Source organism: Arvicanthis niloticus, chromosome 29 (assembly GCF_011762505.2).
Source record: "Arvicanthis niloticus isolate mArvNil1 chromosome 29, mArvNil1.pat.X, whole genome shotgun sequence".
Classification (NCBI taxonomy): Eukaryota; Metazoa; Chordata; class Mammalia; order Rodentia; family Muridae; genus Arvicanthis; species Arvicanthis niloticus.
This window is the reverse complement of record NC_133437.1, coordinates 4,526,625-4,598,713: the sequence shown is the minus strand read 5'-3', so window position 1 is coordinate 4,598,713 and position 72,089 is coordinate 4,526,625. Positions and strand designations below refer to the sequence as shown.

Sequence of the window (72,089 nt, the reverse complement as noted above, 5' to 3'; positions counted from 1 at the left end):
CCTCGTGGTACCTACTCCAAAACTGACCATATAATAGGTCACAAAACAGGCCTCAACAGATACAAGAAGATTGAAATAATCTAATGAATCCTATCAGATCACCAGAGACTAAGGAAAAACAGAAATCCCACATACACATGGAAGCTGAACAATTCCCTACTCAAAGATAACTTGATCAAGGAAGAAATAAAGAAAGAAATTGAAGACTTTTTTAGAATTCAATGGAAATAAAGGCACAACATAATCATACTTATCGGGCACAATGAAAGCAATCCTAAGCGGAAAACTCATAGCTCTGAGTGGCTCCAAAAAGAAACTGGAGAAAGCATACACTAGCAGCTTGATTGCACATTTGAAAGCTCTAGAACAAAAAGAAGCAAATACATCCAAAAGGAGTAGACAGCAGAAAATAATCAAACTCAGGACTGAAATCAACCAAGTAGAAACAAAAAGAACTATACAAAGAACCAAAAAGACCAGGAGCTAGTTCTTTCAGAAAATCAACAAGACAGATAAATCCTTAGCCAGAATAACCAAAGGGCACAGAGACAGTATCCAAATTAACAAAATCAGAAATAAAAATAGAGACATAGCAATAGAAACTGAGGAATTTAAAAAAAATCATCAGATCCTACTACAAAACTCAACAAAACTGAAAAATCTGGATGAAATTAACAATTTTCTAGACAATGCCAGATAACAAAATTAAATCAGGATCAGATAGACCATCTAAACAGTCCCATAACCCACAGAGAAATAGAAGCAATCACTAAAAGTCTCCCAACCAAAAAAAAACCCAGGACCAAATGGTTTTAGTGCAGAATTCTATCAGACCTTCAAAGAAGACCTAATACCAATACTCTTCAAATTATTCCATAGTAGAAACAGAAGGAACACCATCCAATTCATTATATGAAACCACAATTGTGCTTATACCTAAACAACACAAAGACCAAGAAAGAGAAATTCAGACCAATTTAACTTATGAATATTGATATAAAAATACTCAATAAAATTCTCACAAGCTGAATCCAAGAACACATCAAAACAATCATCCATTATGATCCAGTAGGCTTCATCCCTGGGATGCAGGGATGGTTCAATATACTCAAATCCATCAACGTATCCACTACATAAACAAACCCAAAAGGGAAAAAAACAACATTTCATTGGATGTTGAGAAGGCATTTGACAAAATTCAACACCTTTTCATGGTAAAAGTCTTGGAAAGATCAGGAATTCAAGGCCCATACTTAAACATATTAAAATCAATATACAGCAAACCAGTAGCCAAACATCAAACTAAATAAAGAGAAACTTGAAGCAATCCCACTAAAGTCAGGGACTAGACAAGGCTGCCCACTCTCTCCCTACGTATTCAATATAGTACTGGAAGTCCTAGCCAGAGCAATTAGACAACAAAAGGAGGTAAAAAAAAAATACAAATTAAAAAGGAAGAAGTCAAAATATCACTATTCACTATGATATGATTATACTATAATATAATAGTATACTTAAGTGGCCTGAAATATTCCACCAGAGAAATCCTAAAGCTGATAAACAACTTCAGCAAAGTGGCTGGATATAAAATTAACTCAAACAAATTACCCTCAAAAAGAATAAACAGACTGAGAAAGAAATTAGGAAATGACACCCTTCACAATAGTCACAAATAATATTAAATACCTTGGTGTGACTCTACCCAAACAAGTGAAAGATCTGTATGACAAGAACTTCAAGTCTCTGAAGAAAGAAATCGAAGAAGATCTCAGAAGATGGAAAGCTCTCCCATGCTCCTGGATTGGCAGGATTAATAGAGTAAAAATGGCCATCTTGCCAAAAGCAATCTATAGATTCAATGCAATCCCCATCAAAATTCCAACTGAATTCTTCATAGATATAGAAAGAGCAATTTGCAAATTCATTTGAAATAATAATAAAAACAGGATAGCAAAAACTATGCTCAATAATTTAAAAAAAAAAAAAAAAAAAAAAAAAAAAAAAAAAAAAAAAAAAAAAAAACACTTCTGGGGGAATCACCATCCCTGATCAAGCTGTATTAAAGAGCAATTGTGATTAAAAAAAAAAAAAAAAAAAAAAAAAACTGCATGGTACTGGCACAGTGACAGGCAGGAAGATCAATGGAATAGAATTGAAGACCCAGAAATGAACCCACACACCTTTAGTCACTTGATCTTTGACAAAGGAGCTAAAACTGTCCAGTGGAAAAAGGACAGCATTTACAACAAACAGTGCTAGTTTAACTGGAGGTCAGCATGTGGGAGAATACAAATTGATCCATTCTTTTTGTTTTTTTTTAAGATTTTTTTATTTTTATTTGTACACATACACTGTAGCTGTCTTCAGAAACACACCAGAAGAGTGCATTGGACCCTATTACAGATGGTTGTGAGCCACCATATGGTTGGTTGACTCATGATTTCAGAGAGGTCAACCTAGGGTCACTTGGTCCCAGGCATTTGAGTTGTGGGAATGGATGGTGAAGGATAGTTGTTCACGTCATGGACAACAAGAAATCGGAAAACAAGACAGGAAGTGCCAAAGGATAATATGGGCCTAGGATCCTGCCTGCAGTGACCTACTTCCTAAAGTGGGTACCCAACCTCCTAAAGGCTCCAGAGCCTTGAAAACAAGTCCCACCAACTGGATTCAATCATTTAAAACATAAACCTGTAAGAATATTTCTTATTCAATCCACATTAGGATTTAAAGAATTTTTTCAAAACTTTCCCAAACTATTTATAATAGAGTTTGCTGTAACTTGGACAACGTCGGGGTTGATGTGGCTAGGGCAGTGCTGAGCGAAGCAAGAGCAGACACAGACGGGACAGCTGGGAGAGTGGGTGAGCCGTGTACTGCCGAAGACATACCAGGAGCCTGGAAACTCAGGGTGTTTATTAATACAGCTGAATGAGAGGTGGGTTTAATATATATAATTAAATATATATATAATTAAACTATATATATATATATATTCATATATATATGTTGTTCATATATATATATGAACAACAAGATAGTTTAGTTAATCTCATTAAGAGGTCTCTGAAGGAGATCAGGGTCAGGCTTCAGTTTTCTGAGAAAAAGACAAAGATGTGGTTAATGTTTTAACTTTGTCAACATCAGTACTCCAACTAAACAAAGGCTTTTGCCATTGCCTGAGTCTGATCCAGGAGAGGTCTTCCATTCCAGTGAATCTGAGGCATTGGTGTCATGGTTACGCTATGATACTCATTCATACAAGGGTATACTTGATCCCCACGGGTGATCCCCTTAAAAGTATCAGATTCTGTACCTCTCCCCTATTATAAAAGTAACTCATTGACTTGGAATGAGATAATAATCAAGCATTTTAAACTGTCTCTAACAACCTCATAATAAGTGTTATTGGGCAAGCTACAATGCTTGGTTCAAATTAAGTAATTAATTTTAAATTATGGATTAGACTAGAATTTGTTAGAAAAATCATGTATGACTTAAATATCTGCAAGTTTTCTAGAAAGGTTGAAAAGCCATTCCCTAAACCCTCACCATTCTGTGGTCCATGTCATGGCTATGACAATGAAATGTTCTGCTGGGCATTGCCCGTTAGAAGCACACAGAAGCCAATTCATATAAACTTTTCTCCCCTTCCACAGACATGTCTCCACCCTGATGACATGGTGGTTGAGCCTTGAGATCTGAATTCAAGTAGAGGAAAATGGTGAGTCTTGAATCCCTCAGTTTCCAGTTATTCAGATTCGGAAGATTTTGGAGCATGCTCCAAAAAATCAGAAAGGTTTAAGTGAGAGCATCAAGCCATAGAGCTGGAAAGAGACCTCCACCCTGAGACTTGAGCTCAATTCACATATCACAAGCACATGTGTGTACAGCACTCTGTCTTAGGAAGGGTATCTATTGCTGCAAAGAAGCACTATGACCAAAAAGCAAATTGGAGAGGAAAGGCTTTATTTAGCCTACACTTCTACATTAAAGTTCATCACTGAAGAAAGTCAGAGCAGGAACTCAAGCAGGGCAGGAACTTGGAGGCAGGAGCTGCTGCAGAGGCCATGGAGGATTGTTGCTTACTGACTTGCTCTCCAATACTTGATCAGCCTGCTTTCTTATAGAATTGAGAACCACCAGCCCAGGGATGGCACCACCCAAGATGGGATGGACACTCCCCCATCAATCATTAATTAAGAAGACACTGCCTTACAGCTGGATGTTATGGAAGCGTTTTTTCAGTTGAGGCTTCTTCCACTTTGATGGCTTGTAGCTTCTGTCAAATTGACATAAAACCATCAGCACATACATATGCACAATACATGTAATTCAAACTAAAAGCACTTTTTAAATTAAAAAATCACCAAAATACTGGCAGAAACTCTATTTTCCAGTTTGACATCACTGCTCAGAACAGAATTAACCTGAAGTCTTTTCAAACCTATTGTGCATGCATGAACATAATTAGGTAAGTATTGCTTTTATTGTTACAACAGCAAGGAAGCTGAGAAGCAAATAAACCTGTTTAATTTTTTGGTTAGTACATAACTTATATCTTATATCTAAATCTTCATAGGTAATGCCACTACCTTCAGAGTCTGGTATTATCAAGGAGCTGAAAATACAAGTTTCTGGAACTGGAAAAAGTCAAAGCTTTGAAAACCAGTAAGGAGTTAATTTTCCCCCCAGGACAATATTGAACCCATCTGAAAAAAGACCCCAACATATGGGTTTACCAACACTTCAGTGTTCTTTTAACTCAGTGCTTTTAGCCCCCTGTCTTAAAGAACAGCAGAATGAAGCTCTAGAAAATCATATGGTCTTCCTAGCTGGAAAGGGGCCCTTGTTCCTCTGTCTAATACAAGCAGCACCACATTCATGGTCATAGTAATGACCGACAGACAAGAAGCTTTTCACTATGGCATGAAAAAAATCCACTTTACTGTTCCCTGTTCAAATGCTAGACCAGCTGAAGACTTGATGAAACAACCCAAGAGGAGGCTACACAATGAAGGCTGAATGCAGAATGCTCTGGAAAGTACATCTGCTTTACAGGAGATGTGCAATCTGTCTCATTCCAACCTGCATTTCTGGGTCACTTGAGACATTTAAACTGCACTTATAATTAACAGCTATTTTTAAACAGTGAAAAAAAATAGAGCACTGGTAAGGTACAAAAGCATTAAAATTGCCCCAGTTTCGCTTTTCAATAGGACACACCACTGCAATATGCTTCAAGATCAAAGAGAGCTCAGAAAAGGCGAGAGAGAGTGAGAGAGAGAGAGAGACAGGCTGATCAGTGGGGATAAATTGTTCCCATTATGATGCTGTAAGAATAGGGTTCTTTCAATTGAAACAATTTAATAACCACATTCATTACATTGGTGTCCACTTGGTTTTATCTGAGCAGTTTTTGCATAACTGGGGAACAAGTTCAATTGAGCTTATTCTCTAGAAATTAAGATGTGCAGGGTTTGACATTCAGAAATTAGGCACTAATAGTCGACAAAGCAGTTGTCTGGAGATTCCCCCTGGATGTAGTGAGATCTGCCTACCACTAATTATGTCACATGCAAATAGCCTGCCCAAAAGTTTCATTAGCTCATTTCAAGGCAGTTAAGGTTGCATTAGGGTGACGACTGGATCAGAGACTCTTCTTTGGAATATGTTTGTCGAATCCCCTCGGAAAGCATCCACTGTATAGTGTAAGTATAACAAAGTTGTCTGTAAATGTATTTTTCTCTCAGCTATCAACAAAGGAAATATTGCAGAGCAGTCATCTAATATCCTGTTAGATCAAGACAACTAGAGAGAATCGCAGCAAATGCAGGCTGATTTGACACAGTACAGAAGGATCATTGAGTCAGCAGTTAAAACAAAATCGCTAATTTTCCAGGGTTGACTTCAGCTGTGGAGATCTACATGCTAGGAAAAGTGTGGGTGTTTATTTCTTCCAGGCAGCTTCCCTGAGAATGGTTACATTTGCCGGTTCTCAACTGCACTATGGAGCATAATGTGTCATTTGAAGTGTAGTTTATCCTAAAGTGTTGCTTTAAAAAGATATTAGGAGTGGAGCTGTAGAAATGCATACAAAAGAGGAAAACTCAAGGCTTATATATGATGTGTTAGATACACACAATCCATTCCCGTCTTTTTCTCTCACCAGAAGGTAAATCATTTACAAAAACATTTAAAAGTCATCTCCCTGTGTACACTAAATCCTTCCTTGTTTTTCATTGCTGCCAAGCAGAGGAGAGTAAGAATTGCTGGAGCACACATTGGTGGCACCTTCATAATAGCTGCACTTCTTCTTCGCTCCTTTTTTTTTTTTTTTTTCAGAAGACAAAGTATAAAAACTGAGAAGTTTCCTTCACCTCAACAAAAGCTTTTAAATGATGGTTTTCTCCAGGAGCCACTACACTTCCCTCAGCAGACCATTTCCCCAGATGGGATTTGCAGTATAAAACCACCGCAGATTGGCTTACTGAGGAAAGAAGATGGACGCATACAAGTCACTGGAAGGATAAATAAGCTACAGAGATCAATAAATAAAAGACAAGAAAAGAAAAATCAAACTCCAGCATTCCAGACCAATTAAGATGTTATTTACTGCCTGTCTGATTGTAACTTCCATGCTCTCTTTCCTCACGTTCACACCGTAGGCATTTGTTTTGCCCAGAGAAAGATATACAACTGATGTGTAATAGAAAATGATATAGATAGATTTTTATGTCCCATAAAACTGTTAATCTGTGCTCCACATTAAATATAAAGTACATCTTTTTTATTTAGACACTGGACTGGTATAATTAAAATAAAGTGTGCTGGCTCTATTTTTTTTTTCAGGAAGTCATTTCCAACCATAGAGATCAAATAACAGTACAGCAGCAGCATGAAATGTGCTTCTGATAGCCTGAGACCACATTTCCTGAAACTACAACATGGGAGATAATCGTGTGAAGGTATAAATTAAATGCAAATAAAACACATGCCCTATTGTTGCTGAACCCTGCATCAGAGTTTAGTAAGAAAATTTAGTTGTTATATTTAACTTCCTTGGAAAGTAACCATTGACATGTTATCAGTTCTATTTTGAGATCATTGATGGAAACTATCAGGAAGGATTTAAGAAAACCATCTATTCACCTTTCAGGAAGGATATGGAAGTGGCCTGGGGCAAACTCGATAAAAATGCACTGCCCAGACTGCCTCTAGGACACTCGTGGCAGGTGACAAACACTCACTGGCTTGTCTTATAATTGATATACATTATTGTGGCAACCTACTTTTGTTCAGCAAGTAGAAGCCGTTTTTTTATTTTGGAGGTGTGTCAGCATGTCCTAGCCAAAAAAAAAAAAAAAATCATTTTTGAGAGCAACTGCTCTGAGAACATCTCGGGTTTTAACACAAGGCGACTTTGGAGTCAGCTTGTGTCACAACTTCTGAATGTCCTATGCTGTTGCAAACCTAAGTGCCAAGGAGATGAAAATTGTGACTGAAGGTGTATTTAGCAGAATCACCCTCTCTCAGCTTTGCTCCACATGGATCCTGTTGCTATTGTTTAAAATGGAGTGTTTGTTTCTCAGGATTTCAAGTGCACTGACATGAAGTCATTTTGACATGATATGGTCATATTCCATACATGTACCCCACTCAAGTTTATGAGTTTTCTGATAGACAGTCTCATTCCGGCTTGTTATTAAATGGCATATGTCATCCAATGCTATACTTTAAAGCTCTCAACTTTCAGGAAGTTTTGGGTATGTTACATTCTACAACTATAAATGGAGGTGAGAGTGTATACAAAAGCAATAAATAATCTCTTACTTTTTTTTCCAAACTATCTAAGCTTCCCAGGAAGTTTCTGCAATCTGTTGAAAGCTACATTTAACAAAGTTTAACCCTGTAACCCCACCTCTCATTCTTTACTCTTCCACTCTGTAAGAAACTGCATGTATCTTACAGGACAGACAAGGCTGTGTAGCAGAATTTAAAAAAAAAAAAAAAAAAAACCAGAAAATTGCACATACACACACACACACACACACACACAAGATAAATGAGTCTTTGATACAGAGATTAATATTACTGCAATTTAGATATAAATACATACATTGGGGTCTAAGTCCCCAAACTATTGTGTGCATGGTTTTTCAAACTATGGAGATCACTGGCAACAAAAGTGCTGATAACCTTCCAAATCCTGGCTTGGAAAATAAGTCTCAGAATCCCTCTGTGGTAAGCTCACCAATGACCCTCCAAAGATTTCCGGGTCCAAATGTCCTATGACCATATCTTACAAGAGAGCATGGACTTTTGCCCGAGTGATTCAAGGGGTGGACCTTAAGCTGGGGAGAGTAATGTGGATTTTCCTTATTGTCTCAGCTTCATCACCTCAGTTCTTAAAGTCAAGACTATTTTCCAGCTGGACTAGCACATGGTAACAAGAAAGGCTAAAGTAGGTGCTGCCTGAGAACAATCTACCCTGCTGCTAATTTTGAGTGTGTAGGTAATTACCACATGCCAGAGAAGACAGGTGGTTTCTAAAAGATTAAGAAAGCCTAAAGAGACAAGTCTTCTCTAGAACATCCAGGAGGAATAACACTGGGTCCACAAGTGTTATTTACCCCACAGAGACTTCTGAACTGTAAACTATAAGATAGAAATATGTTGGTTTAAGCCACTAAGTCGAGGTGATTTGCTGTGGCAGGAATAGGACTAATGCATTCTGTCTGCCGAAGTAAGTTTTGAGTATTGGAGAATGAAGAATAGCTAAGTACCAACAGACTCAAGTTCAAATTATTAAAACATGCTTTTTTAAAAAATTATTTCCCTGATTTTTATCAGTAGAGGACAAATTGGCTGCAAAGTCACTAAATTTTATGTAAAACAGGAAACAGAAAAAGAATAAGCCCTCAGGTCAAGAAGTGCTTAAAATCTTCAGATATGATCATAGCATAATGTCTGAACATTGTCTGAGGTGCCACTAAATATTAAAAATAAAAGGTAAAAGAGTTTACATTGAAGTAAGTTACATTTGCCTCAAATTGAAGGCACTTGGGGAATTTTAAAAATTCATTCCTCCACATTTGAACTTCAGAAAGTAAAGTTTTTCAGAATGACAGTATCATGCTGGAAATTTTAATGTGCCAGCATGAAACAATGTCTGTAGGAGGTGATAAAAGCATGAGTTAGAGCAAATTGTATTTCTTTATGGAGGTTACTGTACTTCTCATGGGTAGATACAGCTAATGGGCACCAGAATACCTGCCCAAGCCTTTTAGCAAATTAAACTGTGCACAAACATTACTCTAAGAAAATTAAAAGACTATTTGTAGCCAAATGTAAATGTGCAGTGTTCTAGATACAGCTCCTAAAGATATGAAATATCTCTCCTTAGTACAGAATATTTTTTTCTTCTTGTATTCATCATAGAATCATTAAGCTATTTGCATTACAGGTAGCAGTTTCTGCCCGGTTAGGTAATAGAAGGTACCAAATAAACTTGATGCTGTGCTATCATGGCCGCCAAGTGTAGGCTCTACTCACTGATTGGTTGGTGGTAGAATCTATTCTTCATGGAATAAAATGTTCATATTTTATATGAGTCCGTGTCAATAGACCAGATTTTAAAGGCTCTTCATTATTATCTGTTCATGCACACATGTGTGAGTTTTCCTGAATTTAATTATTTGGGGGGGAAGAAAGGAGTTCATTTTACAAGTTTAAAGAAAATACTCATAGCTGTCATTGGCGACAAAATTATTCAAATGTATGACACTATAGCATAAGGAAAATGTAAACGTTTATGTACATCATTGTGCTTTAACCCTTTGCAGTCACAGCGCTAGGGAAAGAGGCTGCCTTTCCCATTGCTCCCCTCTACCTGCTGATGGCAGCGCAATGGCGCCGCAAACACAACCGTCTCTTCTGCTAGCACCTGGGTAGCAATGTGCTCAGTTAATCTACACAGCATAGAGTCATCCTCTCCAAAAGTAATTCACTTCTTTAAAAACTAGATAGAAAATAAATATGGTGCAGTAAAATTGTTGAGGAGAAGAATGTATCTGGACATTTCACAAAGCATTTCATTATGCTGACAATTCCCAGAAGTGCTCTCGAGAGCGCTTTAAGCTGAGGATTACTGCGCCAGAGCTGATGGACTTTTTTTTGTAGCCCCTTTAAAAGGCAGTGAACCGTTTTTCTATTTTATTTAAATAATGCCCCTTAAAATGGATTTTTAGAGGTATAATAACTCCTTAAGAGTCAGTTATGCTAAACAGTTTCTCTTGATAGAAATGTTGTAAAACTCGTTAACTGCACAGTCTCAGATGCCGCTCCGTGAACACTAACTGACATGTGAATGACCAGAGTTTGTAAAATAAATTGCAATAGTTGTTGTATCACACAGCTAGCATTGCACAAGCTGGAGGCCACAGGGGACTCCGACCTGACAGAAAATTACTTCAAGATGAATGAAAAGTGCTTGTTTCTCTTTATTAGTTTTTAGAGAACAATGAAAATGTTGAATTGTTTACAGAAGGCTGATTAAATGTGGTCAGCAGGGCCATGTTCCTGCTGCTAAGTGTTGGCCTCCCCCCCCCAGCCAGGCCCTAGCCTACATGCTCATGCACCGTGCTCTGCCCAGCCCTGGCCCTAGCCCCCACCATTCTCTCCCTGCCACATGCATCTTCTTATAGGCTATTATGGCTGCACATCTGTGTGTGAAATGTGCTCATTCTGACATTCCAATGCTGCTCAGCACTGCAGAGGCCTTTGTTGGGTAAAACACTGTTGTCAAGCCTAACAAGCAGGTCGTGCAATTTGCAGGACGCTGTGGCAAAGAATAGCCCAGGATGAATTACTTCAGCTCAAACAATACTCATTCCCATATTGGAATACCTGTGTCTTTTTGTTGGATGACACTACAGAAATTCATGAGATTTTTGCTTTTTCGGGATTTAATTTTTTTAAAGAACAAGATTGCAACCGGGTAGGGCCAGACTACCACATTTTAGCTTGTTGTATTTACTTAAGATGACGACTGTTGTATGGCTAATGGAAAAATGCATGAAGTGCTCTAATTGGTCATTTGGGGCTTATATTCCATTTGTATTTACCAAAAAGAACAGTGAGGAAAAGGCATTAGTCACTGTCATAGCCGTCTCTTTGGCGTACCAAAAGAGGTCGTCAGGCCAGGGCACTGAGCAGGTATCTTGGAGAAGGATTCTCACTGTGAACTTCCACAAAGTGAACAACCTTGGTCGGAGAAAATATGAGAATTCACTAACAAGTGTAAGCCACATTCAGAAAATGTCTGTCTACCAGACTAGCTGAATAAGTCAGATTCAGAGATGTTTTGGTAAATGAAAAAAGGAAGGCAAAGAATTAGTTGGGCTCCATAGTCTTCAGTGGCTTATCACCTTCTTCCTTCTTACCACCTAATGCCTCCCTTCTCTCTCATACATTTGCCCAGAAATCAGCAACAATGGTCAGTTCAAATGCTGTTTGGGACATTCTGACACAATCTGGGGTGCACACTCTTGATGTGCAAGCAGAATTCTCTCCCCTTCTGTGCAGAACATGTATCCTGAGCCTATTATGTGTATAAACAATGGCATGTGTAATTACCTTTCTAGGGTGGCAATTATTCCTCAGAATCAACAACCAGAGTTAAAGCATGTTCCCCCAAAAGACATTGGGGATCAATTCTGGGTCAATTGCATCAGGCTTTGATTTATCGCATGGTGTCAGACTGTGTTTAAAAAAAGAAAGTTTTTTTTTTAAAAAAATACATTATGAGGTACAGGCTAAAGGTTTGACTCAAATTGGCTTGTTTCCAGATTTGCTTTCTCCCAATTGCTCTACACTTCCCCTATTCTCAAAACAACAGTGATTTCCTGGGTTTTTTTATCTGCTAGAGAGTGTGTTATTCAGGAATATTAAATACAATGAGTCTGGACTTCATCCAGATTTGATATGACTCTCTTACACATAGTCCATGGGCACATACATACGATATTAGCAATTTTTCTGAAATGTAGCTGAAGAATAGAGGGTGGAGGGATAGTAGATCAGGCTCCAGAGTACAGCTCTGGATGTGGATCCGTACGACTTGAGCTAGACACATGCCTCTGCAGTTGATGATGTCCGCTGACCAGGGATAGTGCAGTTTTTTTTAAATGAAAGTTGAGAGGATTCACATAAAGTACTTGTTCCCCACAAGTTCCTGATAAACAATGTGATTATTGTTCTACTAATAGGCCAATCACAGGAAGAAGAGTGCTGAGGGCCAGGGCAGAGGAAAATAGACATTAGCATAAATAACAAGGCTGAACCGTGACTCTAAAACACTCCTGATGAGGTCCAGGTGACTAGACTGTATAAAAAAAAATTCTCTTTATTTAGTCATTTTCTCAGTATATTGACCATAAAGTACAAACCAATAAAGGTGCGATTCTACTAGACTCCTCTCTCTCTCTCTCTTTAATACATTCTTAAAAGAGCCATAGTGTGAAAGGCTACTTTACATTCCATAATCATACATGTGTGCTAAATAAAGACCTAGTTTTCACTAAGTTCTGTGCTAAGTAGAAATTTGTAATGTAGAGATGAACTCTCTAAAGGTGTCTCTCGCAGCAGGTAATAATCATGCAGTTTGGTATAACGCAAATAGATAACTAAGAATTCCTCATGACCAGGAGCTTGGCGGTAGGACAATCCATCCTATGCCTGAAGTTACTAGCTAAATTAGAGCTCTTCCTTACCAAGAATAAACTAATAATGCCTTAAAATTAAAAGAAAGGAAATAGTATAATTTTCACCAGTCAGCAATGAAGTGGTACATCCAAAGAACACGTGAGACTCGTCATACAGGGGCAACATTGTTTATTTAACAAGGTTCAAGCAACAGTACTCACTTCTCAAGCAGCACACAGTGTTATTGACAGTTGGTATTGGCAGATTAATTAAGAAGTCGGTTGATGATGTTGTAAAAAGTGTAGGCATGTTTTCAATTATATGGACACTGTTCAAAACAACATTGGCTGCTGCTAGCTCATCCTTATGAAAATAGGTCACAAACACTATAGGATGCCCAATGTCTCTGCTCATATCAGTATCTTAACATTGAAAAAGTAATGACTTGTTCTCATGTCAGATATAGCTTTTTAGTAAACTGTACCGTTATTCTAGCTATGGGAGACAACAGACGAATACTTATAAAAATTTCTCAGCCAGATGTTTAAAGTATTTTTTTTTTTGCCAGAAGTTTTGTTTCTTTCTGTCCAGTCTTGGATCTATGAGTCGCAACCCCCAGAGTTTATCTAGATATTCCTCTTATCATCATTATCTCACTCAGAATGGTGGGTATGAGAACATAGCAGGTAGGTGCCTCTAGAGACGAGAGGTGTAACTCACCTCTCCCCTCTCAGGAAATGTATGAGTTTTCCAGCAGACCACCTACACGTATAGCTAATTTGACTTCAAATTAGCTCAAAACTGTATGGCTATAGAGTGTTCAGACAATTTAGTGAATAAAGAAAATAGATTTTATTCCGCCACTGTAAAATAATAAAATAAAACAGTAAAGGATTAAAATGACTTGAATTTCTCAGAATGGTTTGCTATTGTTATGCTATGTCCCACTTTGTTTCTCATTAATGAAGTTTAAAATATTTACAGATTCTATCCATTTGTGTCTTGCATTGGAGAACATTTTAATTATGAACAGAAGAAAGAAATGTGCATCCTGAAACTAATTGTGGCATCATTGTAGGCAGGCCCTATCTTCTCATTTTCTCTCCTATCTTTTGTACAGTGACTTGTACATAGTAAGCACTCTAATAACTTGAAAGCTAATGAATGTCTCAGTCCACATCAATTTGGAAGGGTTGTATTGACTGAGCAGCAGCTGAGATGGGGTGGCTTCAACTGCTGTGGATTTCAGGCAAGGGAGGCATACTGTCTGGGAGATTTCCTTTACAAGCTTTGTTAACAAGCCTTTGCTGACCACTGGCATTCTCAAAGTCTTGATTTGTTTCCATTTCTGCTGAAGGTAACAAGATGAGCCTCCAATGGTTCTATTTCCAACCAGATTAGGATAAAAGGTGGTTTGAAGCACCTGTGGCTTTCTGACCCAGTCCAGGCAGCAGTATATCTGTGAACAAAATAGGAACCAATTATTTATCCATTTCTTACTGAGAACTTTCAGAAGTATCAAAGTTGGCCTTTTGCTGATCATTAAAATGAAGTTCAACATTTCAAAACACAATGAGAATCATACTATTTAAATCTTTCTTTTTCTACATCAAATAACAATTTTAAATTTCATCCCAACCCCAGGTGTAGATCTAAACTGAATAAAGTCAGAAACCCCATATCCTATATGTTTTGGAAATAAATATCCCCTGGCTGATAAGCATTTTGTATTCTATATCTGCCCACTTGAAGCCTCATGCCTTACCCTTTTATGAATGTAAAGGCCCTGCCTGCAGCCTGTCATACTGCACCATGAAAATGGCTGAGAGCTTTCACAAGGCGGGAGCCATGTTCAACCAAGTTCTATCTTATCAGACAAGCAAGAGACCAGGGGTTCTAACATATCAGTCATTAATTGCAACAAGAAATGTCTTATGAGAGTGGCATGGCATGAGTCAGCAGCGTCCCACAGAGGGTTTTCCTTCATGTCTGTACACACTTACATCAATAAGACCACTTTGGACTAGGAAAGATAGATGTCTTTTTTCTTTGTTTCTATTTTTCTTTTATTGAAAGTAGATTTTTTATACAGTATATTTTAATTATATTCTTTCTTTATCCAACTCCTCTCTATTCTCCCCACCTTCCCTCACATCCAAATCCACACTTTTTTTCTCCCTCTCCTGAGGTAAAAAAAAAAAAAAAAAAGGCAGGTACTCAAAAAAATAATAATAAAATAGAATAAAGCATAGAAACACTGGAATAGGACAAAGCAAACAAACAATCAAAAAAGAGCCAAAAAAAAAAAAAAAAAAAAAAAAAAACATGTAGGCAAAAGACATATGACTGAACACAAAGGACCTGTAATGTTTTAAAATAATAGTTTTTAAAGAGACTATTCTATGTGTCTCTGTGCTCTCTGAAATGTCCCTGCAGGGTAAGATTCCAAGAACCAAAAAACAAGTTTAGCTTTAACAGAATTAATTTATTTACTAATTTACCTTATTTGGATCTTTTCAAAGTAGACCGGAGAACTTATATTTGTGCAAACATTTAAACTCTATAATAACCAAGAACTGCAAATAAAGTTCTAGATCAGAATTTTTTATGATTCATGTATTGACTGTATGCTCACTTGACCCTCAGCTCATGAGTAAAGCTGCCATGTGACTTGAGAATTTATAATCCATCTTTGTCTGTTTTAGCAAACTTGTCACAGAACCCTATTCACTTCTTAATTTGAAATGCTATTTTCATTTCAAACCTACTTTCTCCTACAGTTTTTAACACTCCTCCTTCCTTGATGAGGCACTGTCCTAAGGTTGGAATATAACAAGTTCCTGGCTTAGCCTATGTGACCTCTGTTGTCATCTTACCTCTGGCTAAATAGCACTACCTCCATCGCAGCTATGAACTGGGTCCCTAGACTATTCCTTAAATGGCCCAGTACTCTTGTCCTCTAAGCCTTTGCCATCACTACAGGCCATAGAGAAGCCCACCAGATGGAATGAAACTTGTTATCCAGCAAAACATTTGGAATTGTTCTGCATGCACATTGCTTCACCATTTCTCTGTTTTCTCCCATTGTTAGACATGTTAGCTTAATCCATTAAAATGGCTTCTCCCCTCACTAACCTTCCTCCTCCCAACAATTCAAGTGTCTTCATGACACAGTTTTCCAATTCTAGTCTATGACCTGAGTTATTGACAGGGTTCAGCTATGATAAGGTTACTAACTACAACAATAGTGCCACTCCTCATTCTGTATCTCTCCTGCTACCCACAGCCTACTAAGCCAAATTTTGATAAATTGAACCTCCTCATAAATCAGTCACTGAATGAATCAAGGGATTATCATATCCTCTTGGGCATTGAAGTTTGGATTTCTGCCAGTCCTAGTGAGGCTAGGCATCAGACCATAATCCACCTAACCTTGGCTTCTTCCCATACATGGAAGCCTATGCCTAGCCTAGATAAATCATATTGTGCTTTTATAATATTAATATATAGCTACATATATTCATCACTTGTTAATTTATTCTGACTTAGCTTCATAAAATAGTGAAGAAGCTAGCACTGACTTTATTTTTATAACAATAAATACTTTATGGATGATAGGCAGATCAGTTGGTAAAGAACTTTGCTCATAAGCATAAGTACCTGATCCTGGATCCCTAGAACCCACATAGAAATCCAGGCACAGTGGTACATGCCTGCAAAACAGAGTTCACAAAGCAGCTACCATAGCTTTCTGGTCAAGTTCCAAGGCAATGACAGCCCTTATATCAAACAAAAATGGTGGTAAGAACTTAATGACCAACACCGGAGGCTACCCTCTGACTTCTACATGCATATCATCTATGTGCACACCCACATCCATATGTGTGTGCACAGAAACACATACATAGTCATTAAACAACATGGATTTCTATGGTCTAACATCGACCTGGGTCCTGAGATTCTCTACTTTCCTATTCTATCTTACTACATGAAATCTGCTTCTAGCACACAAGTCTACTGACCTTTCAATATTCGAAATCTCTTTTCACAGCCTCTTCTCTGAATTCTTTTATCTTTTGGCACTCCAATTACAATATAATCTTTTAAAAAGTCCATTCAAAACAAGTCTAAACTAATTTATCCCTCTAATCCTCTAATTTATCCCAAACTAATGGATCCATCTGGAAACTGTACAATGCAGTTTAGCCCTTGGTTCTCATTAAGAATCTACTATATGTTATTCCTCTAAATAGATATTAGCTCTATAAGAACTCAGATAAAGGTCACTTTGTGTACTTGGTGCTGACCGTTAGAAGCAGGAGACCAAAGTTCCCTTCATCTTCTCACTCCCCCAGCTTTAACTACCCTGCCTCTAAGAACAAAAAGACGTAGTACCAATACATCAACTTGAGACAAAAGATCAAAGCATTGGCTACTGTAGGCTGCCAAGGTTCTGAAGGTCCATCTCAATTCAACTAATATCAAAGAATCATTTCAACAAATGTGTCTTACTTCCTTTTTTCCTTTAGTAAATAGTAAACATGTAAACTTTATAAGAATAGACCAAAAATTCTGAAAAACTAAAGTTCTAAGCCAAAGTTGTTCATGATTCATATACTGAAAAACATTTCACTTGGAACCTTAAAGTTTTCTATGAAGCCATTTCTCTAAGTGCACATTTTGACAACATAAATCTTCAAGTCTGAGATCTTGTGGGGAGTAAGGATGTAAGCAAGACAAATCCTGAGGGCTTCTACAAGCCTTTCTGCCAAATGGGAAAGCCAGTGGACTTTCTGATGCAAAAAATTTGCATCAGTACTTGCAGATGGCCAAATTTACTGTAGAATCATGTAATATTCATGACATTTCACAAATTTTGAATATTTCAATATATCATCCACATAGCGCATACATATATACATGTCCTTGATAATATGGGACTTAAAAAGAAGTGGTCAGTGTCCTAGGCATCTCCTAAAGCCATAGGGTCCTCTGTTATTTGAACATATCTGTGAACAGAACATTTTCTTTGAAATAATGCTTTTTTTTACCATGTTTGACAGAGATTGCCAATTGTTCAATTTTCCCCTAAATTTTAACTGGATCATAGCTACAAAGATGATTTTAGATCTTTATGGCATTAGGTAAAGTGACTAGACAGCAGGAGTAGAGTTTGCTGACATATTAGTAAACCAATATCCAGGAATAACAAAGGAATAAGGTATATGTTCTGTGTTTTCCTTGAGTAACAGTTGAAACATAGGCACTCCCAGGATGATACAGTAGCCCCTTGTGTTGGTGAGCTCCTTCTATCTTGTTGAAAAAATTGGGGTTTCTTAATCAAGTTACAGGTCAGGCTACTTTTTAAAAATATAGTACCTACTTTTGTTTACGTACTTCTGTCCCGGGGAATTAATGCTGTGAAGAGACACCATGATCAAGGCAACTCTTTTTTTTAATTAATTTTTTTATTGGATACTTTATTTACATTTCAGATGTTGTCCCCTTTCCCATTCCTCCCACCCAGAAGCCCCCTATTCCATCCCCCTCCTCTTGCTTCTATGAGGATATGCCCCCACCCACCCACCCACTCCCACCTCCCTGCCCTCGAATTCCCCCACACTGGGGTATCCAGCCTTCATGAGACAAAGGACCTCCTCTCCCACCTATGCCAGACAAGGCCATCCTTCCTTACATATACAGCTGAAGCTATAGGTGTGCTCCCAGGCTGGTGATTTAAACCCTGGGAGCTCTGGTTGGTTGGTACTGTTGCTTTCCCCATGGGACCACAAACCCCTTCAGCTCCTTCAGTCTTCTCTCTAACTCCTCCATTGGGAACTTGCTGATCAGTTCAAATGGCTAGCTGTGAGCATCCAGACAAGGAGAAATCTTATAAAGGAAAACATTTAATTAGTCATAGCTTATAGTTTCAGAGGTTAGTCCAGTCTAGTAGTGATGGGAAGCATGTCAACATGCAGGCAGACATGGTGCTGGAGGAGCCAAGAGTTCTACATCTTAATCTGCAGGCAGCAGAAGGGGACTGTGCCTACACTGGACTTATCTTGAGCATATGTAAGACCTCAAAGCTCAACTCCAAAGTGACACACTTCCTCCAACAAGCCCATACCTCTTATAGTACCACTCCCTATAAGCTAAGCATTCGAAAATGTGAGTCTATGAGACCATACCTAACCAAACTACGTTAGCACCAGAGTTTCAGTTCTAAACTTGGAGCCACCCAACTTTGAACAAACTTCGTAAATTTGATTACCTTATTTTGTTTGGTTGTTTGTTTGGTTGGTTGGTTGTTTTGCTATATCTACTTCATAGGATTGATAACAACCTGTTGTTGTTATCGCCATATCTCCAGCTTTTGAAACTATTCCTACAAGTAAGTCAGTATTTGATAAATAAAAATGATAACCTAACTAGCAAGGCATGTCCAGTCTAGACAAATAATGCTGTAGTTTAATAGCATTTTCAACAGAGATCTCATATAGTACAAGTAGTAAAATGGTGTATGCCCTCAAGTCTTTAATAACATGACCTAACAAATGATTAATTTTTCAGATTCATTAGTTTATATATTAAATAACCCACATTAAACCACTGATTGTTAACAAACTAAAAAAAAGTGAAAATATTTATTTATTATATGTGCCTATGTACACTGCAGTGGATATATGTGCACCTTGTGCATTCAGGTTCCTGCAGATGTCAGAAGAGAATATCAGTCCTAGGAACTGGAGTTACAAGAAGTTGTCAGCAACCCAATGTGATTAATGGAACCCAAATCTGGGGTTCTCTGTAAGAGCAGCAGTTCCTCTTAATGTTCAAATCATCTTCCAGCTCATAACCACTTTTTCATGACCTACTTAACTTCATTAGCCCTAGAAAACCAAAAGCACATAGCCGCAATCCTGCCCTCTCCTGCCCCCATACGTTATCATTACAAGTTTCTGTTGTTCATATATGATCATAAACCCTGATTTTTATAAAATGTTTATGAGTATGAATTTGTATTGCCATTGTACAGAATCTCAAGAAAAAAAATTCTTCTGTTATTACAAGGAAAACTGGCATTTCATGAATCTACAAAGATAGCATGAATGAGAATTTTCAGAAAAAAAAAAAAACAATACATTTTGCTTCTGTTGAAGAGTTCTTAATAAACATGCATTTTTGGCTGCTTCCATTTCGCTGTGAGAAATACCCATTTTCCAGGCACCTGAATAATTCAGCCAAATCGGTTGAAGAGATGGATTCTACAAAGTATGTAAGCCTGTCATTAAAGAATGGATAGAGTATAGTCTCATGCAGGACCTGGCAATTCTGTAATCTCAACATAGATTGGTTTTTTTCTCCAAGTGAATGTTATGAGCTAGTGAGAGATCCATACTTTTGTCTACTCAAATACAAAGTTCCATCTCTTTCTAGCTAATATAAAGTCCTTTGGTAAAGGACACACATACTATACAGAACCTATAGTGCAGCAATTTATATATAACTTATGCTTAAAGTTTTAAATATTATTTTCTCCTTTTACTCATATTTAATCACCATTACTACTTCACTATAGTTTGTTGCTGGTATGTTGAAACTATCACCTGGGATGGAGATTATACCTAGAGTATATTCATTAATGAAGATGAACTTAATGAATAGAGAGTCAAAAGAATGGAGACCTTGGGACTAGAGAGTGGGTCAGAGGTTAAGAGCTCATAGTGCTTTTGCAAAGAACCCAAGTTGGGCTCCCAGAATCCATATCAGGTGGATTCAAAACCATCTGTATCTCCAGTTTCAGAAGGTCCAAACCATCTTCTGGTCTCTACGGGCACCTGCACACGTGAATATATCCACACATAGACATACTTATACACATTACTAAAAATAAATCTTCCAAAAATTAATGGAGAACTGTCAAGACATCACAGAACTAGCAACAGCAGAAAAGAGAGTATTTACTCTACTGTTGCTGAGCTAGCCACATTATATGCATAATTTCATTTAATCATTGTGAGATTCTTAGAGCAGATGTTGCTATGGGTTGAGGGTTTTTGCTGTCCAAAATTCATGCTTAAATTTAATTGTCATTCTGGTAGCACTAACAAGCAAGATTTTAGAATGGTAAGTAGTGTACATTTGTAGGAAATTCATTCTCAGGGTTGGGACTGGTATTATCATATTCGAAGATGTTTTACTCTCATCTCCTCTCTTCTGTGAAGCCCTCTTCTGTTTCTCTCCTCTCTCCTATCATGTGACAAAGCAGCAAAAAGACCTTTATCAGTTCTACTGATAAAGTGAAAATCCAATAACCTCACCCACTGGTCTGGGTAACAAGTTGGCCATCTTCACTCTCCTTCCTGTCCTCCATCACAATTTACATAGTTTTATCCCCATCCCTGTAGCAGACACTTCCAGGGGACTGTCCTCTCTCACTCCATCTCCATTCCTGGGAATTCCATTGAATCACAGAGTAGGCCCAAGTTTCTTCCTTCCTGTGGATTCTCTCAGCCCACACCTTCTAGCCAATCCCTATTCCTCCTTGTCATGCATTGATACTTAGAAACACTTCTACCCAGGATCTCCAAAGGCCACACCTGTCAGGGACTCAGAAGCACTTCCTGTCATGTAAAATACAGCTCCCACATTTTTTGTAGATTCAGAGAGGGCAGGCAACACAAGCCCAAGGAATGAAACACCCACCTCAAAAAGTCAATATCAAATAGCAATGCCTAAAATCACAATCATCCCAGTACCAGATAATGAGACACCAGTGCAGAAAACCCAATCATAGCCAAGACAATCTGCCAGGAACCCTGCTACTATTGTCCTAAAAAATGCAATATAGCTGAAATACACAACAAGAACTTCAAAATAGCTAATACAAATTCAAGGGCCTTGAAGAGAATATTAATAAAGCACCTAAAGAGTGCTTTAAACCAAATAGCATACACAGGCTGGTCCAAGGACCCTAGCACATATGTAGCAGAGGACTGCCTTGTCTGGCCTCTGTGGGAGAAGATGCACCTAATTCTGTACAGACTTGATGCTCCAGATAAGGGGTTGGGGAAACACTCTCTCATAGGCAAAGGGGAGAGGAGATGTTGTGAAGAACTCTGGGAGGAGGAAACAGGAGATATTCTCCCTAGAGAATATTTGAGATATAAATAAGTAAAATACTTAATTTTAAAACTTAATAATAAAAACAAAAAAGAAATCTGTGAAAATACAAACAGTTCAATGAAATAATGGAAACAATTCAAGATGTGAAAATAGAAATAGAATCACTAAGGAAAACTCAGGCAAAGACAAAACTGAAAATGAAAATTTAAATAATCAACCCAAAATCTCAGAGACATTCCTCATAAGTAGAGTATATGACATGAAAGAAAAAATTTCAGACACTGAAAACAAGGTAAAAGAAATGGTTATCTCAGTCAAAAATATGTTAAATCTTTAAAAAAATAATCTATATATAAAACATCAAGTAAATCTGGGACACTATGAAAAGACTAAATCTGTGAATAATAGGATTAGAGAAAATAGGCCCAATAAGTGCACAAAAAATATTTTCAACAAGATCATAAATGAAAATTTTCCTAAGTTAGAATAGGTGCTTGGTTATCCAGGTACAAGAAGCATAGAGAGTACTAAATAAATGCCCCATGATACACAATAATCAAAACACTAAAACCAGGTGTGGTAGCTTTTAATCTCAGGACTCTTCTGAGAGTCCTTCTGGTCTCTAAGTTTGAGACTAGACTGGTCTACAGAGCCAGTTCCAGGACACCCAGGGCTTCACAGAAACCACATCTGGAAAAAAATTACAAGGAAAGAACCACTAAATATACAAAAAAAAAGAAACAACAAAAAATATTAAAAAGCTGAGAGGGAAAAAGACCAAGTTACATACCATAATAACACCAGACTTCTCAATGTAGAGGCTAAAAGCCAGAGGCCCTATACAGATGCTCTACACACTTTAAGAGACCACAAATTTCTTTCCAGATTACTGTATCCATCAAAACTATCAATCATAGTAGATCTAAAAAAGAGAAAACCAAATTCAAGCAGGGTAGATCTACAAACCCAGCTCTACAGACAGTGCTAGAAGGAAAAGTTCAGTGTGCAGAGTTAACCATATCTGAGAAAACACAAGGAATAAATAATCTCATACCTGCAAACCAAAAGAGGAGTGGAAACCCACACCACAGCATCAAAATAAGAGGGATCGATAGGCTCTGCTCACTGTTAACTCTCAGCATCAGTGATCTTAGTTCTCAAACAGAAAGATATAGAGAAGCTGATGAGACTAGAAAAAAAGTTGTTTTTCTGGTGCATTTAAGAAACACACCTTACTATCAAAGATAGATACAACCTGGTAAAATGATAGAAAAAGATGTTCTAAGCAAATGGATCCAAAAAGCAAGCCAATGTACCCATTTTAACATCTGGAAAAATAGACTAGAAACCAAAACTAATCAGAAAAGAGAAAGGGATTCTGCATACTCATCAAAGGGAAAATCCACAAAGAGGATACTATAATTCTAAATATTTAAAGACCAAATACAAGGGCACCAAAATTCATAAAAGAAACACAGTAACTAACATCACATATTTACCCTCACACAGTGATAGTGGCAGCCTTCAATACTCCACTCTCACCAATACACAAGTCATCGAGACAAAAAGAAACAGAGATGCAGAGATGTGCTGCAGTTAAATAGTATAAAATATGAAATAGGCCTAGTAGACATTTATAAAACATCACACACACACACACACACACAAGTATATTATCATCAGTTTATGGAGGTTTCTCCAAAATTGGATGTAGTAATTGGGCACAATGCAAGTCTCAACAGATATAAAAAAAAATTGATACGACACCCTGCATCCTATCTGACTACTATGGATTAAAGTAGAATACCCACAACAACTAAAGTTTACAAGTTCGTGAACACTAAAAATCTCACTACTGAATTTAAAAAAAAAATGGTAGAATTCTGTATTAAAACCATCTGAGGTGTTTTTTTTCTTTATTGTTGTTGTTATTGTTGTTGTTGGTGGTGGTGGTGGTATTGGTGTTAGTGGGTGGTGGTGGTGGTTGGGAGACTTTTAATGACTGCTTCTAGTTCCTTAGGGATTTTATAATTATTTAAACAGTTTACCTCATCTTGTTTTAACTTTGGTAAATAGTATCTATCTAGAAAATCATCCATTTTGTTCAGAATTCCCAGTGTTGTAGAGTACAGGGTTTTGAAGGAAGACATAATGATCAAAGCCTCAAGCAACAAGACCATGCTGGGGAGGATGTGGAACAAGGGGAACACTCTTCCACTGTTGGTGGGAGTACAAACTGGTACAGCCACTCTGGAAATAAATCTGGCCATTTCTCAGAAAAATGGGAATAGTTCTACCTCAGAACCCAGCTGTACCACTCCTGGGCATATATTCAAAATATGTTCCACTATACCATACTTGTTCCACTATGTTCATAGCAGTTTTATTCATAACAGCCAGAAACTGGAAACAACCCAGATGTCCCTCAACTGAAGAGTGGATACAGAAAATGTGGTGCATTTACACAATGAAGTACTACTCAGCCATTAAAAACAAGGACATTATGAAATTTGCAAGCAAATGGATGGAACTAGAAAATATCACCCTGAGTGAGGCAACCCAGATCCAAAATGACATGTATGGTATGTACTCAATTATAAGTGGACATTAGCCATAAAGTATAGGATACCCACAGTACAACCCACAAACCCGAAGAAGTTAAATAACAAGGAAGGCCCAAGGGAGGATGCTGAATATTACTCAGAAATGAAAATAAAATCGTCATCCAAGGTGGATGGAGGGAGGGAACTGGGTAGGATCAGGGAGGAGGATGAGAACCTGGGTAGAGATAAGGTGTAGGGAGAGCTGAGGAGAGAGGACCAGGAGAGTGAATGGAAATTGACCATGGGTGAGGGAAGAGATGCAATATCTAGGATGTGCCAGAGACCTGATATGGAGGAGGCTCCAAAGAATCTATGAGGATGACTCTAGCTGAGACTCCTAGCAGTGAAGGATAAGTGGCTGCCTCCTGTAGCCAGGCAGGATTCCCAGTGGAGAGATAAGGACTCCAACCCACCCACAAAACCTCTGACCCAAAATTTGTCCTACCGACAAGAAGTGCAGAGACAAAGATGGAGCAGAAACTGAGGCCAAATAATACCTGGCCCAACTTGAGGCTAATTCAATGGGCAAGAACCAATCCCTGACATTATTAATGATACTCTGTTATGCTCACAGACATGAGCATGAGCATCTGAATGATTAGTAGTCTACCGTTCCCTGAAAAAATGTGAGCCTGAGATAACCACTGATCTGGCGCAAGGCAGATCCAGATGAGCTCCCAGGGTGGGAAGCAAGCCCCCCAAGGGAGACTAGAAAAAACCTGAGAGAGACAACCTTCACAAGGGGCAGGCTGTGCAAAGAATGAACCCAAGACCACCACCAAACTTGACACCATAGGTCCTAGACAGAGAACTAACCTGAGTTAACCACTAGTCCAGTGTTGCACAGGAAGGGGAGAGGGGGTTGGGGGGGAAAGGGAAGATCATGCCTCAGATGACCCTTGCCCAGTTTCATAATGCACAAGGAGGGCATAGTACTCCTGAAACCACTCCTCAGAGAACCGCAGACACTCACAGACCCTAGGCTCCACTAAGAGAAGCAAGTAAGTGGTAGAGAAATGGAAGAGAGAGAGCAACAGGAGGATGTGGGCACAATAAGGAGAGGCAAAATTGAAGACTCGAGGGCAGTGAGGAACAGCCTGATGTTAGAAGCTGGTGATGCTACCTGGGACCATGGTTGAGTCCTGGCATGTGATGCCCCTGGGGGTCACATCTGGGTCCATGACCCTGCAGCAGCAGATATTTGTCATCACCAAGAGCCAGGCAGACATTCCTGGTCTGGCCTGCCACCCAGGAACATATTGATTTCTGAGGGATGCTCAGAACTGCCTTAACCTGGGCATTGTGAGAAAGCTGAACCTAGAGGCATGAGGCTGACCCCAACCCTATCTGTCTGTAGTACTAGGAAGAGTAAGCCCTGCACATTGCTGAGAGTTGCAGATGAGCAGGTCCTGAGGATGCAAACATGAGACAGCTAGCTCCATCACTTGCTTAAGAGAGCAGAACTGTCCCTGTCCCTCACAAGCTACCTCAGGGGAGTGGGTCCTGTTCCTACCTGAGCATCACAGTAGAGCTTACCCTGGTGGCTCGGGGTGGGGGCACCAGTTGGCCCCAGGGTGAGATCATAGGGGAGCTGGCCCCTGTCACTTGTCTGCAATGCACTGGCATGGTCCAGGGAGAGATGCCCCCCTGCTTGCTCCCTTGAGACATATGTCAGGCAGAAGAACTGGCCCTGAGGTCATCAGAGCCACTTACCTGCCACAGCACTTGGAATAGTTGGCCTACCCCAACACCTACTCCACTAAAGAACTGCTGGAGTGCATGAAGGAGCCATTCATACAGATCCAAAACTATAGGATCTCCTTGACACAAAGCAAGAGCAGGATATCTGAGAAACTCCCAGTGAAGTGGTTCCAGTACTGATAGTGTAGCAGAGACAAAATACAGTGTGAAATGAAAGGCTTAAATGAAGAAGGAGGAGAAAGAAGGAGTAAGGAGGAAATTCATGGAGGGACCATTTGAGAGGTCATATGAAAAACTACTAGAGTAGAAGTGTGTGTGTGTGTATACATAAATACATATGAAAGTAATACATCTATATATGTACATACATATACATATATACATATATACATATATACATATATACATATATACATATATACATATATACATATATACATATATACATATATACATATATACATATATACATATATACATATATACATATATACATATATACATATATACATATATACATATATATATGAAATCTAAATGAAACTACCATATAAAAGGGAAAATAGCTCCAACTAGTTTCTTCTGAGCACCAACTGAAGCCTCCAGTGCCAGGAACGGATTACATCTACTCAAGTTGCTGGCCAAAGAAACCATGAAAAACCCCCCAAGCAACTCAGACTATTGTCAAGGATTTTGGTTGCTCTCCACAAACTGATGGTAAAGCCCTGCTGATAAAGACAACATCAACATAGCTCCCTGAACATGGAGAAGTAGAGACAATGACTAACTAGAGCCTACCTCACACTGGCTAGGGTTCATAGTAGTCAAAGGACTCTACATGCTACCAGAGAAGAGTAAACAGTACACAGCCACAGACTCTGATATATGGTGGTGAGATATCTACATGATACACTGGTGCAATAGTGGCCTAAATGCTGCAGGAGTAACCAACCACTCTCTGATTGGAACTGGGACTCATTCTATGAGACTGAACCCATGTCTAACACTGTTCAAGTAGACAAGAATCTCACACTAGATAGGAATGGACCTAGAAGAAAACAGTATACTATTGTTTTGCTAAATGAATGTAGCAATAAAATGACTCCTAATGACATTCTGCTATACCCATAGATCAATATCTCACCCAACCATTATCAGAGAAGCCAATATAGAGCCCTGTGAATATATAATGTGGAGAGAATGAGGGATTATGAAACATTCAGTCCTAATGAGATATCTTCATCAAAACTTCCCATGAGAAAGATTATAAGACAGCAGGAAACATGCTTTACAGCCATATCAGGACTGAGGCACATGTGACCTACCAGAGATCACAGCAGCATACACAGGGCCTACAAAGGATCAGGCCAAAGGGGGAAATAGACATTCTCCCAAAGAAAAAATTTGTTTACTCCAGTGTAGTGTAACAGAGTATACAAACCACAGGTAAGGGCAAGCCTCATGCCCAGAAGTAGATGGCAGATATTTTGTCTCATAATGCTTTGCTTGGACATTTTTTCCTTAATGGTCTTTTTCATCTATATTATGGTTTCTGATTATGTGTTTCTATGGGTTTTGTGTGTGTATGTGTGTGAGAGTGTGAGAGTGTGTGCGTGAGTATGGGTGTATGTGTGTGTTGTGTGTTTCTCATGCTTTTTCTTTCTTTTTTTTTTTTTTTATTTTAGTTTGATTTGCCTGCCTGGTTTCTAAACAGAGAGAAAAGGAAGTGAAGTTGGCAGCATGGGATGTTGTAAGAAGCTGGGGGTAGATGAGGGAACAGAAACTATAATCAGAATATATCATATGGGGAAAATTATTTCCAATAAGAATAACCTAACAAATTAATTAAAGAAAACTTTATTACATGTTAGCACTTGGATCCCAGAACTGTGGTTAAATTTCTATTCCTTGTAAATGATCCAATCTCAAGCACCAGAAACAGAGTAAAGTGGGATTGACTTCTGGTTTTTATAAATTAAAAATCAAAAGTTGAGACATGACCTGCCTGGAATACACAACTACTTCTATACCTGTGTTTGACTGAATGCAGTTCTGCTCCTTACAATCGCTCCGAAGTAAAGCACAATACCAGGTGAAGTGACTGAACTCCCACTTAATCAAGGAAGCTTGCTTGAGTCAAAGAATGGGAAGTATTTGAAACAGTTTACCACTTATTTTAGGAATACAATAATTGCCTAATACTTACAAAGTAACATCTTCATACTAGGTATTTTGTATGCATTAAACCTAACCCTCAGAGCCACCCCATAAAGCAGATAACTATCTCTATTTTACAGAAGGGGGAATACTTGGAGAAACTGAGATCACAGAGCTGGTAAGGATCCTCAACTTCGCACTCTCCCATTCTGCCCTGCCACTTCATTACCTCTCTTACAAGGCTTTTCTCTAAGAGACGTCAAGAGTCTGCTTTTTACAATAATGGTGACATCCCTACAGTTTTTTTTATTAGCCCAGCAAAACTTCAGTTTAGGCACAATGCAAAAGTAAACTTTAACCCAAGCCCTGCCCTCATTTTCATAAACCCAAAGTTTAGTGAGGTCCAAGTTAATGGCTTTTACTGTATATGGAAAGAGTTTAATAGTCACTTAGCCCTGCTCTGTCTCCATTAGCCAATCTAGAAAGCCTCACAGAGATGAAAGAAGGGAGAGCAGGGACCTCAAACTATAATAGACAAGGAGTGCCTGGAATTTGTTCTTCAGCAAAAATCAGAATATAAAATGGTCAATCTATAACAACAAGCTGAAGCCAACAAGTTTAAGTGTTCTATTCATCAATTAGAGAAATTACCCTAATCAGATGCCATATTAAGAATTATACCCATAGAGAATCAGCAGTCATAATTAAAAGTCCATTTTGAATCTCCTTGGTGTGCAATGAAATGATTTAACACAGCCAGACTGCCCGATCCTTTCCATGGTGTTGTAGAAATGAACACATCACATGATCACGTGATCATGTGATCATCCCTGGCTGTTTAACAGGGCTGTCTCTGCTGCTCTTGCTACATCTTTTTCTAATGCAGATATGTTTTCTCATGTGTACCCAAGATGTGACAGCCCATCAAGCACTTATCTGCAACCCTGGTCCCATTGATCCCACAACTGGATGTATGTGAGTCTCTCTGACACAGGCTGCGAATATTCCAAATAAATCATATGCACCTTTGGAGTGGGGCACTTTTAGAATTCAAAATCCCACACCTTTGTCTTGACAATACTTTGCAAAGAGCCCTCTGCAAAGCAATAGGCCTGGGGCACAAGCAAAGCAATGCAGATGAAGGGCAGCCCTTCTTGTCTTTCTGGCCTGAGGCTCTGAGGCAAAGGATAGAGTGAGGTTGTTTGAAGCCAGCCAGGACTCTCAAAGGTCTTTATTTGGCTTCCTGGTATTAAGCTATCCAGGGTTTCCTTGGTCAGTTTGTTGTCCAGGACATGTGGAGTGGATTAATCCTCCATAGCCACTTTAAATAAAGTATACGTTTTTCTACTATGTAGTGTACAATATTCCAACTATCTAGGGCTTCTATAATTTGATAATCTCTTGTCTTCTTTTGTTTTGTTGCTTTATCAAGCAGGCACACCACACTATCACCATAGGATTCAGTCTTTCTGTTTTACTTCCAACTCATTTGGCCAGTGCATCATGACTACAAGATGGTGAAGTCAAATCTCTGGAGTTTTCAAAGTCATGGCAGGAAGAGAAAGTTGCTTCCAGCGAGACAGGACAAACAACCACTGGGCTCTCATGACCCTTTCTAACCAAAGAGCTTCTGCTTGTTAATTAAACAGTTAATTAAGCACTTGAGTCTTATGTGAGATTACAGAAATTCCATTTAGAAGATTCTAATAATATCAGAAATTAACAAAATCAAAAGTGCTATCATGTTTACTGCAGCAAAACATAATACATGAAAGAGAATTGTTATTCTCTTTAGATAATACATAAATTATTATTATTCTCTCTGGATAATACATAATAAAGTATAGATGGGAAACCAGAATGCAACCTGCTGTTGCTGCTTGAGGCCAGAGTAGGAGGTAGTTTAATAGGAAAGCTCAAACTCACCTGTATACAGACTGCATAACTAAGCCATCTTGGTAAGACAGGCAGTGTGGCCCTTCCCTTAGAGACAATGTGTGACTTGGTGAGAAAGCCCTCTTCAGTGGAGACATGTGGTGACATTTACTTGAGGTCTCCCAGGTAGCCATCACCAACTTTTAAATGGGCAAGGTACTCCCTTATGGGGCAGAGTAAGAGTCAAGGCAGCTGAATTCAGGCTGCAAACTGTTAAAGAGTTCTTTTTAAATTTCTTACAAGGTGGTCAGCAACACTGCAAAACTGACAAATGAAGAGATGGAATTGCAGCAAGAGTCTATGCTGCACGGAGAACCCATGGCCTGCCAGGGTACAGAGACACTGCACAGAGTGAGCAGAATCAGTGGAAGGCTATCTGTGTTCATGTCCTGCTGTCCGTTTACTGACTTCATCTAGAACACAGAGTGCAGCAAAACACCAGAAACAAGGCCTACTTGAAAATGGTTGGTCGAACTTTAAAACTTCAGAAATGTTATAATTTGGCATCTACAAGACATTGTTTAGGTTAGTGCTTGTGTATGTATACACAATGCCTTCTGTATCATTTAATCTCCAGGCTCACTGTCGGTTGGTTTCCATACTCCTTTGTCTCCAGAAACTCCACAGAATAATTTTATTTTTCCCTAAATAAGAGTGGTTTAAGCTTGACTGGCCTTTTGAACTATTTTGTTCTGGTTACAATTATACCACATTCTCCAAGTCACAATGCAGCATAAAGTAAAATCCAACGGACCAAATAAATTCGAGGAGAGATTTATGCTCTAAAAATCTGGCTTCGGACTTTTATCTGAAAATGACTAAACTTTCTCACTGGAAAGGCGTCTGGGGAAAGTTCCCACTGATGTGTTTCGTTGCCAGAGTTTCAGTGGCCGCGCGGAAGTCCTAGAAAGACGACACGGCTCCTTCTGCTGAACAGATCTCCCTGAGTTAAAAGAACTTGAAACGTTCCACGCCTTTCAACCGCCCCCAAAGTTATATGCTTTATCAGATTTTAAAGTTACTCCAAGCCTCCTTGTGGTTTCAAGCTTCTCTGCCTGGCTATCTTCACAGCCGCTGGCCTCTCCTAACAGCTTTTGACGTCATTCGGGCTTTGCAAACTGTGTGCTACAACCCTTGCTCAGACTTCCCAGCTGCCATTAAAGTTATACTGCATTTGGTTAAGTGTGGAGGCTGGCACCGAAGAGGATCCATAATGGTGATTATCATGCAAATCAGCCTCCCGCAAGTCAGGCTCCTCCTTGGAGGCCTTGCAGCTTGGCTTCCCCCAGTGCCGCCCCATTGTCCCCAGGATAAAGCTAACTGCTCGCTCGGCTACTAACTCTGGACGGCTCCGAGACGAGTTCTCCTGACAGAGATTAGTGGGCAGCAATGAATCTTTCACTTGTGGTAGAAATATGATTTTATTTAAGAAAATAACCATCCATAATTGGGCTTCTGTCGCTTTAAATTTTAATGGGGAGAGTACTGTGGAGGCTGAGGAACTTTAAATTACGGCTTTCAGAAGCTTCTCACTGAATCTTTCAATTATTCTCTGTAAGTACTTTCTCAAAGCATGTGCCACCATGACATTGATATCACAATTCAAATCTAAATTCAAAACTGACTGCAAGGCTATGAGCTATGTGCTGGCGTGCGGGCTGACTCGTTTTATCTCTGAACATCTGACGAGGCGAATCAAGAGGCGCTCTCTCAGAGCCCAGCCAGCTGTTTGCCAAATATTCAAATACCCTGGCATGCACAAGAGCCTTTCAGATTTCCCCACATCAAAATTAACGACGACCCCCTATTTCCCCATTAGTTTCTGGCTCACCTCCATCCTTTCTCGCAGGCCCGCCTGCCTCACTCTGCTAAGTGCTGTTCGATGCTCGCTCACCTCTAGATTCCTGGCTCCAGCAGCGGACCCAGTGTGTGCTGCAGGATGTCTGCAGTTCAGACAAAACAACGGAGAGCAGTTTGCAAGCCTGTGTTTCCTTGAAGTAAATCTGAAAGGGTGGCTGGACTGATACTTGCTGCAATCGGAGTATAGAAACAGAGAGTGCATGGCTTTCCTTAAACTGCATCATTAAGCTGGAGCAGAAAATGGACCGGGAAAGACCATAGCAAGGGTATTGGGAAAACCTTTCCTTTCTTCTACTTAAGTGTCTTAACGTCCTTGTTACAAACCCATTTTCTTTCATTGTTTTAATATCTGCAGATTAAAGCAAGTCACCAAAATAGATCCATTTAATTAATTATAGTTCTAACTGTAGACTTTCAATTATTTCAAAATGTGTCCCTGACCTCAGCCTATGCCATTCCATGTTTACAACTGTAAACAACTAAATCCAGCTGCTCTCACTAACATAAGGAAAGACACTCCATCTCCTCCCTCACATGTTAAAGGTCCTGAAGCAATTTTCCTCAGCAAGACTCCCTGGGGACAACTAAGAGAACACTGTGGATTTCAAAGTATGCTGGGCATGGGGAGTTTAAGGCAGAAACAGACCAAGGTACCATTGACTCAGGACAACAGTCTCCACCCTTATGGCTGCTAGCAGTCCCGAAACTGGACATCAAATCCAGGTGGAACTGATCCAGGCATTTTTTTTTTTTTTTATTCCTTCTTGGAAAGCCACTTCTTGACATGTCCATTTCCTGTGATGTGTTTATGCTCGGACAGAAGGGGCACAGCAGGAATGCTTTAGGGGAACACTGAGGGGGAAGCTGCTCTCACAGGAGCCCTGAATGCCAGATGTCAAACGAACCAGCTTATGCTACAGAGAGTTCTCCATGCAAGCTGCTAGGAACATCAAATCATGTCTGAGAATTCCTGACATGGGGTCTTTCCTTAGCTTATGTAAAACTAGATGGAAAAAATCATTAATTTGAAAAATAATATTAACAATAAAAGAAACCTTAAATTAAAGCATACAAATTACCTGGAAACCAGAAAGGCTGATGGTGTTCCAATTCTGCCAAGGAGGGTCTTCCTAAGTGTGGGGAGCTGACAGAAGGCGGCTCTCATCCTTGCAGCCATCTTGAGCCATATACCCTGACAAGAGACTTGATTACAACAGCCTACAACAGCTGAGCACACTCTCATAACATCTTGTTTTAGATACCCAGGATTTTCCCTTGGGTGCTTGAGACTTAAAGGTGTGATTTAGAGCCAAGACTTAAGGGCGTGACTTAAAGGTGTGATTTAGAGATAAGACCTAAGGGCATGACTTAAAGGAGTGACTTAGAAGTGAGACATATAAAAGGTGAGAAGCAGACAAAAGAAATTATTAGATACTTGAGACTTGGAAAGAGAACTAGGAATTAGACACTTGTACTTGGAAGAGTCTCGAGACTAGAACTTGGAACTAGAAACTTGGAACTTGGAGGCACTAGGGACTAGGAACTCAAGACTTGGGACTTGGACTAGGAAGAGAGACTGAAGAATAGACGGGATTGAATCCCACTCTGTCTGGTCTCCAATCCTCAAATCTGTCCTCTCTCTTTTGCTGAACCCTGACCCCCGGACCGGAGCAGCCTGGGGCAGTGTGGGCTCTAACAATTTAGCCCCCAAGGCTTTTGGCAGTGTGGGTCGAACATTGATAGAGTGGTCCCCGACATTTTGGCCCCTAATGTGGGGCAGAGTGGTCCTCAACACCTAGGTGCCCTATGTATCACATGCCACAGTTTCCCAAAACAGGCCTTGCACTCAGATCAGGCTGCCACACAGAGCAAGATCATTCCTAGAATACTGGCCATGGAGACAGAAAGAAAAGTTGTTAAAACTCACATTGGTTTCAAAGACCAACAAAGTACAATTATAACTCCTGCTGTATTTGAATGTTTAAGGCTTGTGAAGTGTTTCTAACACAGAACAGTTAGTTACACAGACAACTTTTACTTACACCTACAGAGTACTCTTGTCTGCTAAGTAAGAGATCTTCATGAGCCAGTTTTGATGAAGGACCAATCTCCACACTGCAGGATTTCTATGCAGAAAGAATGTCTCTAGCCTTATTAAAGTTCCTTTACTTCTATGGAGCTTCTCTCCCTCCCAGAAAGTTCCACTCTAAGAACTTTGGTCTACTTTTACTAATTCCCTTTCCTCCGTTCTGCTTTCATTTCTTGATAAATCAAACAGGATAAGAGTGAAAATGTCAAAATCACCTGGGGAGATGGCTTCAGCTGCCACCACAGCCTGGAAACCATGACATACATGATCCACTACTCATTTCTAACTAGGGAAAGCTGTATTTCTTAAGAAGGAGAAAGAAAGCTGAAGCAGTACTGACCTCCTGTAGCAATGGTACCACTTGGGCCCAACACTCGCCTGCCTGTATATGGATGACTTCAAAAATAATATTTGGCCCAGACCCACATAGCTAAATGCCTTTACACTTATTCTCTGATGGCCTACTTATTATCTCAGACTCAACAAACACAGCATCAAAAACATCCTGTGTGTTTATTCTTACCTCTCTTCACTTTCTTGACAAGATGAGGTTCTACCCAGTGGTTCCTGCTATTCAGGTTGGTTGTCTCAACTGTATTTATCATCCTTCCTCTCCTCAATCCTCCTCCATCCCCACCCTACATACATAACTCTGTCACCACATCCTTCCCCTCCTTCCTCAGGGATACATCTTCTATCTCTGGATCTACCACATCCCATACTCCACCTAAGCCTCTACAGTAGCTTCAGCTTTGAACCTATTGTCCACACACTTGTGATTCACACTAGTATGCTCTGCTCCTAATATACAAGGTTATTTTGATAGCAAACAGACAGGCTTTAAAAACATTTATGTATGTATTAGAGTTAGAAAAACAGAGTTACCACATGGAAGGTAATGCCCAGTTAACTTGAAAGTTTCCTTAAAATATAAATCTTGGTATAAAAATTATACAATTAAAAAAAAAAACTTTTAGGTAGTTTGAAGTATTGTTTTGTTTTTTTTTTTGTTTTTTGTTTTGTTTTGTTTTTTAAGAAAATATGACTCAATGATGTTTGGAGAGCTAAACTCCTTAAAGTGACAGTGGGATGTTTTGCATTCCCCTTGCCTCCCTCCCCAACTTCCTTCGTTCCTGTCATTGACATAGATCATCTGAGTATCAGCTTCCTACATGACAAACACTGCAAATCCACAGGTTAAAATGATACTTCATTTAGTTTCAAATTCTGTACATGAGCCAGGCTGTTCCTTCTGAGATGACAGCTCAGACAGATCAAATCAGAGGAAATCCGGGCTGGTAGCTGATTTCCTTGGACTCTCCCACTGTTACTGGTCAAATGGTGACTCATCTGTTAACTAGATGATGTGAGATGAACTCATCACACACTGGGAATTCCTAAGGCTGTGAGCAAGGCCTCTGTTCTCCTGTGGCAATTCATGTCCCTGACTCATTCAAAAGATAGCCTCAGAGTTCCCAACACAGAAACCCAGGTCACAATCACTCTTCAAGTCTTGATAATGTCATATTTGCTGATGCCCGTTCACTATAACATGCCACAAGAGCAACTCAGGCCAGCAATGAGATAAGAGATTCTACCTCATAATGGAAGGATCTGCCATGTGACATTGCTGGGTTACAAGAACTAAGCCCAAGAATGTTTGTCTACCCCACTCTTATCCCAGGTTTATCCCTCAAACATTCCGGGCATATTCACATGTGTTCATGTTCTTCCCACCCTAAAACAAACTCAACTTTCTGAAAAATAATTTTTGTCAGTCATGCCTTTCTTAAATAACTAAGAATAAAGTATCAGCATGTTTGGTTCTACCTTTCATCTCAATACACCTATCGTTAGCATTATTTTGCAACAAATTTGTGACTCATTTCTTTTTGTTTATAGGTGCACATTTTACTTATTTTTCATTTTTTGTTGTTTGAAATCTTCATACATTTATATAATACATTTTAGTCATTTTATCCTCCAATCCTCTCTCTTCTCTTCTCTTCTCTTCTCTTCTCTTCTCCTCCTCCTGCCAAAACCCTTCTTCTCGGCAAGATCTCCCTCCAACCCCCACCTTCCTGTCTTCTTGCGTTTCAGGGTTCTGATCCAATACAGCAATCTCTGACATCTTCATTTAAGGCAAAAGTCAATCACTTTCTCATGTGCTCCCTTGATCCCTTGTGAATGCCTCTCCTTTATCATTTGGGGAATTGTATTATAATTACTTATTAGGAACCAAAAAAAAAAAAAAAAAAAAAAAGTCTGTCTTTGTACGGTAACATCTAGCTAACATCTAGCACACTCCCTGGCAAAGAAAAGACATTCAATAAATATACTCTAAGTTAAAAAATGATTGATGAGTTCAAAACAAAGATATAAGCCTCCCTGAAACAAACCTGTATCATAAGATTTAAGGTGCAACTATACAAAAACAGCCCTATGAGTTAAGAGATCTAATTAGATCCATGCCCTCTAATTTAAAGGGTATCAGTACAGATAAAGCTTTATGTTAAAAGCATTTTACTGTGGGGACTGACAGAGGCTGAACTTCCAATGTCGGTTATTCCAAGATCTGAAATGTTTGTGGGTTTTTTTTTTTTTTTTTTTTTTTTGGTTGGTAGGTGGGTGGGTTGGTTGGTTGGTTGGTGGGTAGGTGGGTGGTTGGGTGGTTGGTTGGTGGGTGGGTGAGTTGGTTGGTTGGTTGGTGGGTGGGTGAGTTGGTTGGTTGGTTGGTTGGTGGGTGGGTTGATTGGTTGGTGGGTGGGTGAGTTGGTTGGTTTTTGTAATTCTGGAGTCACTAGGACTCAAAATGTAGCTACCCTGATCATTTACTTCACACATTTCCATCTATACAGAGTAACCTCCGTGATGATGACATATACACTGAGCATATATCAAATCCCACAGTATCATGTGTAAAAAGTCAAGGCCCTTGAGACAAGCAGCCTCAAGTCCTTTTCTTCCCATCCAATTAGAGCAGACAAGGAGAAAAAAGGGCGGGAATGTAAAGCAACAAAGGAAGGTAAACAACTTTACAGTTATCCAGGAGTCATACATGTGCCTGCTGACAAACACGTATATAAAGTCTAAAGTCTCCCATTCAGGAATGTAATCCCTCCCATCCTGGAGTATACAGTGGCTATTTCTAGTGGCATACGACTTGGGAAACTCTGCATAGTATTTTTAGGCACCAATCAGTGTGGGATCAATATTCATACTTGTACTATACAAGACTACCAGGGAGTTAGTTTTAAAAGGAGGTTTAAAATGTTTTTTATACATAAAATCTTACTTTATCCTTCTTGAATATAAATGAAGATAAATTTGACAAATAAGAGGGTTTTTTTTTTTTTCTACAACAGGAAAAAATATATATTGAAAAAAATAAAGAGATACTAGGCATAGCAAACCTGTAACTAGGCATAGCAAACCTGTAACTCCTAACCTTGGTAAGCTAAGACAGAAGAATGAGGAATTCATAACCAGCACATACTACACAGAGAGTGAGTTTAAGTCCTGTTGTTACCCAGGGTAGAATGCTTGGCTAATATATGTGAGGTCCTGAATCTCCAGCACCAAAATCAATTAATTAATTAATTAAACCAAGAAAGAGAAAGAACATAATTCTAAACTAGAATGTACAACTTAAGGAAGAAATGCACAATTGAAATAAAGTGAATTTAGATACACAGAAGTATTATTCCAAGGTAAAACCAAATTTTAATGAATTGTGTGTGTATGTATATGGTATGTGTATCCCGAGTCCAGGAATCGACCTGACTCTGCCTTCCAAGCCCTGGGAACCTACCCTTAGTTGTTCCTTTTTTTTTTTTAATTTATTTATTTATTTTGTGTAAGTACACTGTAGCTGTCTTCAGACACCCATATGAGGGCATCAGATCTCATTATGGATGGTTGTGAGCCACCACGTGGTTGCTGGGATTTGAACTCATGACCTCTGGAAGAGCAATCAGTGCTCTTAACCACTGAGCCATCTCACCAGCCCTGTTCCTTTCTTTCTTTTAAAAAAAAAAAAATGTGGATTGAATTCAAGTTCTAGTGATTGACTTGCTTTGGCTTTTTTCCTCACTATGCTCCCTTTCCATCATTAAGATATGGAAAAAAGGGAGTAGTGACCTTGGGGCAAGACTCTACCCAGCTAAGCTTCCAACTTTTGAAAGAGTTAACAGCAAAAAGAAATTAAAGAAAAGCCTAGAGCTAAGTGGTGGCGGCACATACCTTTAATCTGAGCACTTAGAGGAAAAGACAGGTGTATCTCTACAAGCAAGTCCATCCTGGTCTGCAGATCTAGTTCTGAGACAGTCAAGCTTAGACAGTGAAGGAAACCTTGGAAAACAGAAAGCTTGTGAAGGTGTACTAGAACAAGGGACCATGTTCTCGCCCCACCAAGCAGCAGAAGTTACCAGCTTCAGCCACATGGTTCTGGCTTGAGAATCAAGGATAGAAAGGGGTATGGAGTCTCTCTCCATGAATAAGGAAAGCCCCTGAGGCCACATGTTTAGCAGGAGTGTCCAGACACGAAGGCCCAGAGAGACCACTGTGTGAAGCTGTGAAGGTGAAGCCTGGGTTGCCTTGGAGACCACAAGATGCCGGAGATGCCAGAGCCGTGCATAGGATACCTGCAAAGAAAGCTGCTAACAGGAGTGGAACAAACTCAAGAGAAACAAGTGTACTGCAGTCAACAAAGCTGAAAGGAGTTGGAGATCTGAAGAGAATTTTGACATCAGACATAAAGATGCGGAGTTTGGAGTTTGCCTGGCTGACTTTTTAGCCTTGCTTCGGTCTAAGATTTCTCTATGATACTTTTCTACCTTTTGGAACAATAACGTGGGTCTTGTGCCACTATAAGTTGGAAGCATGTGATCTGCTTTATTATTTTGATTTTACAGTAAATTACAGTTAAAAGGTTGCCTGAATCTCCATAGAGACTTTTAACTTTGGACTTTTAAGTAAGTTTGAGATTGTATATCTACTATGGGGACTTTTGAAGTTGAAGTTGGACTGAATGCATTCTGTACTGTGGTATGGCTACAAGCCTGCAGATAGTAGGGAGTAGAATGTAGTGGTTTAAGAATAGCCCACATTCATGTGTTTGAATGCTTGACCTACAGGGAGTGACACTGTTAGGAAGTGTGGCTTTGTTGAAGTAGGTATGGACTTGTTGGGGGTAGATGTGACCTTCTGGGAGGAAGTGTATCATCATGGGGGAAGCACTGACGTCTTCTATATTCAAACTACACCTAGTGTGGCACACTGTCTTAGTCTGCTGCCCTTAGATCAAGATGTAGAACTCTCACCTCCTCCAACACCATGTCTGCCTACATGCTGCCATGCTTCTCACCATGATGATAATGGACTAAACCTATAAACTGCAAGCCAGCCATAATTAAATGTTTTCCTTGATAGGAGTTGTGGTGGTCATGATTTCTCTTCACAGCAATGAAACCCTAACTAAGACATAGCGGCTAAGGCATGGAATGCTCAGATGTGAAACAGAGCTCCTGCCTAAAATGCTCCCCAAAATAGACAGAGGGAACATCTGATTTAACTCTCCTCAAGACAAAATACCTGAGCCAAACACTCCTTAAGACACAATATCTGAGTCAAACAATCCCCAAAACAGAACACCTGAGGCAAAGGTTTCCCAAGCATATGAGTAGGCCTGCTGCTTATCACAAGAATTTACTATAGAATTCAGATTATTTTTTTTTTTTTTTTTTTTTTTTTTTTGTTTTTCAAGACAGGGTTTCTCTGTGTAGTCCTGGCTATCCTGGAACTCACTCTGTAGACCAGGCTGGCCTCGAACTCAGAAATCCACCTGCCTCTGCCTCCCAAGTGCTGGGATTAAAGGCATGCACCACCACCGCCCGGCAGAATTCAGAATTCCTATATGGCAACTTTGAAAGTAATCATTACTATGGTCTTTTCATCATATAGATTATTTGTAAATTTAATACCATTTTGTTTAAAAAAAAAAACTATCCAAAAATAAAGCTGCCATTTCATTTTGAAGAGATAATAATAAATGAAATGGACAGCACTGAGGGAAGTCTCAGACATGTATTTTCTGTACTTTATTTCCCAGGTTTTTTCTTTTTGTGTCTTTGTCTAGCTGCCTACCTGCCTGCCTGTCTGTCTGCTTGTCTCACCCTTATATGAATACACACCTTAATAGGTTCTCTTACACACAGAAAAAGAAATCTCAGAAGTTTGCACCTGCACTCAAGCCTGTGCTCTGGCTCCCCACGGACTCTATCCACACCAAGACAATTTGACCCAAAGGAGTTCTGACAAACAGGGATCACAGGTAAGGCCCCAACCTCTGCTTCATTACATGGCTTCACCAGGACTTCACAAGACCCAGGGGTCACAGGGACCCCTGCAAAGCCAGAGACACTTATTTCTTCTGGTTTGCACCTGTGCCTGTGAGAGGATCCTGTGCTCAGGCCCCACCAGCACACCCACACCCAGAGACAGCTTGAACCACAGGAGTTCTGACTCACTCAAGAACACAGGCTCACAGGAGGAACAGGCTCAGTCAGAAACAGCAAGGCTGGTTAACACCAGAGATAACCAGATGGCAAGAGGCAAGTGCAAGAACATAAGCAACAGAAACCAATGCTACTTGGCAACATCAAAACCCAGTTCTCCCACCACAGCAAGCCCTGGATACACCAACATACCTGAAAAGCAAGATTCACATCTAAAATTCCATCTCATGGAGACAATAGAGGACTTTAAGAAGAACATAACTAACTCCCTTAAAGAAATATAGGAGAACACAGGTAAACAAGTAGAAACCTTTAAAGAGGAAACACATGAATCATTTAAATAAATACAGGAAAATACAATGAAAAGGATGAAGGAATTGAACAAAACCATCCAGGATCTAAAAATGGAATAGAAAAATTAAAGAAAACACAAAGGGAGACAACCCTGGAGATGAAAAACTAGGAAAGAGGACAGGAGTCACAGATGCAAGCATCACCAACAGAATATAAGAGATAAAAGAGAGAATCTCAGTCATAGAAGATCCCATAGAAGACATTGACACAACTGTCAAAGAAAATACAAAAAGCAAAAAGCTCCTAACTCAAAACATCCAAAGAATCCAGGACACAATGAGAAAACCAAGCCTAAGGACAATAGGTGTAGAATAGAGCAAAGATTCCCAACTTAAAGTGAGAGAAAACATCTTCAACAAAATTATAGAAGAAAACTTTTCTAAACTAAAGAAAGAGATGCCCATAAACATACAAGAAGCCTACAGAACACCAAATGGATTGGGCCAGAAAAGAAATTCTTCTCATCACATAATAATCAAAACACTGAATGCACAGAACAAAGAAAAAAATATTAACAGTGGTAAGGAAAAAAGATCAAGTAAAATATAAAGGCAAGTCCTTCTGGTATGAGCCAGTGCCCTGAGCAGACCTTGGATGCTAGCTCCACACCCAGTGCCACAAGAACCAGGGGAAGCTTGACTCCCAGGTGCTCTAACATGCCCAGGATCATAGGTGAGGAGGCTACAACATTTGCTCCAACACCAGGAGTAACTGGGACCAGCAGGACACAGGGACACAAGGACACAGGGACACAGAGACACAGGGACACAGAAGAGCCCACATGGCCAGTGGCACAGGTTCCTTCAGGTCTAAGCAGGTACCCTAAGCAGACCTTGGGCACTAACTCTGCACACAGTTCCACAACACCCAGAAGAAGCTAGACAACTGGGTGTTCTAACACGCCCAGGATCATAGGATCTCAGAAGCTTGGTCACACCAGGATTTAAAAATTCCAGAGGCAACTTGACTCCCAGGAGCTCTGACACACCCAGGATCTCAGGATCATAGAATCTCAGAATCACAGGATCACAGAGACAGCTGGATTCTAGGGAGTTCTGACACAACCAGGATCACAGGAGAGACAGGCTCCAGTCAGAGACAGTGAGGGCAGGTAGCACTAGAGATAACCAGATGGCTAGAGGTAAGTACAAAAAAATAAACAACAGAAATTAAGGCTCCTTGGCATTATCAAAAGCCAGTTTTCCCAAGTCCTGGACACCTCATCACACAGGAAAAGCAAGATTCAGATTTAAAATTACTTCTCATGATGGTGATAGAGGCCTTTAAAAAAAATAATGCCCTTAAAGAAATATAGGAAAACACAGATAAACAGGTAGAAGCCCTTAAAGAGAAACACAAAAATCCCTTAAAGAATTGCAAGAAAACACAACCAAACAGGTGAAGGAATTAAACAAAACCATCCAGGATCTAAAAATGGAAGTATAAACAATAAAGAAATCACAAAGAGAGGCTACCCTGGAGATAGAGAACATAGGAAAAAGATCAGGAGTCATAGACACAAGTATCACCAACAGAATACAAGAGATAGAAGAGAGAATCTCATGTGCAGAAGATACCATGGAAAACATCGACACAACTGTCAAAGAAAATATAAAACACAAAAAGCTAGTAACCCAAAACATCCAAAAAATCCAGGACACAATGAGAAGGCCAAACCTAAGGATGATAGGTATAGATGAGGGCAAAAACTCCCAACTTAAAGGACCAGTAAATATCTTCAACAAAATTATAAAGGAAAACTTTCCTAACCTACAGAAAGAGATGTCCATAAATATACAAGAAGCCTACAGAACTCCAAATAGCCTAGACCAGAAAAGAAATACCTCCCACAACATAACAATCAAAACAGCAAATGTACAAAACAAAGGAAAAATACTAATAGCAGTAAGGGAAGAAGGTAAAGTAACATATAAATGCAGACATATAAGAATTACAGCTGACTTCTCACCAGAGACCATAAAAGCCAGAAGATCCTGGACCGATATCGTACAGACCCTAAGAGAACACAAATGCCAGCCCAGACTACTATACCCAGCAAAACTGTCAATCATTATTGATGGAGAAACCAAAATATTCCATGACAAATCCAAATTTATAGAGTATCGCAACACAAATCCAGCACTTCAAAGGATAATTGGTGGAAAACTCTAACACAGGGAGGGAAACTACAACCTAGAAAAAGCAAGAAAGTAATTTCCAAAAACTGTAAAAGAAAGTAGCTACACAAACATATCTCCACTGCCAATAACAAAAATAACAGGAAACAACATTCATTTTTCCTTAATATCTCTTAATATCAATGGACTCAACTCTCCAATAAAAAGACATAGACTATTAGACTGGATACATAAACACGACCCAACAATTTGCTGCATACAGGAAATGCACTGTTCCGAGCCCCTCCGTGTCCCCTTTGCCCTCGAAAGAGACACAAGAGGCAGTGTTCGGGTGGTTACCACAGCGAGGCTTTATTCTTGTATGAGCAGAAGTGGAAAGACCCAAAGCTCAGGAAAGGCACTGCTTATATACACCCTAGAGTGACGTGTTCACTTCTGATTGGCTGTTCACTCATTACCCATAATACGCCCCGAGATGGGCAGTGACTTTGGCGCGCTTTTTGCCTTTTGCACATGCACAGTCAGTTGTTTACTAGTGGGAGGACAGGATGCCCGCGCCATCTTGTAATGGCGAATGTTGTCACGCTAACTTCGGCTCCTAACAATGCACCTCTGTGAAAAAGACAGACACTACATCAGAGTAAAAGGATGGAAAATAATCTTCCAAGCAAATGGTCCCAAGAAACAAGCTGGAGTAGCAATTCTAATATCAAATAAAATCAATTTTCAACCAAAAGTAATAAAAAAAGATAAGGAAAGACATTTTATATTCATCAAAGGAAAAATGTACCAAGATGAACTTGTAATTCTAAACATCTATGCCCCAAATGCAAGAGCACCCACACACATAAAAGAAACTTTACTAAAGCTTAAAGCGTACACTGCACCTCACATAATAATAGTGGAAGATTTCGACACTCCACTCTCAGCAATGGACAGATCATGGAAACAAAAACTAAACTGAGACACAATGAAACTAACAGAAGTTATGAACCAATTGGACTTAACTGATATCTATAGAACATTTCATCCCAAAACACAAGAATATACCTTTTTCTCAGCACCTCATGGTACCTTCTCCAAAACAGACCATATTGGTCACAAAACAGGCCTCAACAGATACAAAAAGATTGAAATAATTCCTTGTACCCTATCTGACCAAGATGGAATAAGGCTGGTCTTTAATAATGACAAAAACAATGGAAAGCCCACATACACCTGGAAACTGAACAATGCTCTACTTAATGATGACTTGGTCGAGAAAGAAATAAAGAAAGAAATTAAAGACTTTTTAAAATTCAATGAAAATGGGGACACATCATATAAAAACTTGTGGGACTCCATGAAAGCAGTACTAAGAGGAAGACTCATAGCTCTAAATGCCTACAAAAAAAAAAAAAAAAACTGGAAAGAGTACACACTAACAACTTGACAGCACACCTGAAAGCGTTAGAGCAAAAAGAAGCTAATATACCCAAGAGGAGTAGAAAGCAGGAAATAATCAAACTCAGGGCTGAAATCAACCAAGTAGAAACAAAAAGAACTATACAAAATATCAACAAAACCAGGAGCTGGTTCTTTGAGAAAATCAACAAGAAAGATAAGCCCTTAGCCAGACTAATCAAAGAGCACAGAGACAGTATTCAAATTAATAAAATCAGAACTAAAAAGGGAGACATAACAACAGAAACTGAGGCAATTAAAAAAATCATCAGATCCTACTACAAAGGCCTATATTCAACAAAAATGGAAAATCTGGATAAAATGGACAATTTCCTAGACAGATAAAAAGTATCAAAATTAAATCAGGAGCAGATAAACCATCTAAACAGTCCCATAATCCCTAAAGAAATAGAAGCATTCATTAAAAGTCTCCCCACTAAAAAAAGTCCGGACCAGATGGTTTTAGTGCAGAATTCTATCAGACCTTTTAGGAAGACCTAATACCAATTCTCTTCAAACTATTCCACAGAATAGAAAGAGAAGGAACAATACCCAATTTGTTCTATGAAGCTACAATTATGCTCATACCTAAACCCCACAAAGACCCAACAAAGAAAGAGAACTACAGATCTCTCCCTTATGAATATTGATGCAAAAATACTTAATAAAATTCTCATAAATCATATCCAAGAACATATCAAAACAATCATCCATCATGATCAAGTAGGCTTTATCCCAGGAATACAGGGATGTTTCAATATTTGGAAATCCATCAATGTAATCCACTACATAAATAAACTCAAAGAAAAAAAACACATGATCATTTCACTAGATGCTGAGAAAGCATTTGACAAAATTCAACATCCCTTCATGGTAAAAGTCTTGGAACGATCAGGAATTCAAGGCCCATACCTAAACATAGTAAAAGCAATATACATCAAACCAGTAGCCAACATCAAACTAAATGGAGCGAAACTTGAAGCAATCCCACTAAGATCAGGGATTAGACAAGGCTGCCCACTCTCACCCTACCTATTCAATATAGTACTGGAAGTCCTAGCTAGAGCAATTAGACAACAAAAGGAAGTCAAAGAGATACATATAGGAAAGGAAGAAGTCAAAATTTCACTATTTGCAGATGATATGATAGTATACTTAAGTGACCCTAAAACTTCCACCAGAGAACTCTTAAACCTGATAAACAACTTCAGTAAAGTGGCTGGATATAAAATTAACTCAAACAAATCAGTAGCCTTCCTATACTCAAAAGATAAACAGGCTGAGAAAGAAATTAGGGAAACGATACCCTTCACAATAGTCACAAATAATATTAAATATTTTGGAGTGAATCTAACCAAGCAAGTGAAAGATCTGTATGACAAGAACTTCAAGTCTCTGAAGAAAGAAATTAAAGGAGATCTCAGAAGAAGGAAAGACCTCCCATGCTCCTAGATTGGCAGGATTAACATAGTAAAAATGGCCATCTTGCCGAAAGCAATCTACAGATTCAACACAATCCCCATCAAAATTTCAAATCAATTCTTCATGGAAATAGAAAGAGCAATTTTCAAATTCATTTGGAATAACAAAAAACAAAAAAACAAAAACAAAAACAAAAAAACAAACAAACAAAAAAAAAAAAAAAAAAACCAGGATAGCGAGAACTATTCTCAACAATAAAAGAACCTCTGGGGGAAATCACTGTCCCTGACTTCAAACTGTACTACAGAGCAATAGTGATAAAAAAAAAATGCATGGTATTGGTACAGAGACAGGCAGGAAGATTAATAGACTAGAGTTGAAGATCCAGAAATGAACCCACACACCTATGATCACTTGATCTTTGACAAAGGAGCTAAAACCATCCAGTGGAAAAAGGACAGTATTTTCTGCAAATGGTGCTGGTTCAGCATGTAGAAGAATGCAAATCAATCTATTCTTATCTCCTTTTACATAGCTCAAGTCCAAGTGGATAAAGGACCTTCACATAAAACCAGATACACTGAAACTAATAGAAGAGAAAGTGGGGAAGACCCTCGAATACTTAGGCATAGGGGAAAAGTTCCTGAACAGAACACCAATGGCTTATGCTCCAAGATCAAGAATTGACAAATGGGACCTCATCAAATTGCAAAGTTTCTGTAAAGTAAAGGACATTGTCAATAAGACAAAACAGCAACCAACAGATTGGGAAAAGATCATTACCAATCCTACATCTGATAGAGGGCTAATAATATCCAAAATATACAAAGAACTCAAGAAATTATACTCCAGACAACCAAATAGCCCTATTAAAAAATGGGGTACAGAGCTAAACAAAGAATTCTCAACTGAGGAAACTTGAATGGCCAAGAAGCACCTCAAGGAATGTTCAACATCCTTAGTCATCAGGGAAATGCAAATCAAAACAACACTGAGATACCACCTCACACCAGTCAGAATGGCTAAGATCAAAAACTCAGTTGATGGTAGATTCTGGTGAGGATGTGGAGAAAGAGGAATATTCCTCCATTGTTGGTGGGATTGCAAGCTGGTACAACCACTCTGGAAATCAGTCTGGCGGTTCCTCAGAAAATTGGACATAGCATTACCTGAGGATCCAGCTATATCACTCCTGGGCGTATACCCAGAAGATGCTCCAACATATAACAAGAACATATGCTCCACTATGTTCATAGCAGCCTTATTTATAATAGCCAGAAGCTGGAAAGAACCCAGATGTCTTTCAACAGAGGAATGGATAAAAAAATATGGTATATTTACACAATGGATTATTACTCAGCTATTAAAAATAATGAATTCGAGAAATTCTTAGGTAAATGGATGGAACTAGAAATTATCATCCTGAGTGAGGTAACCCAATCACAAAAGAACACACATTGTATTTACTCACTGATAAGCGGATGTTAGCCCAAAAGCTTGGAATAGCCAAGACTCAGCACACAGACCACATAAAGCTCATGAAGAAGGAAGACCATGTGTGGATGCCTCAGTCCTACTTAGAAGGAGTAACAAAAATACTCAAGGGAGCAAATATGGAAACAAAGTGTAGGACAGAAACTGAAGGAGGAGCCATCAGGAGTCCATTCCACCTGGGTATCCATCCAAAGGTAGACACTGATGTGGATGGCAGGAAGTGCATGCTGACAAGAGCCTGATATAGCTGTCTCCTTAGAGGCCTGCCAAAGGCTGACACATTCAGAGGCCAATGCTCATAGCTAACCAATGATCTGATTAAGGGTTTCCCAATGGAGAAGTTAGAGAGAAGACTGAAGGAACAGAACGTGTTTGTGGCCCCATGAGGAGAGCAACAATACCAACCAACCAGAGCTCCCCAAGGTCTAAACCACCAGCCTGGGAGCACATAGGGAGGGACCCATGATTCCATCTGTACATGAAGGGGAGGATGGCTTTATCAGGCATAGGTTGGAGAGGAGATTCTTGGTCCCATGAAGGCTGAACACCGAGGTGGGGGGGGGAATTCGAGGGTGGGGAGGTGGGAGTGGGGGGGGTAGGTGGGGGCACATCCTCATAGAAGCATGAGGAGGGGGGTTGGGATAGGAGGTCCCTGGGTGGTGGGGGGAAGGGGGTTAGGGAATAAAATCTGAAATGTAAATATAATATCCAATAAAAAACAATTTTTTTGAAGTTTAAAAAAAAAAGTGACCAGGTAAAAAAGGCCCATGAGTGAAAAGTTTAAGAAGCCCTGCCAAGTCACTGCAACAGCCTGAGGCTGCTCAGTGCCACTTCTTTCCAGGAGCCTTCCTAATGTAGCAGGACCTTGTCTGTCTGGCTGTCTGGCTGTCTGTCTTCTTACTTGCTTTTTGACAGCTCTTGACAGGGATGATCACTTGCCTCCAAATACTCTTCTCTTTTTTCCCTTCTGTTTTAATTCTAAAATCCATTGCTCTGATTTTCTGTGTCAGGGTTTGGCCCTACACTTTCATCTTTTTCTTTTTCACTTCTTAAGTGGTCTTTTTTGTTTGGTTGGCTTTACCTTACAAAAATTAGGTTTCTTTATTGCCCAACCATTCATTCATTCTCTTGGTCTTCAATTCTAGACCATTGACCTGCCTGTCTGTCTCTGTACCAAGACCATGTGGTTGGTTTTTTGTTTTGTTTTTTTGTTTGTTTTTTGTTTTTGTTTTTGTTTTTAATCACTATTGCTTTGTAGTACAGCTTGATGCAACTGGGAAGAGGAAGGCTTGGTAGGTGGGGGGGAAACACTGTCTTGGAGGTAATGGGGAGGAGGAAAGGGATGAGGAACTGTGGAAGGGGGACTGGGAGGAGAGAGCAAAGACTGGAATGTAAGTTAATAAAATAATAAAAATTAAAAAAATAAAATAAAATGTGATACAGAGCTAAACAAATAATTTTCAACTGAGGAATCTCAAATGGCTGAGAAGCACCTGAAGAGATGTTCACCATCTTCAGTCATCAGGGAAATGCAAATCAAAATGACTCTGAGTTTCTACCTCACTCCATTCAGAATGGCTACAATCAAAGACACAGGTGACAGCAGATGCTGGCAAGGATGCAGAAAAAGAGGAACACTCCTCCATTGCTGGTAGAACTGCAAGCTGGTACAACCACCTTGGAAATCAACCTGGTGGCTTCTCAGAAAATAGGAAATAGTTCTACCTGAAGACTCAGCTAAACACTACTGGACATATACCCAAAAGATGCTCCAACATATAACGAGAATACATGTTTATAGCAGCCTTATTTATAATAGTTAGAAGCTAGAAACAAAGCAGATGTTCCTCAACATGGATCAGAAAATGTGGTACATTTTCACAATATAGTGCTACACAGCTATTAAAAATAATGATTTCATGAAATTCACAGACATATGGATGGAACTAGAAAATATCACCCTGACTGAGGTAACCCAGACACAAAAGAAAACACATGGTATGTATTCACTGACAATTGGATATTAGCTCAAAAGCCTAGAATACCCACCATACAACCCACAAACTATATGGAGCTTAAAGACAGGATAGACCAACATTGGGTTCTTCAGTTCTACATAGAAGAAAGAACAAGATAATCACAGGAGGTAGAGGAAGGGAGAGACCTAGGAGGGAGAGAGGAGGGGAGAAAACATGATCAGGTAATGAACAGGACAGGAGAGAACTACAGAAGGTCAGGAAATTGACTAGAAATATGTAGTAGTAGGAGGTGGGAAACTGGTTGTAGCCACTAGAAAGTCCCAGACACCAGGGAAGCAAGAGGCTCCCAGGACTCAATGAGAATGACTTTAGCCAGAATACCCAACAGAGGGGAAATAGAACCTGTAAAGACCACCTCCAGTAGACACACATGGCTCCCCAGTTGAGAGATGTGGCTACACACCCATCTTGAAATTTTTAACCCAAAATTGTTCCTGTCCAAAGGAATCATAGGGACAAAAAATGGAACAGAGACTAAAGGAAAGGCCATTCATAGAGTGCCCCACCTAGGGATCCATCACATCTGCAGACAACAAACCCCAAAAATATTGCTGATGCTAAGAAGCACTTGCTGACAGGAGCCTAGTATGGCTGTTCCTTGATAGTTTCTGCCAGCACTTGACCAATACAGATGCAGATTATATATATATATATATATATATATATATATATATATATATATATATATATATATATATAACTGTTGGCCATTAAGAATGTTGTTGGTATAGTGTGCATCTCTCATGTGAGGAGTTGGCCTATTCATTGTGTTCTGTACATCTATTAAGATTTTGCATAATGTAACAGTTTTGTGTTCCTCCTTTTAGGCACTCTAATTTTGTCTCTCCCAAAATTTGTCAGATTTCATCAGCATCCCTGCAGTGCTACTGAATACTTTTCAGGAACTTGATGTTCTTGTTGGAATCTGTGTTCATAATTTCCTTCTACAATCTTTCATTCCAACCAACATGACTTCCAAGAACACTAATTCTCTGATTTACAGATCCCCTAATCTACCTTCTACCCCCATTATACCTAGATTATACTCAGTAAAAGTTAACTATGGCTGTCAAAAAAAAAATGCCTAGGTTCTGTTTGCTAATGGTAAATTCCTTACTCCATCCAAGTACAAACAAAAACCTACCTAAAGATCAAATGAGCTGATGCCTCTTTAACTCCATGTAAAGCAAAAAGAAACCAATATTAAATCATAAAAAACAAAAGTTAGAAATATGTTTAAATTAAAGTAATTTGTACTTGCCAAAAAAAAAATGTAGTTCAACAAGATTCATTCATTTTCCTCCTGTTATGATAACTCATGGGTGATAGAGAGAGAGAGAGAGAGAGAGAGAGAGAGAGAGAGAGAGAGAGAGAGGAAGAAGAAGAAGGAGGAGGAGGAGGAGGAGGAAGAGGAGGAGGAGGAGGAGGAGGAGGAGGAGGAGGAGGAGGAGGAGGAGGAGGAGGAGGAGGAAGAGAAGGAGAGAAGGAAGAAGAGGAGGGGGAGGAAGAAAAGGAGGGGGAGGAAGGAGGAGGAGGCAGATAAGAGAGAGACAGAGCCTCCAGCTTGCTGGCACTTGGTGTGATATATGTTACTCTGACTTTGGGTCCACTTCATAAAAATATGTCAAAATAATAATTATGGGTAAAAGTACTTACACTATGGAGTAAAGAAAGAAAAATATAACTGACATTCCCTAAGAGTGTGCAAATTCAACTTAAGCATATGTGTAATATAATCCGGATAATGACAGTATGACATCATTTTGCCAATGGTTATTACATCTGTTTCATGGTCATAATTTACCTACATTTTATTTCATTAGACCCCATATTTGATGTTAAAAAGCACCAAGCCCTAAATCATGTTGGGATAAATTTTCCATAAATAATGACCACAGTCATCATAAGTCTAGAATATGGATGCTAACTACAAAGCCAAATCAAACCCACCACAATGGCAATTAAAACTACAGTGATTTTGCTTGTAATTTGATTTTCAATATTCTAAGTAACAGATATTTATTGATATGTCTATTAGTTGTAAATGGTTTATGTGTACATATAATGGCTTCAATTGATACAGTCCAGTTTTGTGTTTTAAAATCCAACTGTGTTCCATGAAGGTTGAGTTCTATAGCATCCTTAGTGAGCCTGTCTTATAAAGGAAAGTGTTTGCAAATCTTGAATAACAACAGCACTAAGGATTCAAAATATTTTAAGACATTGCACAGGGACTTTACTTTTGATAAAATAAGCACGCTTTAAAAGTAAGAAGACGATGCTGAAGAGCTTAGAAGTTAATAGTACCTGTTTCTGCAGATGAACAGAATTCAGTTTCCAGTGCCAACAGTGTGACTCACAACCATCTATAACTCCAGTGCCAGGGATTCTGATGTTCTTTTCTGACCTCTGTAGACTCCAGGCATGCACATGATGTACATACATACATGCAGGCAAAACACTTATATACATATAAAATCATAAAACATAAAGATTTAAAACTTGGTGTCGACAGTAAAGTGTAACAAAGAATGCAAATACAAGAATTAAATTGAATAATGCAAAAGCTTGTTCTGGGATCATGTGTAATTGGTTCCTATGAGATGTAGCCAATTTTAAAAATAAAAACTATTTCCCCAGTGCCTCTGGTCTAGAGGTGGATTGTGTATTACATCTATTAACTAGGAAGCCAAAAAATTGCTTGAAGAAATAACATTATGGCTCTGTAGAATGGCTGATGGTCTTTGCAAAGGCCCAGATGGTTTCATCTTCCTTGAGACTTTATCACCGATCTGTTCTTAGTCATGTGCAGTCACTAAGGCCAGCAGAGGTAACAAGTGTTTGATGTATGATAGCTGAGCCATTTTTGTCAGAAATGCATCCATTTTAAGCTATACTTGTTTCTCACAAATACGTTCTTGGGTTTTTGTTTCTACCTTCCAGTCAGTGACCAAACTGCTATGGAAATTATAAAAGCATGACTCTCAGAAGCTCTAGGGTAATATCATGTACTTGCCTCCTTGCATAAGATGACTTTGCACTGCAGATGAATTGACTGCAGAGGCAACATCCCAATAGAAGTGCTTGCTCTTTGCTCACTGCACTCTGCACAGACTCCACACACTCCTTTGCTTCTGGAAGATGCCATCAATCATAACATATCCTGTCCTTTATAGTCTGCAGTAAGCGACAGAAGTCCCCTTGTAGGTGAAAGGAAAATTCAAGAGGAGTGTAGAAAATCGCATTTAATTTATTGGATTGGAAAGTGACCATTCCTAAATAGTTGAGAGCTTGAGATGGGGGCAGATGCTCAAGGGTAGAGCACTTGATTAGCACGTGCCAGACACTGAGTTCACTCTCCAGCGTCAAAGGTGGAAGAAGGACAAGCACTTTTGTGTTCTTTTGTATACTGCAAATCAATTAAAGTAGCTTAATCAGTGGCTAGAAAAACATCATTATCAGTAACATATTCATGAGAGATGCTATGTGTAAGAGCTGCAAAATGGTTGGCAAAAACCCAGGAATGAAAAGAGAATACAGAAAAAAAAAAAAAAAAATTAACAGAGCAGTTTGGTGTTTCAGCCCTATTCATTGTGAGAATTTTCTCTCATCTCTATTTGTGCCGTTTGGAAGGAGAATAGAAAAACCAACAGAATGTCAGATTCCTTTGACTTGACTCTATCTATATATAGATTCAAACACTGCACAGTGATCCAGAACAGAAGCATTTCTGTGCACACTGATGAATAAACGTACATACAAATGCTAGTGTCTCTTTCTAAATTTTTCTTTGTATGATACTCTCTTAGGCAAAGCATAGCAGTGTTTTCTGTTTGTTTTGACAATTTAAGCACCATCTAAACTGTATTTCACAAAATCAAAGGAATTCTTCACAATTAATTTCTGCAATCAACGGTCTTCTCAAAGTGGGCAACTTTCCTTGGAACTGAGGAGCCACAAGAGCAGACCAGAAGTGCACTCTAGCTTTGCTCCATGCCACTTCCGCCACTTCCGCCACTTCCTTCCGCCAAGCAGGAGAGTAAGATGGATTGTTTTGCAGTGTAAACTGATGGGCAACTGAAAAGTGGTGCCCAAGAGTCCAAAACTGCTTAGTTTTGCTGCAAAGATCCAAATAACCAAAACAAAAAGGAAGGTCATGGTGGTGCATGTGCATGTCAACATACACATATACACAATGTATTAAAAAATACGTTTTAAAGTATTCCAACCAAGGAATTTGGCTTATTCAGTGTTCAGAGTAAATATGTTAGGAATGTAAAACAGCAAACATGAATTCTCACTGTGTGAGAGTAGAGCAGTATACCCCAGTAAACACGTCTCATGTTGCAAAAATACCATCACATATACCTCAGAACTTTTCTAAAACAATCTCATGGTGTTCATTACTTTCAATACCAAAGCCGAGTGTACTGAGCCTGCTAGCTCTGCTAAATTCAGAGTTACATGGAACCCCATTCCTCAGTGGCCTCTTTGTGTGGTTGTCACTGTCTCCCTGACTTTTTATTATCACCTCTGCCATCACCACCATCATCACCATGATCACTACCACTATCATCACCATCATCTCCATCACCACCATCACCACCATCTCCACCACTACCATCATCTCAACCACCACCATCACCATCATAACCATCATCTTTACAATTAGTTCCAGAATCAAGTTATTCAGTATGCTTGTCAAAAATTCCTAAGGGGACAGTATTATACCATTTGACCCCACAATACCGATCTGGTGAAGCTACCAGCACCCACTGAAGTCAAAGAAAGGAAATGTATGTTTCACACCTACTTTTCGAAAGCCTTGAGCCTTTTTTCACGCAGCTGCAATGCCAGCCCAGTTCCATATTTTTCTGACAGGCATAGATGCTATAAGTGACCCATAAAAGTTAAATCTAACAGGACACTGAAGAGGAACTTTGCAAATTTGCTTGAATTTGTGCTGTTGAAAGCTATTTCCAGATGCATAATGTGTATAAATATCTGCACAGCTAAAGACAAATCAAGAATATCAAGATGGTGGTGGAGACCCAATGGTTCGGTGTCATGGGGGAAGGGTCTCACCAAACTGTTTTACATCTTAGTCACAGACACACAAGCTTTGAAAATAGAAGGATTTGTGTTTATGATTGATTGAGGTAACTGATTATCCACAGATATTTTAAGTGTTGAGACATTAAATTGTCAGCTCTATCAGTTTGATTGCAGTAAAACATGAAAACATTGACTTTTGTCTAGTTAGAGAAATTTATTTTTCCCAGAATGACAATCCTTTAAGTAGAAGCCAGGCAGCGTGCCAGATTTCCATGTCATACACGAAGTTTGCAAATGCAACCCATATTTTCAAGTGTTTTTTAAGGTGCAATAAGTGGTGCATAGATTTTTTTTTTTTTTTTTTTTTTTTTTTTTTTTTGGAAATAGTTTGGTAATAAACAGACTCCTGTGGTCTATTTCATTCTTTAAGTCTGAGAAAACTATTCATTTTGAAATGAGGGATAAAGGAGCTTTGTACTGGTACAGTGTATGTTACCAGTGTTCTTCACCTATTTAAAGTCTCTTTCAAAAATAAAATAACATTCTTTGGCCTGCCATGCTGTGAACAAGTTTGATTAAGATGTTTTATAAGCCTAAAATAAATGCTGATCGTAATTGTCAGTGAGCTGACAGCTCTCAAAAGTCTTTGTTCCCAGAATGAGTAATTTGTCTTATCTTTTCAAGATACAACACTCTATTGTAACAGGAAAATGTTAAAATCAAGTAAATGCTACTAAAATTTGATTGCTATTAAATCAGCCTTGTAGTCTAGATCCTGAAAGTACTAAGTTCACGTGCACTCTCTGAGAAAAGAGAAGGTATTGCAAAAACACCTGTGCTTTTCAGTGTCTAAAACCTAATCCTCTGTAAGAATCAAAAATGTCAGATGGTATATCTAGTCAATCCTTTGAGTAAAACATGTGCCTGGGAGGTCAGCACTAGTCCTGGGGATTTTAATGAAAATACCAAACAAAAGACATATGTGGTCACAATCCCACCAAAACACCAACATCCCTGTACTTCCTGCTTACTTTCCAAGCACTTGTTAAGTGAAAATACAGGACATTCCAAAGACCAGTGGACCAGCGAACCCACTATGCCTGAGTTTTACTAACAGCAGTGGACTGAGCATTTTACCATGGAAGAACACACACAGAGGGTAGCAATGTACTCAAGCAAAACATGGCCAGCTGAGCAGAAGAATGTTTCCTCCCAACACTACCAATTGGCTGTCTTGTTTCCTACAGCACTAGATTGGTGGCCATTCTTACCATTCATCTTAGAGAATGAAAGCTATGATAAATTAAGTCATCCACCATTTTCCCAATGGCTTACTCCACCTACCACTGATGCTTCATTGTTATTCCAGAGCAGAACGCTACAACACAGCCTGTCTATGTTGTCCACATAGAGTTGTTTGTGAAAGAGCCCCTCTTCTTATTGTGAGACTCGATACTTTTATACTGTGCCCACAAAAGTTACAATTGCAGGTAATTTTTTGTGTGTCTTCTCTTTATAATCTGTATTCTCCCAAACTCCAAGGAGTGCTCATATTTATAATGTTAGTGTTTTTATTCATATATTACTGTATGTCAGTCTTCATTTTATGGTTTTCCAAGCAGCAAGAAACCATGGGTATTGTGATTGTTATCACAGTAAATTGTTAAGTGTCACTGCTGTTCCGGCCCACTTTAAAATGTGCTATATTCTACTTTTAATAATGTTTATTTTCCTTCTTTGTTTATGGATTGACATCTGCTTACAGTTTCTGATATACAGTGACAGCGCTATACTTTCTTTCATAATCACATACTAACCTTCCCACTCATACACATATTCATCTACACGTCTTTCTACTATCTATATAATGCCTTACAAAGTTTAAGAGTTAACTCACAAATATGGTTCAAAAGAGATGACTTATTTTTCCACCTATATAGGTTGCTAATCCCTTAAGGGCACTTGATTTCCTCTACAGCCAGCATAAAACAAGCTAAAGACTATTTACATGATTATAATATTCCCATAATGTCCTTGCCTACGAGCTGTTTTTTTAGACTTTCAAAAATTTTATTCGTTAAGTTTTCATATAATGTATTTTGATCATGTTAACCTGACATCCTCCAGTTCTTCCCAGATCCCTACCCACAAAACACTGTGCCTATTTTTGACCCGCTAAGACTAATTTGTGCTTCCCAAATATTACTGAGTGTGTGGTCAAATTATAAGGGGTATAGTCTTATATAAATCTCTATCTAATATATATTATATGTTTATGTTTCCTCTCAACTCCACCAACTGACTCTCTTGTTTCCAGATTATAAAGATTATAAAGAAAAAACCCTTAGAAAATGACCTGCAATTGTAACGTTTGTGGGCACAGTATAAAAGAAGAGAGTCTCACATATATATAATCACATCTCTCACACACAAGCTAACAAGGGCCAATAGCTCAAAGGGTAGGGCTTGATCTGGCTTGGGTTTTCACCTGTCTTGTGTTTGCTGTCTCAACTATCGTGAGTTCATATGTGCAGCTACTCTTCTGTGTTTAAGTGATACTGTTTCTTTCTAGTCACCCACTGCCTTGGCTGGTACATTCCTTTATTACTCTCTTCCTCAATGATTCCTGAACCTGGAAGGAAGGGATACAATATATATGTTTCTTTTAGAGCTGTGCATTCTAGAGTCTCTTACTCTCTGTACCTTGTCCAACTTTTGGTATCTATGTCAATCACTATTCACTGCAAGCAGAAGCTTCTCAGATAAGACTAGAAGATACATTGATCTATGATATAGCAGTAAGTCATTCGAAGTTGGTTCAATATTATGTCCATTCAGCATAATAGGTAATAGGTCTTTCCCTGGGGCCTATGACATATCTGACCATATGTTCTTAGCATAATGATGGTGTCTGGTATGGGTTTCATCTTGTGGAGCTAAACTTAGGTCCAATCAGAAAGTGGTTAGTTACTTCCTGTAATGTTAATACCACTATTGTATCAATGGGCCTTCTTTGATGGGTCATTCATTATTATAGACATCAGGCTTCATTGTAATGGCTGGGTTTGTGTATCAACTTGACACAGGCTAGAGTCATCAGAGAGGAAGAGGCCTCAGTTGAGAAAATAACTCTATGAGTTCTAGCTGTAAGGCATTTTCTCAATCAGTGATCAATGGGGGATGACCCTGCCCATTGTAGGTGATACCATCCCTGGGCTGGTAGTCCTGGGTTCTATAAGAAATTAGGCTGAGCAAGTCATGAGAAGCAAACCAGTAAGCAGCACTCCTCCATGGCCTCTGCATTGGCTCCTGCCTCCAAGTTCATGCCCTGCTTTAATTACTGTCCTGAGTTCCTTTGATGAGCAGCAGTGTGGAAGTGTAAGCCATATTAAATCCTTTTCTCCCCAACCTGCATTTTGGTCCTGGTGCTTTGCTGAACTGTGAAAGCTTGCCAGTATGAACAAAGCTTCCAGGTCAGTAAAAGCTTGATTTCTCCATGTTTTATGATTCAACTGTGTGGTTTCAGTAGTAGACTCTTACTCGAGAGAAATAGCAATAACCTACACTGTTTGGGGGCCTATGGGACCTTGCTGCAACAACTCCAAAAGAAGTAACCCGTTCCTGACATTGGGTTTTTTATTTGTTAGCCTGTGATGCCTACAAAGGGCACTGTGGTCCCATTATAGGGTAACTACACTTCAATCCTCTCAATCTTTCTCCTCGCCCCCCTTCCCTCTTCCATCTTTCTATGTATGTATGTGTAAGATTTTACAGTAGTAGGTTTCTGTGTGACTTTTTAAAAAGTAAACCTTCAAATTTTGAAGTGCTAGGTCAAGTAGAGACTGTTATTAACCTTAGTAAAAGAGGAGAAGCATGTTTGCTCAGTTCTGACACTGACAGTCTGTTTGATTAATGCTCTTCTATTTCCAGGGTCATAGATGCAGTTTCACAAATATGTATACTGGACTCATCAGTTGATGTGACCAGGCATAGGTTACATTATACATTGTTTTTCTGTCTTCTGTCTATTTTAAGTCATGTTTATTGTCATCTGTCCTCTCTTCATTCATTTTATTTTTTCTTTATTTACTTATTTTTGGAAGACTTAGAATCAAACCCAGCACTTCACACACTCCTGTCAAGCTTTGTGGCACAGAGATAGACCATCAGTTCTGTACACTAACATTTACATCAGTAGTACTTGGTCACTTTAATGATGGCAACCGTCCTTACTAAGATTATCGACTTAAATGTGTGTGACTCAGAAGTCTCACACTTCTCTCCTTCCTCCGCCACACTTAAGTTCTGTATATGTACTTGTACATAAAGTAAGAAACAAAATTCATTCTTATCACCTGAATACATTTCTTACTAACAAGCTACAGGAAGCCTTGCTCATGATTTCCTGAGTCCTGGAGCCACACATAGACCCCTCTCTGTGCTTTTACCCTGATGTTCTTCTCTTTTTAACGTCTATAACAGACACCGATAGCTACACTTTCACAGTCTTTAGAAGGATAGTCTTTTCTTATCATTAGAGAAAAATGACAATCTCCTTTGTTACATAAAATGATTTTTGCACATAAAACTATTTGTCTGCTCTCATCTCTCTGCAGGAAGAAATAAAAACGTTAGTATAGTAATATTCAGGCTGTATTAGGGGTCTGCTGAGTCTTAGGGAAAAATGGCTGAGGAGAGGCAGCAAAAAAAAAAAGGAAGTAATAGAAAGGACAAGCGAGACGCTACCTGCAGCCCAGTTCAACCAGCACATCATAATTCCATTTCTGGGTTTTATTTTTAAATAATTTCAAAGTTCCAGAAACATTTCAAGGCCAGCACAATGGTTGATCTGCATGTCCCATGTCACAACACCTTGTCACGGTTGCTCGCTTGATGATACGTCCCTCTTTTCTTCCCCTTCACTTCTTTCCTCTCCTTTAAGCAACTTTTTGAGAGATAAGTTTGTAGATACCATGCTTCATTACCTATAAATACTCCAGTGCACATTTCCGAAAAGAAAAATCATCCACTCCCATTATTGAAGTACAATATTAAAATTTAAATTTAAGTATTGTCATATGCAATTATCTAAACTAATATGCAGGGATAACTTTAATTCTGTCAATTATCTACAAATGTCCTTTGTAGCTATTTTTTGTTGAGTTTCTGATTCAGCCTTCCCTTGCCATTCATAAAATCGAATTTAAAAATCTCTGTTTTGGTTTGTCTAATTTCTTCCCATGATGAGACTCAGTGTATGCATCTTTGGCGGTGATGGTATAAGAGTGATGCTATGATCTTCTCAGTGCTCATGCTGCTCCTTCCCAATCACTGGCAATGTTAATGCCAATGTATGATGCAGGTAAAGTGTTGTCTACCACATTACTGTGAAGATCTTTGTAATTATTGTTTCATGGTTTATAATTAAGCAGTGATTTGTGAGAGATGTTTTTAAGATTAAGTATCCTGGTCTTCCTCAAATTCTAACCCTCTGATTTTGATACCCAATAATGACCCTTGTCTCGAAGTTATAATGGTTGTAAGACGGAACTTACACCCATTTCTGGAACTGTCAATCATCTTACACTTTTAAGTAGTTGCTGCCTGTTGTGTGGGTGTCGAACATCCAACAATGCTCCAAGAACTAAAAGCTTAGACCCCAAGATGGTGTTATCAAGTGATAGGATGACTTTGAGGAGGTAAGGCCTCAGGAGTGGCTAGTAGGTCATGAAGATCTGCCCTTAAAGGGGATCATGACTGGCAGAAACCTCACTGATCTGACCCTCAGGGTTTTCTGCCATGAACTGATCATTAATTTTGCCATATCCCTTTTGCTTGTGAGAACTTGTCCTTTTTTCATTCTGTTTCCTGGCTGAGAAAATAGGGGATTTTGTTCTGCCACCCATTCTAGTATCATCTGGTAGTTACCCAAGGCCTCAAAGGAATGGGACAGTCAGTCAATCAGGAACTAACATCTTCAAAGCCAGTAACATTAGGTATCTCATATGTCTCATTATGGTGAAAGAAAGCTAACACAGCAAGGTTCTGCTTCTGTTACTTGTTTGTTGTTCAGTAGGGATATTTGAATTTTCAATGGTTAGATTCAATTGTTCTCATTACTTTGAAACTCATCTTATCCAGGTTTGGCTAGTAGAAATCTCCTTGATCTGACTTCCAAGATTTTCTGACATGTCATCTACAAAATTGGGGCTTTAATTTTATTTGTTTTATATTTTGATACCTATTTCTAAAAATAACACTTTAAAAGAGTGGATCTCCTTTGTCCTACTACAGCATCTTCATCTGGTTGTCCTCATTTCTATTCAGAATTATAGAAATAGAACCTGGAAACAGAAAAAAAAAATAGCATATCAGGCAACCATCTGTCTCTCCAATCTAACACATGTGTTCTTATATGAGGGGACTGGCAGTCACTGCCCCTCCTTCTGACTCCCTTCCCCCACCTGAGAGCTGGCTTTCCTGGCCTTTCAACTACAGGGAAGGAACTATGTTATCCTAACTTCCGAAACATGATGAAGTCTCATTCTAAAGTCAAATTTTCAGTGACAATGAATGGCTATTATTTCTAAATGTTTAAGTCAGACACAAGTCGTTAACCTTTACCTCTTGCTGTGACAGAATAACCACTCTTCAGGTATGCAGAGCTATACAGAGTCCTTCTGGTCCTGGAAGCAGAGTTGATGTCACCCATCCTGGTGCTTTCTGCTTTTGTATTCCATTCCATTACACAGAGCCTACATACACTCAGTAATAGTGCTATAAAATCAACCCAATATGTAAAGCTGTTTGCTCCTAAATAAAAACACCTAACAAATAAAAAGCAGTATTCTTCTTTTTTTTTTTTTTTACAGAGCACTCTCTAAAACACTCTTAACTAGAACACTCACCATTTGCTTTTCTCAATTAAGTCTTTGTTAAAGAACAAACGAATAGAACAACCCTCAACAATCACAGATACTAATCAACATCAAAGAGATTGCCACAGGCTTTGCAGGTAATCAAGTTTTTAACACATTCAGCACAGAAACTAATTTTTCCCCAGGGAATATAGAATCCAGTGTGGCTGCATTTTATCAATTAGTGTTAAAGGTCTTCTCATCAAAATATGTAGCAAATTCTAGGACTTATGGTTTGCCAAAACAAACTATGTATTTTATAAGATTTTGAGTTTCTTGATCTACTTAACTAGTCTTTTTCTAAAACAACTAGCATACTTGAGACCCCCAAAAGGATAGTTTCCAGTAGCCATATTGAGGGCTCACAGGGTAGCTGACTTCTGTTCTGAATGTCTGTTTCTCGTTAAATTACTCAGTTTGGAGGTTTACGGTTTTTATATTTTTTTGAGATGCAGATCCACAACATTTGTCTCTATAGTGAATTGTAAACATTCACAAGACAAGAAATAATTAGGCATCTGATTATATAAGAAACCAACAACAAAATCTGCTGAGGACTCCAGAGGAAAGGAACATTTGCTTCTGAGGGTGCCAAGGGGATGGCTCAATCAAGAAAGTGCCTGTCACCTGAGTACAAAGAATGTTGTAAGTACTGCTGTCTGAATTTGGTTCCCCAGGTTGTCCAGTTCCCAAAGTAAAAGCCTGCCCAACATCCAGCCTAACAAAATCAATGAGCTCCTGTGTCACAGACTAGAGTAATGGGGAATGACCAAACAACAGACATGAGTACTGAAAAGCCGGGATCCATGGGCCATGGGCTCTGTTAGAGAGTACCAACAGCATCCCTGAACTTCTGTGTGTTTATTATATGCTGTAGGAAAATGCGGGCTAGCTAATCAAGATGGGAGATTCTTGTAGGGGAGCAGTTTCAAGCTGCAGACGCCCAGGAACATACACTGCTTCAGCTAAAGATCAACCATTCAGAAATATATGTACTGCAACCAGGGAAAGACTGTGCCATCCATCTGAGCGTGACCAGGAGGACACTACCGTTCCCATGTCTGAGACTTTGGGGGGGGGGGGGTCCCTGGTGTTGGATGCTTTTGTCAACAATACACATTCACTCAAAGCTTCCTCTGCTTCCCACATTCCAGGATCAGGAAGATACTCTGATAAGGAAAAAAAAAAAGACTGAAAAAGACCTGTATGTGGACCCCTTACCAGGATCCCCAGGATCAGAGTGATGAGAATAAAAGACAAAGACAGGATATAGAGGACAAGGGAGAAGGGAAGGGAACAAAAGAGAGGGGGTAGGGGAATTTGTCCCTGAGGAGGAACAAAGAACTGCCTCTGCAGAGATAGGAGACATACATGCAAATGATGGTTTATAAAGGTAAAGGGGAGCCCCATGTTAGGATGAGGTGTTTAATTTTAATTGGGCATGTTAATTAGGTGAGCCAAACGGGGCTTTGATTGCTGGACTTTAATACTTTGTTAGATGGGCCTTGGAAATAGGCATCAGAAAGAGGAAGTGGCCAAAAAATCGAATAGGCCTTGAGGGCTAGCTTCAGGAATGTAATGCAATGGTTTTAGCAGAGCAGAGGAAGTGGGAGAGAAGGAAAGGCCTGCCAGAGCCATGTTTGCAAGCTGGCTAGAGTCCCTTAACTACACACACACACACACACACACACACACACACACACACACATAAAACACACACACTGGGGGGGGGGAGCTGGGAGGGGATAGGGGAAATATATTATTGGTAGGAATTTAAATTAGAGCAACCACTATGGAAATCAGTATTGCAGTTCCTGAAAAAAAAACTAAAAATAGAAATAACCACATGATATGGCTATATCACTCCATGGTATATGCTTGATGGAAATTCACCATTCCACTAAGATGTCTGCACACTTGTGTTTGTCATGGCAGTATTTACAAGAGATATGGCTTTAGGGGATCTAGGTGACCATTAATAGATAAATTAGTAAACAAAATTCATCTATTTACAATATAATTTTATTCAACCATAAGTAAAAATAAAATTATGATATTTACAGGAACTCTAGTTAACTTAGCATATTAGCTGAAATAAGCCAGACTCCAAAACAGTATATGACATATATGCATTAAAATGTTATCATGAAACCTATTATTTTTCACAGTGAATATACATAAACAAAAAATAGTAAAAAAAGTAACAATTCATTTTTCTAACACATAATGGTTTCCTCAATGATAAAATATGTGTATTAAATCAACACATTTTAACAGTCTTGGGTGCCTAATCTGTTTGATGAAATTCTAGAATGCCTTACGGATGATAGACCTCAGAGGTCAATTTACTTCCCAAGGTTCTTCCTATAGATACAGCAATACATACCTGATTTTTAACTAAAACACTCTTGGGGGGGGGGTGTATTATATAAATATTTTATTAGTTACAGTTGGAAAGCCAGTTCCTAGCAGGTTATAAAAATCATCTCACCACACTATTTTCTATTTCTTGTATTGGGTTCTTTGGAACTTTAGAAGATTATTAGACCTGGGGAGATCACAAAAGGAAACAGACAAATCTAGTCTGTAATGAATCAGGTATTGACTCTAACACACTAATTATAGCCTTAACTATTTAAAAATGAATGCCATAGTATCATTCAACATAGCTAAAGTTAATAGATTTTACATTTACCTAACTTCTATAAACTATACTAAATATTATCAATAGGTTAATAACTATGGAAAATCTTTATTTAGACATGGTTAGAAAATTAAAATTCAGTCTATCTAGAACTGAAGCCACTGTGCTGCTATTGACTGACACATCTTTCTATGTCCTCAGTCTTCATACCTCATACAAGCACCACTCCAAAGCTCTCAGCCCTAGATCCTAATCAACCTTAATTACGGCTCCTCATGTTGCAGACGAGCCATAAAGTCTTAATTCTTCTGTCCCATGAATATCGCCTATTCCTGCTATGCATCCTAGTTCAGGTTATATTCATCTCTCACCTATGTAGCATTTGTGTCAATGCCTCCAGCATCATTTTCTTCACTCTGGTCTTCATATTACAGAACTGGAATTGTCTCAGTCATCATTTAGGTGCTCTCAGGATAAAATCCAAACTTCTTAGTTTGAAATGACAAAACATTTGAAGGTGAGAACTTATATAGAATCTTCTCTGAAATTCTATTTGCGATTAGTTGATTTAGAAGAGAGAAGGAAAAGAGTAGACAGATTACTTTTGCATCTAATATAGAAGACTGAAACCAAGATAGGTTGTGTGTGGGGTACACAGAAAGCACTCTAAGTGGCTGGCATTATTGGACCTGCTATTTTTCCTTTCTTCCTCATAAATATGAAGGTCCGATGATTACTGAGAAGTGGCAGGATAGCGTGGTTATTATGACCATTTCTATAGCCCAAACATCATTTTATCTGCTTAAATGTATACAGTTTGTACTTGTCTTACACATGAATAAAGCTTAGAAAGTGAGGACATTTGTGGAGCAGAAAGTGAGGACATTTGTGGAACAGTGGACCATGCCACCAGACAGAAGAACTGGTAAGGTAGTAGCAAATCTTCAGAACCCCTAACTCTTAACTGAGAATGGCAGTTCACTAGCTCCCAATCAGATTCCTGTCCTGGAGCACATGACCACGACACTGCACTAAGAAGACCATGACAACTGGTCACATAGCATAGAAAACCAGAGTTCTCCATGCTAATAAGGAGAGTCTAGATGGGCCCTGAGGGTTTAACCAATAAGCATCTCTTCCTTAAAAAAAAGTATTTAATATCTGATCCACCCTGAGTAAGCTGTATGTGTGTTTTCTACCATGACAAGCCATGACAGTCTCCTTCCTCAAGGACCACCATGGCAGAGGCCTTCATTATATAGAGCTGCACTTAAATGTTCTGCAGAAGGCCTCTCCATATCTCCATACTCCTGGTACTCATCCTGAGCTAATATCCACAGGACAAATGGGATCCAGTGGGCTATATTATTATCACTATTACTACTATTATTATTACTGTTATTTAAAAAGAGGACATGAAGTTGGATTAGAGAAGTGGAAGGTAGATCTGGGAGAAGTTAGGGGAGGAATACAGAATAAACATGATCAAAATGCATTGTGTTAAATTCTCAAAGAATTAATGAAAATATTTTAAGTAGCGGGCTATACACTAAATTATAGTCTTTGGGAGTGGAGTATCACAACACAGAACAATCTGATCAGTTTGTCTGTATTTGCAAGTGTAGCTTTTTCTCTCAGGCAATATTCCAAACGTTTCTTACAATCTTCAAGACTGTATATATCTGCAATGAAGATAGTCTAAATTTACTTCTTCTTTATTTAAAAACCTTAGTTAGAAAAAAATATTTTTCAGTGCTACAGAATAGCAATATTAAACAATTCATCAACCTGAAAAATAAACATTTGGAATATATGGCTCCAAATGTTGATTTTTCAGCATTTTGACTAAATTTGATATTACTTCTTTTGTATAGTTTACAGATAACAATAGGAAAATGTAAGTAAAAACCAATCAAGTGTAGAAATTTTCTATTACTCTTACTACTTTATTAAACTTCTCTTATATGCCTCAGACGTTATTAAAAAGGCAAGATCAGGATCTCCACTGCTCAGGTACCAACTACACCAGTCAGAAGAACAGATCAACCACCCGCCAGATGAACTGCTGCAATCCTCAGATTTGGATCTCAAAGACATATTTCACTGTTCACATCCAGCCCTGCAGAAAGTACTAGAAGGAAAACTCCAAACTACGTAGATTAACTATACCCAGGAAATCACAGGCAATAAATAATTTTACACTAGCAAAATCAAAAGAAAATCAAACATACACATACCACCACCACCATCAACAACAACCAGGAATCAAGAATCATTGGTCACTGATATCTCCCAATATCAATACTATCAATTCCCCAATAAAAAAGACACAGACTAATAGAGTGGATTAAAAAAAGAAGAAGAAGAATCCATTCTTCTACTGCATCCAAGAAACACACCTCAACATTAAGGATAGAGATTACTGCAGGATAAACAATTGGCAAAAGATAATTCAAGCAAATGGACCTAAGAAACAAACTGGAGTAGCCATTTTAATTTATAACAAAATAAACTTCAAACTAATGTTAATTAGAAGGGATGGGAAACGACACTAATACTCATCAATGAAATATCCACCAATGTAATATTTCAATTCTTAACAACTATGATCCAAACACAAGGGCACTGACTTTACAAAAGCTTAAATGACACACTAAACCCCAATACTGGAAGACTTAAATACCTCACTCTCACCAATGGATAGGTCATCTCCAGACAAAAACAAAACAGAGAAATAATAGAGCTAACAGAACATTTGACCCAAACACAACAAAGTATATCTTCTTAACAGCACCTCACAGAACATCCTCAAAAATTGATCACACATTAGGTCACAAAGCAAGTCTTAACAGATATGAGAAAATTGAAATAATTCCCTGGATTATATCAGATCAAGACAGAATAAAGCTAAAATTTAACAACAACAGAAAAAACAGAAACATGTGCTGTCACCAGAGTTTTTAATCCTTTAGTTCTTAATTCTGATTGGTGTAAGGTGGAATCTCAGGGTCATTTTGATTTGCATTTCCCTGATCACTAAGGACTTTGAACATTTCTTTAAGTGCTTCTCAGCCATTCAAGATTACTCTGTTGTGAATTCTCTGTTTAGTTCCATAATCCATTTTTGATTGAGTTGTTTGATTTCTTGGTGGTTAGCTTCTTGAGTTATTTATATATTTTGGATATTAGCTCTCTATCTGATTCGATATTAGTGAAGATTTTTTTTCCCAATCTGTAAGTTACCGATTTGTCTTACTGACTATGTCCTTTGCCTTACAGAAGCTTTCCAGTTTCATGAGGTCCCATTTATCAATTCTTGATCTTAGAGCCCAAGCCATTGGAGTTCTGTTTAGGAAATTTCTCCCTATGCCAATGAGTTCAAAGATCTTTCCCAGTTTCTCTTCTATTAGATTCAGTGTATCTGGTTTTATGTAGAGGTCCTTGATCCACTTGGATTTGAGCTTTGTGCAGGTGACAAATATGGGTCTACTTTCATTTTTCTACATACAGACTACCAGTTACCTCTGCACCATTTATTGAAGATGCTTTCTTTTTCTATTGTATATTTTTGGCTTCTTTGTCAAAGATCAAGTATTCATTAACTGTGTGGTTTTATTTCTGGGTCTTCAATTCTCTTCTATTGATCAACCTGGCTGTCTCTGTACCAATACCATGCAGTTTTTATCACTATTCTTCTGTAGTATAGCTTGAGGTCAGGAATGGTGATTCTCCTAGAAGTTCTTTTATTGTTAAGAAGTGTTTTTGCTATTCTGGGTGTTTTGCTCCAGATCAATTTGAGAATTGTTCCTTCCATGTCTTTGAAGAATTGTGTTGGGATTTTGATGGGGATTGCATTGAATCTGTAGATTGCCTTTGGTAGAATCCATGAGCATGGAAGATCTCCCCATATTCTGATATCTTCTTCAATTTCTTTCTTGACAGATTTAAAGTTATAGTCATACAGATCTTTCACTTGTTTGGTTAGTGTTATCCCATGTTGTCGAGGTTGTGGAGAAAGAGAAATACCCCTCCATTGCTGGTGGGATTACAAACTGGTAAAACCACTCTGGAAATAAACCTGTAGATTCCTCAGAAAACTGGAAATAGATATACCTGAAGATCTAGCTATACCACTCTTGGGAATACACCCAAAAGATGCCCCACCATGCCACAAGGGCACGTGTTCCTCTATATTCATAGCAGCCTTGTTTGTGATAGCCAGTAGCTGAAAACAACCCAGATATCCCAAGGCAGAAGAGTGGATACAGAAAATGTGGTTCATTTACACAATGGAATACTACTCAGCTATTAAGAACGAGGACATCCTGAGTTTTGCAGGCAAATGGATGGAACTAGAAAATATCATTCTGAGTGAGGTATCTCAGACCAAAAAAAAAAAAAAAAAAAAAAAAAAAAAAAAAAACATGTATGGTCTGTACTCACTAATAAGTTGATATTAGCCAAAAAAATATACAGAATACCCAGGAAATAGTCCACAGTACTTAAAAAGATTAACAAGTTGAAGATCCCAAGTGAGGATGCCTCAATCCCACATGGGAGGGAGAAGAAAGCGATCACAAGAGGGGGAAGGGAGGGAGGGAGAGACCTGAGTGAGAAAGGGGACAGGGAGGATAAGAGGGGAACATGATCAGGTTTTGGGTGGGGCGAACAGGACTGAAGTCCTGAGGGCCAGTAGAAAAAGGGAAACAGGCAACCTTGGGAAGTAGTAGGTGTGAAGACCCTCTAGAATGTCCCAGAAACTTGGGAAATGAAAGAATCTCAGGACTCAAAGGGAGAGACCTTATGAAAGAATCTCAGGACTCAAAGGGAGAGACCTTAGATGAAGTGTCCTACAGTAGGGAGAGGAAACTTGTAGAGCCCACCTCCAGTAGAAAGACAGAGCATCAAGTGAGAGATGGGGTAGCCATCTCACAGTCAAAGATTCTGACCCATAATTGTTCCTGTCTGAAAGAACTGCAGGGACAAAAATCAAGAAGAGCCTGAGGAAAAGGAGGCCCAAAGTTAGATCCAGCTCAAGGGGAGGCCCAGACTTATTCTATGAGTCAACAATCACCTGATACTCATACAGAGATGCAACAAAGACAAAGACCAATTTCCCACATGACCATTGACATGAAAATACTCAATAAAAGACTTTCAAAGTGAATCCAAAACACATCAAAAAGATCATCCACCATGGTCAAGTAGGCTTCATCCCAGAGATACAAGGATGGTTCAACATACAAAAATCTATCAATAAAATGGCAAGCCCAAGCACTTTTATAGAGTTGTGTTTCTTCAGCTCTGCTACTTTGAATACAGTAAACAGAAGTTAAGAAATTCTATTTCCAGAGGCGTGCTGACATCACTGATCATTGTTTTGAATAAACAAGTAAATACTTACTAGAGCTATATGCTAATACCAAATATCAGAAAATTAAAATGAGAAGTATTCAATAGGAACAATGTTTTAATGACACATGGCCATAAGTGTTTGTTACCAAAAGTGAATAAAAGAAAAATTTGCATATCTAAAGTTCTAGGAGATTAGTGTTCCAACTTGAAATTTCAGGAGATAATTTTGATAGAATAGTAAGAAAGGTAGTGGGTAGATTTCATTGACTCTGAATACATTATTCTGTAGCATGTTAAGATCCATTACAATCTCCTAAACACAAATGTTCATTTTCTCTTTTCTGAGATTTTAAGTTAGAAATTGATGACTTCTTCATGATGATCATGCACATCCTGAACTTTTTAATCTAAGCTTAGTAAAACCCAAAACACATCTGGTCAAAACTTATTTTAAGCCATTTCTAAAATTTTACACGCAAGCATATTTCGAAAGCAATTTATGCCATGTTTCTAATTAATTTGCACTTTTGTCATCAAACATTTGTTCAGCAAAATTTATTTACATATTGTCCAACATGCCTTCCAAGCCTTGCTTTCATATGTGACACCATGAAACACTCTAACTTTAAATTGCAAGAGCTGGCTCTAAGACCTTCTACCTGAAAATTACTAATTTGGTTCATGTGGAGTCCACATTTGACAAAACACTTCCATATTCTTCACCCCATTTTCTTTAACACTCTTCTTACTTTGTGCCCCCACATATAAGCACCTATAGAACTAAATGATATGCATCCCCATTGTCAGGCAGTGATGCCAAACCTGTCTGTGTGAAGACCATTGTCTTAAGTATTTTAAGAGGTATTGCAGAAAAAAGTGTCATTGATAAATAAGTGAAAAATGGGGGCCCCAGGGAGTTTAGAGGTCTGGTGGGGTGGGGGTGGGGTATGGGGACATCCTTGTGGAGACAGGGGGTGGGGCGGGGGGGGAGGTATGGGATGGGGAACAGTCAGAGGGTGGACTGAGAGAGGAATAAAATCCGGAGTGTAAAAAAAAAAGATTAAATAAAATTTTTTAAAAAATGAAAAGGTTTCTTTACTGTAAAACTTTTCTGTACTCTTATATGCAAAAATGGATATTAGGAAATAAATACAGAAACAGTGTTTCTCAGACTCATCTGACAATGGGACAAACCTTTAGTAGGCTATTAATACTCTATTTAAAAAAAAAAAACTTGAAAATCGTCTCTGTCAGATTTCAGATGGCTACAATGATATCGTTATTACCGTCTGCCCGACTCTGTCACTCCAGTGAGACTGTTTAGTTAATGTTTGCAAGATCAAAGTCCAGATTCTTTAAATGTACATGAAAGAATTACTAATAACTACTTCAACAAAGTAATCTGAGTTTTGACTGGTATAATAATGATAGATGAGCAACAATATGAAGAGGGATAAATCTAGTTCTCAACAATTGTCAAAGGGAATGATTCTAGTGAAAACTACCATCTACTCAATTTTTAGTGTGTTAAATATAATATATGGGCAATTCTTGGTTATTATTACTACAATATAATTCTGAATTGGCATCTCTCACTGATCATTTTTTTCCAGAACCATCCCTATAAACATATGGTGTATGCTGAGCAAACACAAAGTAATTTAAGTAATATTAGTTTAATCAAGACATAATTTTACCATTGTTAAATATCATTAATGACAGTAGGCCCTCTTGCTTCTGCCTGAGCTTTCTAAAGGAAAGATTTCATTGATATGTTTGTATAACTGAAAGATAATTCCACTGTGACCCAAATCACACAATACAATCCAAAGACCTTGGCAAATTAATTTAGAATTAGCTCATGTTTATACAATGCATGCCATCTCTTGTCTTCAATTATAAAGAAAATTAAGAACAGTCTCTGTTAAGAAATACACTCTTTAAGCTGGTAAAATACACTGTGGAATGGCCTATAATGCAATTTAGCTAAAAATCATAGATATTCTTAGCACAAGACAAAGATGAAAGAAGTTACTATTAGAAATTATTATTAAATATTTTTAAATGTTTTCAAAAACTTTTACTTCCACTATGAAAGTTTAGCGGCCATAATAATTATTCTCTAATTTAAAAAAAAAGTATATAAAATACATGAATTAGGAGTTCAGAAACTGGACAAAAGGCAACAGGATGCTATTATTCCTGAAAGAAGAAAATAAACTAGTTGAGTCTTCAGTTGCACAGTTCATTACCTAAAAGCATTTGTTAGACTCTAGAGATATCAATGGAGAATACAAATGACCCAAGAGTCAAGTAAGCTCAAGACCAGAAGTAGCTAGTGCTGGAGACTATGGGCAGATATTACCAGCCAGGAAGCTGTGAACAGAGACAGGAGGTGGACAAAAAATTCTGAAGATCTATAGTCATGCTCTTATCTTTAAGTGATATTTTTTTTCTTTCATCAGAATGGTCTATGCTTTTTAAATCCATTCATATTGCTTCATGTAACTGATGGATAGTTGCTGTTTTTATTTAAT

The 72,089-nt window shown here is 38.7% G+C and overlaps 1 long non-coding RNA gene across 1 annotated transcript; it reads right to left on the bottom strand.

Moving 5' to 3' along the window:
- Positions 1–12,877: 12,877 nt before the first annotated feature.
- On the bottom strand, positions 12,878–32,280 carry LOC143440348 (uncharacterized). Its single transcript, XR_013108083.1, has 2 exons — positions 32,059–32,280; positions 12,878–14,164 (listed from the first exon to the last, which is right to left on the bottom strand). It is a non-coding gene; the product is annotated as an uncharacterized LOC143440348 (long non-coding RNA).
- Positions 32,281–72,089: the final 39,809 nt, after the last annotated feature.